The sequence below is a fragment of the Lactuca sativa genome, chromosome 3 (genome assembly GCF_002870075.4).
Source record: "Lactuca sativa cultivar Salinas chromosome 3, Lsat_Salinas_v11, whole genome shotgun sequence".
NCBI lineage: Eukaryota > Viridiplantae > Streptophyta > Magnoliopsida > Asterales > Asteraceae > Lactuca > Lactuca sativa.
Window position 1 is genome coordinate 270,206,817 of NC_056625.2, and position 72,089 is coordinate 270,278,905.

The window sequence follows — 72,089 nt, forward strand, 5'->3', positions numbered from 1 at the left end:
AAGTGGTAGAGGAGGGGTTTGAGTTGCTGGTCTTCCTCTGCTTGGACGCTTTCGTGGAGGCATCTTTTACTGGAAGATCATAGGAATGATAGCAATAATAAGAGTCTATTGCGAAATAAGAATAGAGTGTTTCCTGGATTAATTCAACATAATCCAAAAATTAGAATGAGAGTCATAGCAATAGAATAGTTAGCTGCCAATATACTGGTATTGATGATGTAATACAAGTTCAGGAAAAATTAACCTATCAGAAGGTCTTACATCAAACCATAGGGAAAAATGTTGGCAGTTTAGAGGTCTAGTTAGGGTACTTTTTAGAGCTAGGAATGTTTACAGACAAGAGATCTATGGAACATTGAGAGAAAAGGCTAGTCCTTTAGACAAAAGAGTGAGGTAACTAGATGTCTTCTACTGGCGATGGTTACTTGTGGGGCGAACCCTCAGATCCGCTAGTTGACGCATAACTTCCTGAAAGTGTCGATCGTGAATCCTTTGGTATACTCGGAGTTCCCTAACTTCGGCTCAGGATGCAGCTAGCTGATGCTGTAGAGCCTCGTTGGTCCTCCTTGTCCTGTCCATGGCCTCTTCAAGTTGGCGGATGCGAACAGTGTTGAGATTCAAGTTGGCATTCACTTCTACAACTCGACCAATGGCTGCTTGGCCCTGCTCAACATTCCTGGCAATCCTTCGGACCATGATGGGCAGAACTCGGTCCGCTGATGCTCCTTCGCTTATGTTGTAGTAGCTTCGGTCTCCATTGTAAGGTAAAGGCTGGCCCTACTCCTCGCTCCATCGGTGCAAGGATATGTCCCACATAGGAGTGGGTCCCTGAAATGCCGGACGAGGGTTGGGGTTCGGAGCTTCAGGAGGTAGGTTGTTAACTTTTGGTTCGGAGCTGGAGCTATCCAAGAAGCCTTCAGCATGATGATCATCCAAAGGGATCGGGTGATCATCATCTGACTCCTCATCGAGCCATCCTCCATTGCCCTGGTTTGGATAGTACGGATCACCGGGATGGTGGAAGCCAACCATGCTATCTATGCGAGAAAGGGGAAAAGAATATTAATATACATACTAACCTAAATTACTTATAAGATGATCTTCACGAGTTGGACCAATACTTGCATAATGCATACTAATTACATGTGACCGGGGTAGGATAGTCCGTCAAATAAGTGACCCTAACTCTAAATCCACAACCAAACAAGGAACAGGAAGTAAAGAAAATATCACGGATTCTAAGTCTATAACGCCCTAATCACAGGTAACCGGAAAGTATCCATTTAGCAACCATTGCTCCACTAGTAACGACCCTTTTTAGTTCTCACATATGTATGTTTTAGAGATACAGAATACTCCTATAGTATTCTTATGCTAGCGGTATTGTGGTAGTGTTGGTAAGTTTTAGACTTGTTGCAACACCACAACCAAGCTTAGGCACATGCTAGTTACTCTCAGGAAAATGTAGTTGATCAGGCTACATCCGCTCAAATGTGACTATATGTCTCTAAGCCTAATTGTGCTATCCAACAATCTTAATACTTTTGTTTTGTTCTAGGGTGATACTGGCTCCTGTGTTTTATAGAGATGTGTGTATATATATACTTAGTTAAATCTTTTAGATACTTAACAGTATATATTCTTGGTCAGAGTGTTTTAGTCCCGAAGTGTTTATAGTTCGTATATCTTTTATAGGTTGATATACTTGATTCACTATAAACAATGCTCTGATACCAATCTGTCACACCCCAAAACCGATAACGGCGGAATACGTTTTAGGGTGGAGGACGTCATGTACAGTATCATCACAATTGTATAATAGTAAAAACAAGAAACATGCAACCATTTCATTTACATAGTGAGTTTAATTACAAGTGTGTTCTGTAATGTTCATCAAACACCAAAAGTAATACAAAAATAAGAGATGGATCTTGTATGCTCCACCTTCTACAAAATGTTGCACCTGTACCTGTCTATCTTTGACCTGAGGATACAAGTTATTTTGAAAACGAGTATCAGCAAAAAGCTGGTGATTTCATAAGAGTTTAGTGTAAATTTTAGTATAAAATGTATTAGTACAGATAGTGTGAGAAGCTGCAGTTTACATTCGTAAGTAGTAGAAAACTCTAATAGGTAGTGTAATAAGAAACGTTATGCCTGATATCGGTAATAGTGGGGCAAACTCCCATAAGAAATAGATACTTATTTACTTCGAGATTTTAAGTTATTCTTTAGTGTTAGTATTTTAGTGTGAATGTAGTGTATTCCTTGTATGCTACTGATAGTGTGAGTAATAGAGTACCCCATGACCTTCCCGGTTATGCATAACGTAGAGAACTAGCGGCATCCCTGGGCCTGCACGGCTCGGACTGAGGTTAACAGTCGGGATGTAATAGTGTCTGCCCCGTATAAATCTATACATGTAGCGTCGTCTTCCTGTTGGAAAACTCTGGGCATAGTATGTAGTGAATAGCGTATCTCGTAGTGATTTAGTGTGTTATCCCCTGATTAGTGCTTTCTCTTGTATTATAGTGTAGTAGTCTTTTGTATAGCTCGTAGTGAGTTCTCTTACTAGTGTGTCGTCTCGTAATAGTGTGTATTATAGTAGGTAAAGTAGTGGCAGTAACGAGTAGTAGTGGCCTTAACTATACCCATTATAGTTAACTTAGTGTGTATGGTTCTTGGCATTTTAGTTGTATAGGCATCGAATGAAATGAAAATACTCGTATCCAACACCAATATACATGATATATAATTAAGAAATCAACGACAGTCGGATGGATAACAACTACCCTATGCCCACAATCAAACAAGAATAGGAAATAAGGCGAGCTATCGGTCCTAAGTCCTTCAAGTCTTACTTATATAAATATATTAGTGTGGTTAAATTTTATAAGAAAATATATTTAATAAAAATCTTGTTAAAAGGGAACATTTAGAAAATAGTTTATTTATCCAAAATAGTTTTGAAAACGCAAAGTTCTTATATAAGGCATAGTGATAAATCACATATGATTTGAACTACGGATAGTGAATCACATGTGATTAATTTTCATAAACATGTATATTTGACTTGTATCCCCCCCCCCTAAAACATTAAAAACATTTGAATGGTTCATTAAAGGGGTATGAACTCACAGTTTATCGTAGGGTTCGAGTGTCAACGGATGCCCTGAATGCCAATGGTCGCTATAAATCATGTGATGACACATAATAGGGTTAGAACTAGGGTGTTTCATGCTTAAACATGATGGAAAACCATCCTTAGGGCTCGGCATTACTGAGTACAAGTGTCTCATGATCCATACTTAATGATTCATGCAAGTTTAGGGCCAAAAGTGGGCATTTGAGTGAGTGCATGGCCTTGAAATTGAGTGTGCGGCTGAGGTGTGTGGCCAGAAGGGTGTGTGAGGCTTCACACAAGTGTGTGCGGCCGTTCAGGGTGTGTGTGCGGCCGTTCAGGGTGTGTGTGCGGCCGTACACTCCTCTTGTGAGTCCAAATGAAGTGTTTGCTCTTCACACTAACGAGATTTGAATGTGTGCTGCCCCTCATGAAGGTGTGCGGCCATACACCTTCAAGGGACTATGAATATGATGAACATGATGAGTTTTATAGCTTGGGATTCAAGTGTTTACCATTAATAAGCTTGAATATGAACTAGATCACAAATATGAGGCCTTCAAGGTTTTCTTGGTTGATGATTTTAGAGAGAGAAAGTAGAGAGAGAGTAAGGAGCATCCAAATGAATGAATGAAGTGGGTATCTATCTATATATATGTTTGAGTGTGAGGCTGGAGGGTGTGCGGCAGCACACATGGGTGTGTGACCGTACACATAAAAGTGTGGCCGCACACACCTCTTTTGGTGTGTTTGATCCGATTCCATGATGCAAAACACTTTCCAACTCCTCCTAAGACCCATAACTAGACTATATTATGTCCAAAACACGCATTTGGAACCACAAGATTTACAAAGGATGATGAATTCAAGATTTAAAGACAATACGCGGACCAATTACATAGGATGAAAGTTTCGGGTTGCCACAGCGGCATGATATATCTTCAATCACTGCCCCAATTCTAACAGATTGCAAGATCAGGCAACCCCACCCACCAAGCCTGACAGAAAAGGCTAAGTTGTCCAACCAAACCCTGACATTCCGATTGAACTAGATAATTAAAAGGAACTCTAGAACGAGCTCCCTGTAGATAATCTCTCTGTATCCCAAAACATTATGCCAGCTATGACTAATGTAAGTCATGTTACTTGTCTCATCGCAAAGAGATCGTGTAAGAAACAACTCCAGTAGCACCGTCAAACCTAACTCGCCCGTAACACACTAGTCGAGAGACTACAGAATACCGATCTTCTTAGTCAGCAACTTTGAACCCCTTTTGATATAAGACTCTCTGTTACGAAGGGTAGCATGGAAAGACAAGAACGGGTGTGTCGGCCAATCGTGAGGAAAAGGCCCTACCCGATGTCATCTATTCATCGTGAAACTTGAAAAATCAACCAAGAATGTTAGAGAATTAAAATAAAAACTTAAAATGGAAAATTATAGAAAAATTGCCCCTCGGCCACATTTCTTACCACACAATGTGCATATGAAGATGCACCACGGGCATCTTCATATGCATCGCACGCCTTGTCACACCCCAAAACCAAGAACGGCGGAAACGTTCTGGGGCGGAGGACGTCATGTTTAATATCAACAACAATGTAAAGTAGTAAACAAGCAACAACATCATCCATTGCATTAATAAAATAATTATTATACAATTGTATTCGGTCAAATTTTGATAAACACTAAAGCATAAATCAAAATGAAAGATAAGTCTTGAATAAGCTTCATCTTCCTTTCTCCTTGCATCGGTACCTGTCTATGATGACCTGAGGATACAAGTAATTTTGAAAGCGAGTATCAGCTATAAAGCTGGTGAGATCATAAGTATTAATGTGTCTTAATTTGTGAAAACTTATAATTTCTAAGACTTGACATTACTTTGAAAGGAAAGCTAGTATAAGTATGAAAATGTTTGTAACTCAACTTTAAATGTTTGAAAATCCCTAGAAATCCCTATGATTCCTATTAGTAACAAAAGGAGTCCTGTACCAAGACTTAACTGTTCTGCGTGTGTGTGTCTCTTGTAAGAGTAAGTATTTTTCCAAAGTATAACTATCATTATCCAAAAATATAGTTTGTACAATTTTGTTTAAGTGAGGTTATCACTAACATATGTATTGGAAAAATTAATGTAGTACTAAATTGTAGCTCTAAAAGGGCTACTATTTATCAACAGGTAGTAACTACATTACCGTGCTCCCTATGAAGAATTCACTAAGTGAATGTAATAGGAAAGAAATGGTACTATGGTGTAGTGTCGAACTACAACCGTACCTATTACCTTAAGTCTAGGGTAATACTTCCAAGTACCATAGTATTTGGATATATATGTGTATATATATCAGTACATCGGTACTCAACTTGCCTTATTTGAGGGATAAGGTATAATGTGATGTCTAGATCCCAGACTGTTTCGCTCCCCTATCAGAGGGATTTTAGGACCTACCCACGACCCCTGCATGAGTGCAAGCCGTAAGCATCCACATTACTATGATCATGTATACTCGATATACCAATCACAATTGTAGTGTGATTTATCAGTATAGTTAGATCCTGAACTGGTTCTGAGCTATAGCCCCTAGTGACGTCTGTTCTATGTATATGTATATGTATATGTATATGTAAGCGTATTCATGTAAGTGTGATCATGAAATTGTACACTGGTGTACTGAAATGTTCTACGTGTGCTAGTTGAAATATGTGTTCTCTCTATCTAGCATGTATTGTTACGTAAGCGTTCTAGTATATATGTATATGTATTGTTTCTAGTATATCTGTATATGTATTGTTTCTAGTATATCTGTATATGTATTGTTTCTAGTATATCTGTATATGTATTGTTTCTAGTATATCTGTATATGTATTGTTTCTAGAAAGTATTGACTCATGAATGAACTGACTCCTTGTATGATATCGCGTTCTAGTACTGGTTCTAGTATCTTCCTGAACTACCCATATGGTAGCTTACTAGTGATCTGAGTGGTACGTATGGACGTGGATGTATACCCTTGCTACCCAAGGGCATAGGATGAATTGGAAGGACCTTTTATGACTTTATATGTACACATGATATATAACAAATATTTAAACGACCTTCAGACGAGTATCCAATATCCCACCAGACCACATCTCAAGCGCGAAAAGGAAATAGGGTGGATAGCCTTCCTAAGCCTTTTAAACATTCCTTATATAACTATACATATAGAGGCATGCAATTTTATAATATCAAAGCATAAATAAATTTAGTAACATTTGAAATATAAATATTAGTCTAAAGAAAGATCGACTTGATGTCAATCTATAAAACAATTTGAAGGCATAAGTTTGATAAAACAGTATACGTACAAAGAACATTTGTTTGAAAACACAGTTGTAAATGAGTTTGAAATATGATGACAGAGTAAGAAGTACAGTGTAATAAGTAGTTGAAAACATATAAAATGTTTATAAAAATCTTTTGAAGGAAAACTATTTGGTAAAACGGCTAATGAGTAGCCAAATCTTTTGAATGCTGTATATTAATCACATGTGATTGATGTAATAAGTAATATAATCCAACTTACTAATCACATGTGATTGACATAATAAGTAGCATGATTCTACTTGTATCCCCCCCCCATAAAACATTTGAAATAGTTTAAAACATTAGTTAAGGGGTATGAACTCACCTGCAGTATGTGACTGGAAATGAACGGGCTGTTATCGTACGGAAGGATCGGACAAGTGCTTGGTGTCAAGTGATGACTTAGACACACACAATGATCCTAATTACATATGAAGACATATGTATATAAATAATTAGTGATTATAACACTAATTATACAAGTAACAACATTTAAGCGCGAGGACAACACTTTTGGTCAAGTGCTAGGAGGCAAATGGGTTGCAATAAAGGAGTGCAATGCCCCTAATGAGAGTTTAAGGTCAAAAGACCATAATCATTAGAGTTTACGGCCCAGGGGAGTAAGCTCCTGGCCGTAAACTCTCAAACAAGCCATGAAATGGGGTTTATAAGTACTACAACTTTAGAGGGGAATTGTTTCAAGGCTAGGCAAGAGTTTAAGGCACCATATTGACTCCTAAGGGGATTTTACGGCCCAAAGAACCTTTTCCCTTGGAGTTTACGGCCGTAAACTCCCTTGGGAGGGTTCTTATTGTCTTTTCAAGTGTCTAACAATCCTAGGAACAAGTCTAGGCTTCAATACTTGGATTAAGGGAGGTTTAAGGCACTAAATGGGACCATTTGATGGAGTTTACAGCCATAGAACTCTTTGGGCCGTAAACTCCCTCACACATGAGGTCCTAAGAATTTTAACTAGTCCATATCTCATCTAAGTACTTGCCCTAAAAGTTTCTTGGCCTATGGAAGTGTTTAGGGTGCCCTTTGACCCTATTTAAGGAGTTTACGGCCCAAGAAATACTCTTGGCCGTAAACTCTCAAACACTTATGCTTTTTATGTGTTTTCTAGGTCCTAAACACATTAAGGTACATGCCAAAAATGAATACTAAGCTTTAGGAAGAGTTTAAAGGCATTTTGGAACCTAAAACTTGGAGTTTACGGCCCAAGGAGTTTCTTGGCCATAAACTCCCTTATAGAAATGATTTCTAAGGGTTTTGATGGCATAAATCATGAGTGTAAAGCTTCTAGGGGTTTGTTCTAAGGCTAGGGATCACAAGGCACTCATTTGTGCCCTTTACTTGGAGTTTACGGCCCAAGAGGTTGTTCCTTGGTCGTAAACTCCTCAAACTAAGTGATTTTGATTTGTTTCTAGCCTCCAATGATCATACACTAGGTCCTTAGTTAGTTGCCTAACACGGAAATGGGACTATGTGGCCTTTAGGCTTGATTTTGGAGTTTACTCCCCAAGAACGTTCTTGGGCGGTAAACTCCCGGATCTTGTGTTTTGGACATGTAATCTATGTTATAAAGCATATAACAAGTATTAAAACACATTTAGGGAAGTAGACTCACAATCTGGGATAAAAACCCGAAGATCCGTGAGAGAGTATTTGGCTTTTCTCTAATTGGAAATCAAATAATGAACCAATTTGGTTCAGAATTCTATTTATAGTCCAGAGATTTTTGGCAGAAAATATTTCTATTCTCGGAATGGTTTCTAATGACCTAGAGTAATGGATTTACAGTGTTGCACAAAATCCTAGTGGAATCACTCTCCTAATAACTCCTTAGGTGTAAAACCCTAAAACTGCCAAACTTATTCCAAAAGTTTGAATTCTCACTGAAACAGCTCTACTTCTATTGGATTGATGTGGTTTGATTTGAATGGAAAATTTCGGGTTGTCACATCATCCCCCTGTTAAAGGGAATTTCGTCCCGAAATTAGAATTTAGGCAAGGAAGTATGCACGAATGATCGAGACGTGAGAAGGAAACTTCCTAATCGATTGGTTCTAGCGCACTTAAGTGAAATCAGGCTCTCGGTTGGTATCCCAACGAACCTTCACTAATTGGCGATGGCGTTTGCTTCGTCCGCTTGACCTCTCGGTCGAGGGTCACTACGGTTCTGATATGAAGGCAAGGATCTCGACGAATGGACTTGGAAGAGTTCAAACAGAAAGGTATGGTTTCACGATCGAGATGCGAAAAGTAGAAAGTACGTTACTGAGTTCGCGGAGTAGGTCTAGTTTGTGCGAGGCACAAGACAAATTCTGATAAGAATCTAAGAAGTCCTGTCAACTATGGATTTAGCTTTTCACGCTTTACGAAGCGTATTAAGCCCTTCTCAGAGTGAGTTATCCGAAAGAACTTGGTCACTCACTCGGAATCTCAAAGGTTCCTTTTCTTGTGTAACTTCCCAGTCAAAGGCCACACCTTGCTGGGTCGAAGTTGTACGAGTTTATGAAGCTTGCGGGGAGTTCTGAATGAACTAAGGCGGTAGGTCAGTAAGACCTAACATTTGGCGAAAGCTGTCGGCTTCTCTGGTGTCGATGAATACTCAAATGTTTTGGCAAACTTGAAAGAGTACCCAAAATTTCTCACATTACTAACAGTGTGTCCTAGAAATTTGACTCTTCAATTTCAAAACTCAAGCCTATAGAACTTCGCTAAAAGTTCCTCTGTAGGAAATGTTTTCATCGGTTTTCTTCTTACTACGAGGGTAGATAAGTAAGTCATTTCATGGAGAAATGACGAATCGATCCTAAGTAAGAAAGACGTAACCCTATTCATTTAGCTCATGAAAACCATGGGCGTACTGGTCCTATCTGAAAGGTATCACTACGGACTCGAGGCGTCCGCATCGAATTCGAAAGATAGTCTCCCAGACATCCTTCCCTAACACATTGAACTGGTGATATTCGGATCTTAGGTCCATTCTTGGAAGTAGTTCTTTCCTTACGTGTGCTTAACTATTTTGTCTATGTGAGGCAGAGATCACGATTTCTATGAAAATCTTGACGGAGTCCTCGATATCCGAGGCACATACGATGCGATCCATCGATCTCTGGAAGAATCTGACCGGGGTTCTCGAGGGTAAGAAACCTAGTCTTCTAATTCTATTTCTGTGTAGTTCGCTGAGTTGTTCGTACTATTCTTGTATCTCCGTGGGTGTTTAAACTATAGGGTGATCTGTTTTCGGGAGTTGTACTGGGTTCTAAGTTTATTCACATGACGATGTGATTACTCGTATACTTAGGCCGTTTCTCCGTCCTGAAGTCCATTTTAGAATTCATACATGGATTTACGATCACAATTTCGTGTATACGAGTCGTATATAATTAAGATTGAAAAGGTAGTCGAATAACTGATTCTTCCTTACCCTCACATCCCAAGGAGGAAAAGAGTTAAGGCGGAACCATCAATTCTAAACCTATAGAACCTTGATTATATAACACTCTTATGTATACCTTCCTCAGTGATAGATCATCTGCATGAATCCCTGGATTGAATTTGACGTACTGCACGAGTGAGACTTCGGGGATTTCTTCGGAAAGAAATTAACTAAGAGGTACTCCGGGAATGAGTACTTCGGCGTTCTGATATGACGGCTTCGCTGGAAAAGTGATCTAGAAGATGGGGACGTACGTCTGAAGCTGTTTTCGCGAGGATCAAATTTTAAATCGAGTCGTATGATAATTTCGGAATCATACAGAAACTTTTAAAGACATTAGAATTAACATAAGACGGTTACAGACAAAACACAACTATGCAACCATGAACAGAGTTACAGTACTTTAAGTTTACCACAAGACTATTGCTGCGAATAAGATATACTACAAAAGACAAGTATACGCAGCACGAGAACTCCTATACAGACAGGATCTCGCAAAAGGTAAGACTCTAGTTGCACTAGTTCTAGATAGTTTATAAGTCTGTTACAACGAAACGCCTTAAACACATTAACGTGGTTCCTGAGCAGGCTCTCCTGCAGCTGTGATCCTGAGAATTTTCCCATCTGCGCCAGAATTCTGCCTTATCGGGCAATCCTTCTGGAGGTGTCCAATTTCACCGCATTGGTGACATATATGGACAGTACCCACATTGGTGGTGGAAGTGAAGTGTCGGGTAGGAGTTATGGGAACACGGGTTCTTTCCTTGTTTTCCTTCTTTGGGCAATCTCTTTTATAGTGACCAAACTCACCACAGTTATAGCAATTTAGGCTGGCCCTAGTGGTGGAGGTAGCTCTACAGAAACGGGCGATGTGCCCTTTCTTGTTGCAGTTCCCGCACTGCAAGACTCGGCACATTCCCTCGTGGTGGAAATTGCACCGGTCGCACTTCGGGAGTGTTCCTTTATATGGTCTGCTCGGTACTGGGATGGCAGAGGTTTGTGGCTGCTACCTGGCCATTTTTTGAAACCGTTTGCGTTCCACTTTGGCTTGACGTTTTCTTTTCTTGTTCTCTGTTTTCTGGCTTTGCGAGCCTGTGGCTGTTACTGTTGGACGACTTCCTGGGTGGATATCGCGATTGGAAACTTTATTTCCATCAGCAGCATTGACCGTGCTGTTAGCGCTATGGTGCGCCATGACCGCGGTTACGGCAGCCACTACGGCAGCTGTAACTGCCGTTTGAAAGGTGGCGGCGTCCATCGGAAAAGTAGAGGTCTCGTTGCTTGGCTGGTTGTTTCCGGATGACGACATGATTCTGTAACACGAAAGAGTAAAGATTTGTAAGCGATTCTGGTTGACCCTGATGTACTTAGATTGTTCATGAAAAGAGTAAGTGTATGATCTCGAAAGTTTGACCTACATCCCTATGATGCAGTCCCGGTAAAGAATGAATGTATGTTCGTAGAATGATCTCAAGACGTTTGTCGTTCGAGCTGAGGTATCGTGGGTTGGTGAATAACAAGATCCAACCATTGAATGAGACTTGGAAGTGTCTCTTGGAGTAAATCACCGTAGTCCAATGACTTGACTAAAGTATGATTCAGATAGGCTCCAATGAAAGTAAGATAAAAGTACTTGAATGAAGAATGACACAAAAGTTAGCCGACTGTCAATACCTTTGATATTCACGATGTAAAGATTCAGGAAAATGCCCTTGTAAAGGTCTTACATCATATCCACAGAAGATAGTTCCTGACAGCATAAAGACCTAACTAAAGTACTTACGGAACAAGATAATTTCATAGAAAATGCCACATCGGGCATAGACAGAAAAACATGATTTCCTTCTATAAGGGAAAATAAAGTAAAGCGTCTACTACGGCGACGGTCATCCCTCTGGTGAACTCTTAGTTCAACCAATTGACGTTCCACGTCAAGTAGGTGTCTTTCGCACACCATCTGGCGTACTTGGAGCTCTTTGACTTTGGCTCGTGATTCAACCAGTGTTTGCAACAGGGTTTCATGGTTTCTCTCTGATCTCTCGTGAGCATCCTCTAGATGAATGGTGTGGAGGGTATGCATCCTAGCATAGGCGACTTCTTCTGAAATTTGATGTAGGGCCGTCCTGCCGTGAATCTCATTTCTAGCCTCTCTGCGGACCAAGATTGGCAAGACTATATCTGCTAAGCCCTCATTGCTCAAGTCGTAGAAGCTTCGGTCGCCGTCAAATAGCATAAACTGATCTTGTCATTGGCTCCTTGTTTCTAAGCATTCCACTCACTCATGGTCAGGCCATGAAAAGCCGGAAGAGGGTTAGGAATTGAAACGGGAGTTACTCGAGGTAGGTTCTCAACCTCTGGCTCGGGGTTAGCATCATAAGAAAAGTCTTCATCACGGTGATCATCCAAGGGGATAGGATGATCATTCTCTGGTTCTTCTCCAAACCAACCAGCTATGACTTCATTCGGAAGATACTGGTTGTCAAGGGGATGGAGTCCAGTTATGATTTCTATGCGAGAATTTAGGGAAAGAAGATAATTATTAGACGAACTATCTATATAATTATTTTAGAAAACCTTCATTAGTTACATCGCTATTTGTGAAGTGCATACCAGCTATGTGCAATCTAAACAGGATAGACCTTCGAATAAGTGACCTTAACTCCTTATTCACACAGAATAGGGGTAAGGCAAAATTATCACAAATTCTGAGTCTATGACATCATAATTACATGTAGCCTCAGTGTATCCACTTAGCAACTATTAACTTAGTAATGAAGATCCCTTTTTAATTCTCAAGTATATAGTACTTATAGTAACACCAAAATACACCTATAGTATTTTAAATTTATTGTTATGTTCTATTGTTCTCATTGTGGTAGGGCTGGTAAGATTTTAGCATTGTTGCAACCACACACTTAAACTTAGGCACATGCTAGTCAACCCTCGGATAATATAGGCGATCAGGCTATATCTTCCCAGTTTTGACCATATGTCTCTAAGCCCACTTATGTTGCCCAACAATCGTAATTCTTTTGTACTGTCCTAATGACATTGATTTTAGTATGAATGCAGCACATATACTTACTTAAATATTTTACTATTTAAAGTATAAACTCTTGGTTAGAGTATTTTTAATCCCTTATGTATTTATAGTTAGTATATCTTTTATGGGTTGATATACTTAATTCACTATAAACAATGCTCTGATACCAATCTGTCACACCCCAAAACCAAGAACGGCGGAAACGTTCTGGGGCGGAGGACGTCATGTTTAATATCAACAACAATGTAAAGTAGTAAACAAGCAACAACATCATCCATTGCATTAATAAAATAATTATTATACAATTGTATTCGGTCAAATTTTGATAAACACTAAAGCATAAATCAAAATGAAAGATAAGTCTTGAATAAGCTTCATCTTCCTTTCTCCTTGCATCGGTACCTGTCTATGATGACCTGAGGATACAAGTAATTTTGAAACCGAGTATCAACTATAAAGCTGGTGAGATCATAAGTATTAATGTGTCTTAATTTGTGAAAACTTATAATTTCTAAGACTTGACATTACTTTGAAAGGAAAGCTAGTATAAGTATGAAAATGTTTGTAACTCAACTTTAAATGTTTGAAAATCCCTAGAAATCCCTATGATTCCTATTAGTAACAAAAGGAGTCCTCTACCAAGACTTAACTGTTCTGCGTGTGTGTGTCTCTTGTAAGAGTAAGTATTTTTCCAAAGTATAACTATCATTATCCAAAAATATAGTTTGTACAATTTTGTTTAAGTGAGGTTATCACTAACATATGTATTGGAAAAATTAACGTAGTACTAAATTGTAGCTCTAAAAGGGCTACTATTTATCAACAGGTAGTAACTACATTACCGTGCTCCCTATGAAGAATTCACTAAGTGAATGTAATAGGAAAGAAATGGTACTATGGTGTAGTGTCGAACTACAACCGTACCTATTACCTTAAGTCTAGGGTAATACTTCCAAGTACCATAGTATTTGGATATATATGTGTATATATATCAGTACATCGGTACTCAACTTGCCTTATTTGAGGGATAAGGTATAATGTGATGTCTAGATCCCAGACTGTTTCGCTCCCCTATCAGAGGGATTTTAGGACCTACCCATGACCCCTGCATGAGTGCAAGCCGTGAGCATCCACATTACTATGATCAAGTATACTCGATATACCAATCACAATTGTAGTGTGATTTATCAGTATAGTTAGATCCTGAACTGGTTCTGAGCTATAGCCCCTAGTGACGTCTGTTCTATGTATATGTATATGTATATGTAAGCGTATTCATGTAAGTGTGATCATGAAATTGTACACTGGTGTACTGAAATGTTCTACGTGTGCTAGTTGAAATATGTGTTCTCTCTACCCAGCAAGTATTGTTACGTAAGCGTTCTAGTATATCTGTATATGTATTGTTTCTAGTATATCTGTATATGTATTGTTTCTAGTATATCTGTATATGTATTGTTTCTAGTATATCTGTATATGTATTGTTTCTAGTATATCTGTATATGTATTGTTTCTAGAAAGTATTGACTCATGAATGAACTAACTCCTTGTATGATATCGCGTTCTAGTACTGGTTCTAGTATCTTCCTGAACTACCCATATGGTAGCTTACTAGTGATCTGAGTGGTACGTATGGACGTGGATGTATACCCTTGCTACCCAAGGGCATAGGATGAATTGGAAGGACCTTTTATGACTTTATATGTACACATGATATATAACAAATATTTAAACGACCTTCGGAGGAGTATCCAATATCCCACCAGACCACATCTCAAGCGCGAAAAGGAAATAGGGTGGATAGCCTTCCTAAGCCTTTTAAACATTCCTTATATAACTATAAATATAGAGGCATGCAATTTTATAATATCAAAGCATAAATAAATTTAGTAACATTTGAAATATAAATATTAGTCTAAAGAAAGATCGACTTGATGTCAATCTATAAAACAATTTGAAGGCATAAGTTTGATAAAACAGTATAAGTACAAAGAACATTTGTTTGAAAACACAGTTGTAAATGAGTTTGAAATATGATGACAGAGTAAGAAGTACAGTGTAATAAGTAGTTGAAAACATATAAAATGTTTATAAAAATCTTTTGAAGGAAAACTATTTGGTAAAACGGCTAATGAGTAGCCAAATCTTTTGAATGCTGTATATTAATCACATGTGATTGATGTAATAAGTAATATAATCCAACTTACTAATCACATGTGATTGACATAATAAGTAGCATGATTCTACTTGTATCCCCCCCCCATAAAACATTTGAAATAGTTTAAAACATTAGTTAAGGGGTATGAACTCACCTGCAGTATGTGACTGGAAATGAACGGGCTGTTATCGTACGGAAGGATCGGACAAGTGCTTGGTGTCAAGTGATGACTTAGACACACACAATGATCCTAATTACATATGAAGACATATGTATATAAATAATTAGTGATTATAACACTAATTATACAAGTAACAACATTTAAGCGCGAGGACAACACTTTTGGTCAAGTGCTAGGAGGCAAATGGGTTGCAATAAAGGAGTGCAATGCCCCTAATGAGAGTTTAAGGTCAAAAGACCATAATCATTAGAGTTTACGGCCCAGGGGAGTAAGCTCCTGGCCGTAAACTCTCAAACAAGCCATGAAATGGGGTTTATAAGTACTACAACTTTAGAGGGGAATTGTTTCAAGGCTAGGCAAGAGTTTAAGGCACCATATTGACTCCTAAGGGGAGTTTACGGCCCAAAGACCCTTTTCCCTTGGAGTTTATGGCCGTAAAGTCCCTTGGGAGGGTTCTTATTGTCTTTTCAAGTGTCTAACAATCCTAGGAACAAGTCTAGGCTTCAATACTTGGATTAAGGGAGGTTTAAGGCACCAAATGGGACCATTTGATGGAGTTTACGGCCATAGAACTCTTTGGTCCGTAAACTCCCTCACACATGAGGTCCTAAGAATTTTAACTAGTCCATATCTCATCTAAGTACTTGCCCTAAAAGTTTCTTGGCCTATGGAAGTGTTTAGGGTGCCCTTTGACCCTATTTAAGGAGTTTACGGCCCAAGAAATACTCTTGGCCGTAAACTCTCAAACACTATGCTTTTTATGTGTTTTCTAGGTCCTAAACACATTAAGGTACATGCCAAAAATGAATACTAAGCTTTAGGAAGAGTTTAAAGGCATTTTGGAACCTAAAACTTGGAGTTTACGGCCCAAGGAGTTTCTTGGCCGTAAACTCCCTTATAGAAATGATTTCTAAGGGTTTTGATGGCATAAATCATGAGTGTAAAGCTTCTACGTGTTTGTTCTAAGGCTAGGGATCACAAGGCACTCATTTGTGCCCTTTACTTGGAGTTTACGGCCGAAGAGGTGGTTCCTTGGCCGTAAACTCCTCAAACTAAGTTATTTTGATTTGTTTCTAGCCTCCAATGATCATACACTAGGTCCTTAGTTAGTTGCCTAACACGGAAATGGGACTATGTGGCCTTTAGGCTTGATTTTGGAGTTTACTCCCCAAGAACGTTCTTGGGCGGTAAACTCCCGGATCTTGTGTTTTGGACATGTAATCTATGTTATAAAGCATATAACAAGTATTAAAACACATTTAGGGAAGTAGACTCACAATCTGGGATAAAAACCCGAAGATCCGTGAGAGAGTATTTGGCTTTTCTCTAATTGGAAATCAAATAATGAACCAATTTGGTTCAGAATTCTATTTATAGTCCAGAGATTTTTGGCAGAAAATATTTCTATTCTCGGAATGGTTTCTAATGACCTAGAGTAATGAATTTACAGTGTTGCACAAAATCCTAGTGCAATCACTCTCCTAATAACTCCTTAGGTGTAAAACCCTAAAACTGCCAAACTTATTCCAAAAGTTTGAATTCTCACTGAAACAACTCTACTTCTATTGGATTGATGTGGTTTGATTTGAATGGAAAATTTCGGGTTGTCACACGCCTCAAGAGCACGATGAAGAACATATTTGATTTGGGTCTGATTTCGTTCAGATTTTGGTCTAGGAAGCATGGGGGTTCGATAATCGGTACTCCTACAAGCTTATTACAACACCAATTTGGCTTAAAACGCAACAAAAGTACAAGTTTAAACCAAAACCCTAGGTTTTTCCCCAAAACTTGAAAAACACCAAATTAGCAGAATAACGGATCTTAACGATAATCAACTCTATAACTACTATAGTCGGTCCATATATTAGCAAAAACCTAAAAACAGGAAATTGAACCTACTATCTAATGAAAGATATTAGGGCTTAGGACAAGTGTACATGGAAGAAAAGAGAACTGGAAGGAGGAAAATGACAAAACTCAAAAAATTGTGAAGTGCAAACGTCGTGTGAGGCCTAAAATTCACGAAAAGTGGAAAGGAATCGGTAGTGCACGTCGATAAAGGGGGAACAACACACATATTTTATACCTAACCCTCTTTGCGTGTGGTGCACCCGTATGCCCAGCGTGCAATCCAAGAAACCCAATTTGTTTTTTATTCTAAAGTATTTAGTCTGACCCCTTCCAATCTAAAAACCTTAGAAATTTACCTAGAATACTCGTCCTTCCCATATATAACGAGCTCTAGATGCACCAAAAGGGGCATAAACCAACGACGAAATGAATGAAAAATCCTACCTACAAAGCGTTAAGCAGACAAGTTGTTAAGAAATTTAATTTACACAAATACAAACCCAAAAATGTAAACCTAACATCAAAATTTTAGGAAGATATCTTCAGCATAGTAGCAACCAAGAAATGGCTACCAAAAATCCATTTAGCAACTAGTCAAAATCCGTCCTCAAGGACAAATGAGCAACTAGGTTAAAACCTTAGACAAAGAAATATAAGCCACCTTGCGAACCCACAACAGTGTTAAGAAAGAGTTAGGTTAAGATTATCAGCTATAGTATATCACTCAACTGGTATAATACTATGATTTGAATCTTAGGGATAAATATTACACCCTTTAGCAAAGTAAGCATGATTGGATAACAGCAGAATCTACCCACAAAAATAACCCAAGAATAGGAAAATATTTTCAATACAAGTATAATTATAAGAGTCCCCCACTCGACAATACTAGGAAATTGAGGGGTGAGAAAGGCACCAAAGAAACAGAAACCCAAGGACATAAACATCTCTTAGGATTAAGAAAGCTTTAACCAGTTAGGACAAAACAGGCCATCCTAGGGCGAGACACAGTAACCTTAGAAACCATAGAAACACATGCCCACACAACCATACAACAAGGACAGAAATCAAAAACTCTTGGCGCTAAAGTCCACACAATTAGAAGCCACGAGAATCCGACTCTAATGATAAACACTACTACATGTAGAGTTGGTCTGGAAATATATTAGACTCATTCATTCAAGATAACGTAAAACTATGAGGTTCACGACCAACCACTAGGTTAATTAGACCCCCAACACCTCAAAAGAACCCACACTAATTAGTCATGAGAAAAACCTTGAGCAGACTGTACATGAGCTAACTAAGAAACGCTAAGTGTCCGGAGGTATCATTAGCATAAGATAAACTGATAAAGAGAACCATCACATCTATCTTAAAGGAAACTAGAAAAGAACCCATAAACGACAACTCGAAGCGAACACATAAGAACTCCTAAAAAATGATAAGATTGTGAAACAAAGAAGTAGAGGTGCAAGGGAACCTTAGCATGATTGATCACTAGAAACTTTAGGTTTCCTCTTAGTCTAAAACAAAAACAGGAATGGATTTTATCTTAGTATTAAACAAAATAGGAATGGATTTCCTCTAAGTTTAAAAAAATAGGAACGGATTTCCTCTTAGTGTGAAAAAATAGGCTGCTATGTCGGAGCCCTTCATCGTGAGGCTCCAGAGCTCTTGCTCCAGTTTCTGTACTTCACCTCTCGGGCAGTATTCTGCTAGTATCATGATCTTCAAGTCCTCCTAGTTTATAGAGTTGGCCATGGGGAGGGTTAGTGATTTGACGTGGTCGTTCCACCGGGGAGGGCCCCATCAACGAATGTGTAGGCCGCGAATTAGACCTTGCTCTCTTCCGGGCATGCATAGATCTCGAAAACTGACTCTGTCTTGTCGAAGCATCTTGTCAGGGAAATGACGCCTCCATTGCCATAGAAGGTTTTGGGTTTGCTGTTTGAGAAGTCCTTGTAGGTACATCCCATTCGTCATCCATGGCTTTTTCCCTGGTTAGAACTGTTGGTACCATTTCCAGTCCCATTGGTACTAATATGTGCAATGGTAGTTACAGCGGCTGTTACAGCAGCTTGAAAGATGGAAAAATCCATCGGTGGAGGTGGTGGTGGTGGTGGTGGTGTTGTGTTGTTGACACGCCTGATTATTCTGAGCGGTGGCATACTTTTGCCGTAAATTTCAAATGTGGAATGATGATAAGTCTTCAATAATGGATACTAATCGGGAAGTACCCATTCGAAATGAAAAGTCTCTGTGATATATGTATTATGTCTCGTCCTTATTGTAACTGGGATGCAATTCATAAATATAAATCTACTATAACAAGTAAAAAACTGCACAATAAGTTATGAATTTAAATATTAATACCCAATGAAATAAATGCATACCAATTTCATTGATGATATATGTATTAGTACACGGTTTTGGAAAATTAACCTTGATGAAGGTGTACAATACATCAACGTAAGGAAAATTTTGACAGCATAACGACCTCCTGAATAGTGTAATCAATTATTCGTAGGATCAAACCTACATACAACAAAGAGTATCACCAATGCTTACTCGTAAAACCTAATCTATAACAAAAAGTGAGTAGTATAAGCCCTACTCGCGGCGTGTCGTCTACTGTGGGCAATGGAATGAATCCATGAAGGCCTACATATCCTCTACTCAGTGCTCAACATGTTACAAAAGTGTTAAAGGTTTATAAATAACAAGTATTTTACATCTAGCACATAAGTGGATCTTTAGTATAAAAATACTCATTTTTCTAGTTTTTTACTTTAAACATCACAAACGGCAAATAGTGAAAGTATAGTTACGTAAAGCTTGTTTTTACCTTTTTGTGATTTTTAGTCAAGTTAATTTTATATGTTTTAAACAACATATTTTGGTCAAAACCCGCAAAAATGGGGCCATAGCCTAGTTATGGCCATTTTTGCAAGAAAACCCATTTTTACATAAAATGATAGATTTTTGGAGTTTTCTTTTTGTAAAACTAAAACCTTGGTGTTTTTGACTAGTTTCAAGACATATATGGAAAATAACATATTTTGGTTTAGATCTCACAAAAATGGTGTAATAATTTGGTTATAACCATTTTTGCTAGATTATCCATATTGTGTTCACAAAGATCCTAATTTTCGTGGTTTTGAGTTTATAACTTTTTCATGAAAACATCTAGCATGTATATACTTGTTTTCATAGTTTTGTATTTTTAACAAACTTTTGCATATAAAAGTTCATAAGGTTTGATAATAGCATCATTTCATGTATTTAGCACTTCTTCACAACATATAAGAAAGTATTTATAACAACTTGTATATTATATTCGTTACTAGTATTTTGCTTGTATTCTCCCCAAAAAACTTAGAAAACTCGAAAAATGTAGGGGTATGAACTCACCTTATGGGCATTTGCTTGATGAAATAAAGGTTGTAGATGGAAGATTCAAGTCAAGAACACTTGAAGAACACGTTGAAGAACACTTGATGAACACGTTGAAGAACACTTTGAAGATTTGAAGATTCTATGAATAGTAACACATGAAATGTGTGAGAATGGATTGAAACTAGTATAGGAGTGTGTATAATCACTAGGAGATGAAGATAGTACTTACCAAAACTTCAAGAACACTTGGAAGAACTTTGGGTTTGAAGAGTGGAGCCTACCTTGGAGAAGAAGTGTGAAAAGTGATGTAGATGATGGAGGATGGGATGCTCTTGGCTGAACCCTACATGGGAGGGGGAAAAGAGTGTGGGGGTGTCGGTAGGGTGGTAAGGGTGGAGTATGCTTGGGTAACGGTGAAGGATTTGACTTGTGGGGAAGAAAGGGGACCAAGTTGTCTCCTTTTTGTGTTCATAACCCTCCTAAAGTCAACTAGCTAGTTTTTATGAAAATCTAGTTATTTTTATAAATTGTGGGATTCTTTTATATAAATGATGCGTTTTTAATTAAAAATATGGTATAAAGTATGTAAAATTAATTAGTTTGAATTAAAAAAATTCGAATTATTATAACAGCATTATTATCAAATAAGAATACGTTAAATGAATAGTTAGGTTAAATTTCCATGTTTATTTCGTTAAATTGTGGTGTTTAGACAGGTATAGATGAATTCACCAAAAAATAGTGTTTTTAGCCTTTGCTATGATTTTTCCTCGTAGTGTTAGATTTATGAACCCTACTACATTGTGTTACGAGTATTATTTATTCCGAAATAATATATAGTTGAATTATTGAGTTGTTGTGCTACCAACCCTAATTAGGGTTTATATTTGATATTTGGCAACTCTTGAGAGATACTTTATATTAAAATTGCAAGTGTGTACATTAGGAAACATCGCGTTTAGCCAAAAATCTTAATACTAGCCTTGTTGACTTGGTTGACTTGTTGACTTTGTTGACTTTGGTTGACCCAATATTGACAGTTTTCACACCCACCGACCAAAATTACCAATTTGCCCTTTGGGCCTCTTAGCGCTAAATTCGACCAATATCATGGACCAATCATGGCATATTAATTTACTGAACGATGGATTTGAAAATACCTAGAAACACGGGATGTTACAACTGTCCCCCACTCAAACTAGACTTCATCCTCGAAGTCTATCGGAGCGAACAAATCAAGATAATGCTCCTGCAACTCAGCCTCCGGCTCCCAGGTCCACTCGGATCCCTTCTGATGCTGCCACTGTACCTTCACCAAAGGTACCTCCTTGCAATGCAGAACCTTTATCTTCCTATCTAGGATAGCTACTGGCCTCTCAACATAGTTCAGGCGTTCATCAACCTAACCATCATCAAATGATATCACTGAATCCTCATCCAAAATGCACTTCCGCAACGGCGTTACGTGGAAAGTGCTATGGATCTGAATGAGCTCCTCCGGAAGATCCAATCTATAAGCAACCTTGCTAACCCTGACAATAACCCGGAATGGTTCGATGTATCGAGGGCCTAACTTACCCCTCTTCCGGAAGCGGATCACACTCTTCCAGGGTGAGACCTTCAGCAACACGCTGACCTTGTCCGACCCATGACCTTGTGACCAACCTCGCCCCAACAGACTGGGGTACGACACCTCCACCCGTACAACAACTCAAAAGGCGGAGCGCCAATACTGGAGTGAAAATTGTTGTTGTAGGATAAGTCCGCAAGAGGTAGGTAGGAGTCCTAACTCCCACCAAAATCAATAACACAAGCATGAAATATATCCTCGATAGTCTGAATGGTCCACTCACTCTAGCCGTCGGTCTACGGATAATATGTTGTGCTGAAATGTAGCCTCGTGCCTAGTTCCTCATGGAACTTCTGCCAGAAACGGGAGGTAAACCGAACATCTCGGTCAGATACAATAAAGATTGGAACCCCATGGCGAGCAACGATCTCATGGATATATACATCGGCCAACTTCTCGGTGGACGAACTCTCTCGAATTGCCAGAAAATAGGCACTCTTGGTCAATCGATCCACGATGACCCAAATAGAGTCAACACCCCTTGCCGTCTTCGGCAACTTGGTGTTAAAATCGATCGAAATCTATTCCCATTTCTACATGGGAACCTCTAGGGGCTTCAACTTTCCATGTGGCCTTTGGTGCTTGGCCTTGACCATCCTGCACGTCAAGCACCTCTCAACATACATCTTGGCGGCCCCAATAACTCAATCTCAGATCTTGATATATCTTGGTGGCCCCCGGATGGATAGAAAACGAGACTTATGAGCCTCCTCCAGCACAATCTTTCTAAACCCACCAGACACAGGAACCCACACCCGACCACAACGGGTCAACAATCCACGACTATTTGGTACAAATCTGGTGATCTCACCCCTGATCCTATCAATCTTCCAATTCTCCTCTAGGACACCCTCAGTCTGAGCCTCCCTAATCAAGCCCACCAGTGGATAAATCCATGGATATCCTCACACATGCCACCTCAACAGAAGATCCAACCAACTTACGGCTTAGAGCATCCGTCACCACGTTCACTTTACCCAGATGTTAAAAGATCTCACAGTCATAATCCTTGACTACATCTAGCCACCTGTGTTGCCTCATGTTCAGGTTTGGATGATCCATAATATGCTTCAAACTCTTTTGATCTGTGTAGATGGTAAAACGGACCCCATAAAGGTAATGCCTCCAAATCTTAAGAGCGAAAACCACCGCTCCCAACTCAAGATCAAGTGTGGGATATCTCGTCTCATGCGGCTTAGCTGCCGCGAAGCATCACCTATCACTCGTCCCTTCTACATGAGGACTGCTCCCAAACCGGTGATGGATGCATCACAGAAAACCACAAAATCCTCAATTCCCTCCGGGAGGGTCAAGACTGGGGCATCGCAAAGTCTCTGTCGAAGGGTCTCAAGTGTTGACTGTTAATCTCTTATCTTAACTAAATCATACCGGTTTTCTTAGAGTTCGACAACTCGATCTTAATCTCTTATCTTAACTATAATACTACATGATTCGGTATATTTGCTATGTTAATTAATCCATAATTCTGTTAAAACCATTTATAGATTTAAAATGATCATAAATCACAAATGAAGATTCTCGTTAAAAGATGCTCCTCGTGGTATCCTTTTCTAATAAGCGCCTAATTGACCTTACTTCTAGTATGTCAAAGTTGGCTTACAAAAGGAGTTAGTTATCAACTTAAAACTTGGTGCTTGATGCTTTTTTCTTTGAAAGTATTTGAAAGTATTATGGTATGTTTCTTAAAGTTACTAGTATGATTAAAATACTGTAATTTTTATTTTTATATGAGTTTTCAGTAAAATTAACTCGACGATTTTAATGTATAAAATCATATAAAATGACATTTGTATAAAAGCTAAATAGAAACATAAAGCTAATCTATTAAATTTGTTATTTTTTTTAAACGACAAATCTAACATATTTCTAAATTACATCTTAAATCCACGTATGTCCACAACGTGACTTGAATTATCAACCTCAAGAACGGAGGACAACACCAGATACCGATGGGCTAGAAGCCCTTTGGTAATAAATTTGTTATAACACATAAAAGCTTTATCTTAAACGGTATATGGTATATGAGATAATATTTGGATTCAAATTTTTTGTTTAAATTAGAAATTTTAAACTCGTATTTTTTAACGGAATTTTCTTTAGAATTTTTAAGTCTAAATATTAAAAACTTAAGGAAAATGAACTTTTCTAAAAGTTCGTTGCTGAACATATTATATATATACTTTAATAAAATATGTAGTCAATATATATGTTTTTTGTGAAACTAAAAATAAAATGAAACTGACAATATTTTTTTTTTCAAAACATAATAATGTGGGGCTTGTTTTAAATATATCGATAACATCTATTTAATTGTGAATTTTTTTTTTATTAAGTGGTTTTTATTAAATTAAGTTAATATATAATTACTCTTAGTGACAAAAATAAAAACGTGAAAAAGTAAATAGTAAAACTAAAGCGGTCCATATACTTTTTCTTACGGGGTTCCTATCGTATTGTCACATGTTGACTCTATCATGGACATTGAAAGACTTAATTAGAGTCACAAGTTTTAATTTTATTTATTATTTTCTATCTTTGAACGGCCAAAAATTTGAATCATATCCAAAAGCAAAATAAACGTACGTCACATACAAACGTCATGTCTCTAAAACGAATAATAAATAAATAATACCACAAGAGAAAATCACTATAAATAGAGACCCTGAATATAAACCTCATAAAGAAGTACTCTCAACATTTCAACATCTAAACTTAGAAGTTGTAATGGCATCTAGAGATTCTAAACTCTTTCTTCCCTTTTCATGCATGCTCCTTCTTGCTTCCTTTATGCTAACAGTTCTTTCACATCCTCACGACACACATTTACGACCAAATACATTGTCCAGTAAAGATACGAAGTCGTCGCCTTTTGGGTTCCTTAAAGCCATGCAAGGTTCTCATAAGGGCGATAAAGTAAAAGGCATTCGTGACCTTAAACTCTATCTTTCTCATTTCGGATACCTAAACTACCAGAAAAACCCAAATCTCGCAGACCTTGAAGAAGATCATTTTACCGAGGAGCTTGAGGTAGCGCTCAAGTCGTACCAGGTCTACTACCATCTCAATGCGACAGGGACGCTTGACGAGCCAACGATATCCCAGATGGCAATGCCTCGTTGTGGTTTCCCCGATAAAGTAATTCCCCAACACACTCATAACTCTTTCCACATAGTCTCGCATTACCAATTCCTTCCCGGAACACCAAAATGGCCTAGTGTTAAAAGGCAGCTAACTTACGGGTTTGGGCCACTTTTCCCAACCCGGTTTATGCCACCTGTTACTCGAGCTTTTAACAGATGGGCGACTGCTTCTGGACAATACTTCACGTTTACAAGAGCTACAAGTTATCAAGGTGCTGACCTTAAGATTAGTTTTCAGCGTGTCTCCCATGGAGATGGGAGTCCGTTTAACGGATCTGGTGCGGTGTTGGCCCATGCTTTTCCACCTGTAGATGGAAGACTTCATTTTGACGCGGATGAAAGATGGGGGATTGGAGCAGTGCCAAATACATTTGATATGGAGACTTTGGCTTTACACGAAATTGGGCACCTTCTTGGGCTTGGTCATAGCCAGTTTCAGAGTGCGATAATGTGGGGTAGTTTCAGCGCAGGGGTTACGAAAGGTTTGACCTCAGACGACATTCAAGGGCTCAGGGCTCTATATGGTATTTAGATGACTGCAATAGTTGAAGAATCTAAGGATGCATAGTTGTTGTGCATATTCATATGTTTTCTGTATGTCTTTTCTGATTACAAAGTTTACATGGCCAGACAAGTCTGTGTCACTATCGTAATAAAACAACATGATGATGATTGTTGTGCTTATATAATTACATTTTGTTTTCTATGTGTTTTGTAACTACAACGTTTACTTGTTGAGACAAGTCGTTCTTTACAATATTATAATTTGAGAAAATGAGGGTTTTGTAGATCTGTTATTTATTAACACTACCAGGATTAAAACCTATCCATACAAAAATTTGGGACTCTGGGCCGACGACTTGTCATTGGTAAAGCTTATACCTACGAAATGTCGTCTATAAAAAGTCGTCGGCATAGATCTGTCGGTAAAAGTCGAAAATGACGTCGGGACAGAAGTTGTTGGTATAGAATAACCAATCCAGACGACAAGTCATCGGCAAAGGGTCGTCGGGATTGATTTTCGAGGAAATAAGAAAATTTTTTATTCGGACCCTATGCCGACGACTTGTCGTCGGGAAAAGTATGAGCAATACCGATGACATGTCGTCTGGAAAGGGGAAAACCGTTTTTACAGTTGCAAAGTTGTACCGACGACAAGTCGTCGATATAGACTTTTTTTCACAGCTTTTGTCATATATATCAAATCTGTTTCTTAAAACAAATCCAAAAAAGATATTTGCAGAATAATATAAATGTAACATACCATTAAAATCTAAAAACACTTAATAAACCTAACATACCATTCAAATTCTACTAAATACCATACAATTCATATTCTACTACATAACAAAAAAAAAAAAGCAAGCGTATAAGAAACATTGTTGTCACTATCTTTCTAGTTCTCCTCCTCCTCCTCCTCACCACCATCATCATCATCATCATCCTCGTGTTCATTGGATGTTTCGGGGTTATTTTGTGAAAACATATTGGGATTAAACTGGAATTGTGGCATTGGCTGTGGTTAGAAGTTTGGAATGACGGACGCGAAAGTGTTATTAAACATTTGGTTCATTTATAGCATTTGTTGTTGCATGATTTGAATTTGTTGAGATAATACAGCAACTTGGGGATTATCTGAAGATTGGGATGTGGAAGCTTGTGAACCTTTGGTATGTTCATTTGTAAATAAATTATTGTTAATGTTTGGTTTCCTTCCAATTCCGCGAATATGCCCATGTCTCTCACCGAGGGCACGAGCGAGACATTTAATACAGCAACTTGGGGATTATCTGAAGATTGGGATGTAGAAGCTTGTGAACCTTTGGTATGTTCATTTGGAAATAAATTATTGTTGAAGTTTGGTTTCCTTCCAATTCCGCGAATATGTCCATGTCTCTCACCAAGGGCACGAGCGAGACATTGTTCTTCATTTAACTTTTCGTTCCCCCGAAGCTCTGACTGCATCAACATCTTCTCTCGTTGAATGTTTTCCTAAAATAAAGAAAACAATAAAAATACATTAATTAAAAAAGTAACTAAATTTATACACTAAAATAATAATATACCTTAAACTAACTATAATAATAATAATAACATATTTATCAAATAACTTATTAACTTTGTTTATTAATTACCCAAACTACTTCTGTTTGTGGTGTACACCAACCCCGACTTTCTTTAAATATCATCTGTCTCCAACCATCGGTATGTTGCGGGTCTTCTCCTTATTCTGTTTATAATAAGCCAAAAACAATTAATATATTTATATAAATGTTAACAAAATTTTTATAAAATACAAATAAATTTAATTATTTCATCACGTCGTCTGACTGCATACGTTTTACTTTCATGAGAACTCGTAAATTGAAGTTTGGACCCGCTTTCTTTACATTCTTTGCACTGCTTCCTATAACCCTCATCCAAAAAAAGAAGATCAATCATATCATCCCAAGTTTCGCCGTACATATCATTCGGTGGACATTGTCTTGCACCTTCAACATCATTAGACCCACCAACACTATCAAAATAATTTTTCACATCATGTTTGTGCTCTTTATAAGCTCTTTGACAGTCGCTATGTACAGTCGCTCGAACGGCTTCCCATATATTTATACCCTGATACATATCAAGATTAAAATATGTGTGCAATAAAAAAACAATTTAATTAGTAAAAAAAATATTTAAAAAGTATAAATTTTTCACATATAAAAAGTATTATGTACTTATTTCACTAGTACAAAAATGACCTACGGTCACACTTTCTGAAAAACGGCCTGTGACACTTTTTCTTAAAAGTGTGGCCAAAAGTCACTAAAAAATTTAGAGACTATTTTTGGATACATTTAAATTAGATTGTGTGGTCGTTATATAGACAATCAAAACCTTTACGACACTTAATTATACCAAATGTGACAAATATTAGTCACACTCGAACACTGAGGCCATAGGTCACAATCAACCACATATATCGATTAAGATTGTCACACTTTTTTTTATGAGAGACAGTAGATAAAATTATCGTCACATGAGTTAGTTCTCTGTGGGTCTACAACATGTTGCCTTTTTAGCCACATAACAGACAAAGTAGCTAAAAGGTGACAAATATTGGTCACACTAATTATTTGTGTGTTCATAGGGCGGTTCTATACTAGTTGTATTTAGTTTATGCAAAAAATTAAAAGAAGTTACTATTGGTTACTTATGATCATGTACCTTTTATTATGTGTGTCAAAATATTATGAATTAGCTTTAAGAATAAACAAATAATGTGTGTAGGTAGCATTTAGTTACATTTACAGCTATTATATGTGTCTATATGTAAATATAGTCATAAAAGAAAAATAATGTCTTATCGTTATAATTAGGGGTCGTTCATTAAATATGTTACTTATAGTCATGTACCTTTTATTATGTGTGTCAAAATATTATGAATTGGCTTTAAGAATAAACAAATAATGTGTGTGTAGGTAGCATTTAGTTACATTTACAGTTATTATATGTGTCTATATGTAAATATAGTCATAAAATAAAAATAATGTCGTCTTGAATAAGAGTTATAAAAAAGGACCAAATTGCCTTTTTTGACATGTATTCTTTTAATTGAACCGGATAATACACTATAATAAATGAAAAGATTACAAATTATTTTAACAGAATATTATGATAAATAAATTAAAGGAATACAACATAACTTGTGTAACATTGCATAACGAAAGTACATTGCTATTACATGCAGTTTATGTTATAACATGTGTAACAATATAACAGTGAAAAACCGAAAAAAAATATGTTTGAGTTATAACAATATTACACCAAAATAGTTTGATGGTATAATATGGTAAAAAGATATTAACTAAAGTACATCGTCATTTTTTGTCAATTTCTTATTCTTCACATAACGCTATGCTCAAGGTTTGGAATTTCTCTTCTACAAACAAAAAATAAAGATCATTAAGTGTTAAAAGAAGGAGAAATATTATAGCGACAAATGTAATTAATGACATTAAGAAACACATACTGTACGTATAAGAATATCGTGACAATCAATACGAAAATAATCATTTTCCTTCTGCAAGTCAAGTGTGTCTACACGTGGCAATATGTTATCATTATGAGGAACAATAGTACTCAATTCTTCATCTATATCTTCATATGTATCTCTGTAATTTTTGGGAGGTGTCTTGAACACAATAGACATTTTTTGATCGAGTGGGTCTGTCACGTAAAAAACTTGTTGTGCTTGTGAGGCCAATATGAATGGATCACATTTATGGCCTAATCTTTTTAGTTCAACTAGTGTGTACCCCAATTTATCCCTTTTTACCGCATTTCTATTGTCAACCCAGTCACACATGAAAATTGGAATTCTTTTAAAATTATAATCTAGTACCCATATCTCTTGTAAAACACCATAATAAGTGTTTTTGGCATATGTTACAACTTCTTTACTGATGTGCGTGTCAGTTGCAACAACACTAACCCCCACTGTTTTGGTAAACTTTACCTTTACGATCTTTTGTATGAAAAGTATATCCATTAATAGCATATACATCGTATTTAATAATGTTCTTATTGGGTCCATGTGAAATCCATCTCATTGTCTCTGTTATACTTTCTCTACAGGCCCCTAACTCTCTCTCTACCTGAATTGTAATTAGATTATGAATTTAAGAAATCAAGAAAAAAATAACAAAGAACACAACATATTTGACAAGAGTATACCTCCTTTCGTAACCAATGACCAAATGTTTTACTATGTTCTTGTTCTATATGCGCCTTTCGTTTAGTAGGGTGTAGATGTTCCAAAAATTCCATGTGTCGTCTGTCAATACATTAATGTTAATATTATTATATAAAAAACATACATGTAAAAAACCATACTTGATACATGGGAGTACTTCAGATGTATTTTGCAATACAAAGAAATGTGCTTTGCTGAATAGCTCTGCAGAAACTTCTACCGATTTAGCAGCTGATAGAGGAGTACCGTCCGTAATAGAGCTACTATCTACACCTTTATGAATTCCACAATCGTTATGATTGTCAGGTGGAATACCAACAGTATCCATCCTTTTAAGGAATTGACTAAAAAACTCAATTATCTTTTCTGCAACATTCTCTTCTGTAATGCATCCTTCTGGTCTATTTTTGTTTCACACGTGCCCCTTAATAACCTTCATAAACCTTTCGAATGGGTACATCCATCTAAAGAATATTTGACCGCATAATTTTACTTCCCCAGTGAGATGAACGGTTAAATGAATCATCACATCAAAAAATGATGGTGGAAAGTGTTTCTCAAGAAGACATAAGGTTACACATAACTCCTCTCACAAGTTATCGAACTCATCCACTATGATTTCTTTGCTACATATTGATTTGAAAAAGAAACAAAACCTTGTAATAACAACTCTGGTGGGTGGATACATAATAGATCGAATTGTTATGGGCAAAAATTGTTGCATGAGCATGTGATAGTCATGTGATTTTAGTCCGATCAACTTCCTATCCTTTAGACTCACCAAAATAAAAAAATTAGAACAATACCCTTAAGGAACCCATAAGTTGTATAAAGTCTCACATAATTTGTCTTTTTCCTCTTTTGTCAATGTACAACCTGTTTGCGGGAAGTGTTGTGTTCTTCCCTTCTATCTGAGGATGCAGCTTTGGTTTTAAACCATAATGAACCAAATCCAATCGAGCTTTATAACCATCTTTCGTCTTCCCGGGAACGTTCAAAACAGTTCCTGTTAAACTCTCACCCACGTTCTTTTCCACATGCATAAAATCTATACAATGTGGAACCAAATTGTTGGGCCAATACCTTAGTTGTCTATACCATATATTAAATTTCTTCCAATATGTATTATTTTGCTAGCCCACATTTGAAGTACCCACTTGGTGTGATTTTCTCCTTTTTTACCTCTTCCACTTGTTGATTGTTGGATTTCTGCCTCCTTGCCCTTATTAACCTTTCCCCATTTATTAATTATAAATTTTACCCTGTTATATATTTCCTCCCCATTCATAGGTTCTGGAGAGGGTGAGAACCCTTGTTGTCCGTTGAATGCCTTCTTTTCTCTTCGGAACAGGTATTCATACGGTAGAAATCTTCTATGACCAGCATAACTCTGCTTATTCGATTCAGGGAGTCTAATGTAGTGTGTCTATTCACCACACACAACACAACCTTGAAAACCGTTGTATGGGCAACCACTTAATGTACCTAAAGCAGGATAATCATTAATAGTCCATAACATAATTGCGCATAGTTTAAAATGTTCTTGTATATGCATCGTATGTTTCAACTCCAAAATCAAATAATAATTGTATATCATCAATAAAAGTTGCTAGGAGCACATCAATATCATTTCCTGGTGTTCCTGAAATCAATAACGAAAGCATGATGAACTTTCTCTTCATACATTGGAAGGTTGTAAATGACAGTTAAAACATGCCAAACACTATGACCCCTATTTCCTCTATTCACATCAACCCTGTCCGCCGAAATCCCTAGTCGCAAATTTCTTGGTTCGCTAGCAAAATCAGGATATTTGTCATCAATGGAAACCCATGCTGGTGAATCAACTGGGTGACTTAAAACGCCAACATCCACCTTGTTGGATTAGTGTCTAAGTCCATAACTATTTTGGTATGTACTTGACCCGATGGTGCATGGTCCTTTTGGGTTGCCTTCACCAAAGCAACTTGATAGGATGAATTATGGAGATAAAGGATTAAATATGATTTATTAATATATTATGGGAATAATATATTAAAGGAGAAATCATATTGTTTAATTAATATTAGTCAATATTTAATTGGTAATTAGTTTTGTGACTAAAAGAGATTAATTAAACTTAAGGGACTGGAATTGTAATTATAAGATAATTGCAATTTGGGCCATGGATTGCCTTAAATTAAGGAGTTGACGAATTCTATGGGAAGCCCATAAAGAAATCGTCCAAAGCCCTAATTAAAGGAGTCCATGGGTTGCTTAGGGCTTAAGCATCCAAATTAGGGTTTCCTTGTTAGATAACCCTAATAGCCTTACTATATATAAGACCCTTATGACCCAAAAACGTGGTGAAGCTTTCTTCTAGGGTTAGAACATGTTTTGGGCAGCCTCCATCCGCTCTCCTCTTCATCCTCTTGCTTATGGTGTTTGTGAACCATTAGAGGAGTGACACTTGTGACTCTAAGCCTTCCAAAGTCAATATAAGGAGATTCGGGATTGTTATTGCTACATAACAATCAAGGTAACATTATAAACCTATTCTTATATTAATATGAATACTTGTATGCTAGAATTAGGGTTTATAGTCTTGGATAACTTGCATGTACAATAGAGAAACCTAGATCCAAGCATTAGGGTTTGTATGAGCACATAGGATGTTCTTAGGACCAAAACCCATCAGTGGTATCAGAGCCTTGATTGGTTTCTATTGTATTGATGCCTTGTTAATTTGTTCATGCTTGAAAAAATCGTTTTTTGCCTCCTGCCTGATGTACTCGGCGAGTCCCATTGTGGACTCGGCGAGTAGGCCCCAACTCGACGAGTTTAGCTGTCAGACAGGCGGATTTTTGGGATTTTTACCTATTTTGACTTAGGATAATTGCCATAATTGTTTAAAATTAATAAAATTCAAATTTTGTTAATCCCTTATGATTATCCTTGTTAAAATAAAAGATTTTGGTCATCTAATTGGATAATTGTTACCTTATTTGATATATGTTAAGTTATGGAAATTATTTGATCATTATCTTGCAAGAATTTGAACTAGATCTAATTAGATAACCACCAATTATAGTTAATTGCCTTATTTGAATTATGTGATCTAGAATATTCTTGACAAAGTTTAGAATACTTTCAAATTAATTCCTTTAGGTTTTATAGTTTAAATTAGAACTCAAAAGTTTAGTTTTGAAATTTAAATAGTTGAAACCCTAATGTTTTGAAAAGGTTTCAAAACTTGCCCTCAAGTTTTGGAATTTAAATTTTGATTAATAGTTTAATTTTGATGTATATTTAAATTCTAAACCCTAAGTTTTTGAAATGTTTCAAAACTTGCCCTCATGTTTGGAATTTAAAAGTTGATTAAAAGTTTAATTTAGGAATGTTAAATTCTAAAACCCTAGTATTGTTTTGAAAAGTTCATATCACACCCTTATGGTTTTATTAATTAATTAAGGTGTATAATTAAAAGAGTTTTAATAAATCCATAAAATTTTTGGTTGACATTTAATTGAATTAAATGTATAATCGTTCAATTTGACCACCTAGTATTTTAAAAAGTGTAAAATACACCCTATACTATATATATATATATATATATATAACATTAAAAGTCTAACATTATATATATGTATGAGTAAATGTCAGTCTTACCATTAGTAGGCCTCATTCACGAAGCTGGTCTATAAGGGGTGTTTAAGGAAATTGCCTATAAAATGGTGACCGAATGGGTGTCCTCTCTTACCCACCGCACTCTTGACTAGTGGAGGGTCGTTAGCCGAACGGGTAGGATAGGACGAAACATTCCATTATAAGTATAATGAAGTACAAAAGTAACTAAATGTTTTTCAAATTCCCAATCTTAGTTACTTAGGCAAAAGTGAATTGATGCAATTCCATGAAATTACACTTTGTGCCCTTGCGAAGACATTAGTGGAGCGTGTGTGGTTTACCGGCACACTAAATGGTTCTAAGCAAAGGTAGCAAAGGGTGACTCAATGTTTGTCATAGTTCGGTGGAGCGTGTGTGGTTTACCAGCACATCGAATAGGTGATTGTAACATGTGGGGGCACCATGTAGTTTGCATGGTTATTCACACCCGCTTTGTGATCCTCGGCATCCCAGTCACAAACAAGAGGGGCATATCGAGATTTAAACATGCCATTGAAATGTTCAATGAATCTCATAGGATCTAGGAGTTTTCATAAATTTAAAACTTAAATTTCATTTTTCGTTTTTTCGTGGTGGAAATTAGTGAATCGTCATTCACTTACCTTCAAATATTCTGCAACTAGATTACGACATCCCTTTTCTAGGTTGTTGCATATTGTGTTGGGTCCTAGCCTTAGTATCTCATTTGGGTGATTTACTAAGGACTCAATCAATCAACTAACTTGAATTCGTTTTCTCCCGTTTTGTAGATGTCAAAGTTCGACAACTATGGTCTTCCTAAATCCCGTGGAACAAGCTTTCCGCATGAAGATGATATTCCACGATTCGATCGAGGAACAAGAGATCATGCTTCACTTCCTCCTCCTCCTCCAATTATTCTCCCTAACCCACAAGTTCGAAGGTTTGAAAAGTTCAAGCTCACTCAAGCCCTTTTGGCAAGTAAACATAAAGAAGGAAAGTCGGTGTGTGCACACGTCCTAGGGATGAAGTCACACATTGATAAGTTAAGAATGTTGGGATCCGTTGTCTGTAAGGAGATGGATGCTGATTGGGTTCTTCAGTCACTTCCTAACTCATATAGTGAGTTCGTAAGAGAGTACTATATGATGAACTGCGGCATGACCCTTACAGATCTCACCTATATGTTTATTGCTGCTGAATCAGGAATGTTTTGGCGCAATGGAAAAAGCAAAGTTGATTGGTGAGTCTGCCTTCAAGACCTCTATGGATATAAACAATGGCAACGAAAGACATGCTATGATCGAAAAGTTTGACCATAAGAGAAAGCCAATGTCTGAAGTAGTTCCATGTCATGTTCCAAAAGAGTCAATTTGCTTTTATTGCCAAGAGAAAGGGCATTGGAGACGAAGCTGCCCCATTTACCTAAGAGATCTAAGAGATGAGAGAGTCGAAACGAATGGCTCTAATATAGGTAAAATCCATTAACTAACCCTTTTTAAGCTTCTATTCTAGATTCTTAATACATAATGTGATAAGATTACAATTGATGTTTTGTAAGATCGAAGAAACGAAAGGAAGCTTAAAGGAATAAGTGAGCAGAATCTAACCATGAAGGAATGGATTTCGATCGCATTTCTCGGAGATTAGATTCTTGAGCTACTACTTAGAGTTAGAATTAGATTGCTAAGAAAGATGTATTAGCATAGTTTTTTAATGAATTGCATTGTAAGGACAAAACTTTCCGCAATAAAATAAATTTTGATTTTATATTATTTATTTATCCTTGCAATGACGTATATGAAAAATTGATGTTTGAATGTTTCAATTATTAGCAATAATGGATTTGGTTCTTATTTATGTTATTTATTGAAAGTCGAGAATTTATCAAATAGGGAGAGTTTCTCATCGCCCAAGTTTCAATTGGACAGAAATTTGGAATCACGCAACTTGGTTGCATGATGAATGAGAAATTTCATATTTGGAAATTAGCCTAATTCATTGACAAAGTGTCAAGTGAAGGACTAGGAGATCGAGCACACAAAGTTGCGTGTTGATCAAGTCCACCATAAGAGTAACAATGATATTCATCATAATTCACTAAAGGTTTAGTAAATATGATTATACTTACAAGATTAAGTGTAATTATAAATTGATTGAAAAAGTTTAAATCAATAGCAAAACGAATAAGAAGAATCAAGTAGGTAGAAAGATAAGAGTTTCTCCATTCTAAGAAGAAGGGAGAGTAGCTTTTATGCTTTATGATAGATCTTAATGATTAAGAACCATATCTCAATTGATCCTCTAAGTGAGTCTTAGTACAATTGCATGTCTAAGAAGATGAATCAAGAATTGAAGAAATGGTTAAATCAAGAAGTCAATCATACTTCGTTCCAAAACAAGTCTTAGAGTTAAGATTGTGAGGGAAAGTATTAAGGAGGTTTATAACATTCATCAAATGTGGAAAGTTGTGATGTCTAGGATAAGACAAACACCAACTAGGACCAATTCATGAAGTGTTTTGATAAAATCTACACTAACTCTTGAATATTTGTTTGTCAAGAAATGTTTTGACAAGAGAATCTTATATGTCAAGGAGTCAGTGGGAGTCTTAATGGTCTTGAAAGGTTTCAAGAACAAATCAAATAAACCTTATCAATCATCACTAGCACACGAGTTGAGGTTTACAACCTATCGTGTTGACATTATTTTGTTTCTATGTCGTTCCAATTGAGTTAATTATGCATATGAGTTCTGTGAGTTCCTGTTCGAATGCATAAAGGGCAAGGACCTTGATCAATGAAGAGTGCATTGATAGGAAAAGGTGAGCTACTTAACTACTTGGAAGACATGGTGGGAAGCCGTGCTACAATAAGGCAAGAAATCAAGATTAAGAAAGTTCGGTCCATATGAGTTTGAATTTGTCGTAAACTTTGGTTTTGACAAATTCACTTCGATAGGAACAAATACACCATTTAAATCTAAGTGTCATAAGATTTACTCCTTCATAAAAATGATTTTGAGGAAATTCTTTCACTAAGAAAGATTTTAAGAAGATAGTGATTGTAAAATTGCATTCTCGCATTCGATTATGATTACGGTATCCCTTTCCATAATTTGAATTGTGAGGTTTGGCAATTGTTTACAACACATATGAACTATCTAAGGAAAAGGTGTATAAGTTCAAGAAGCCTTGATAAAAGATTATCAAAAGCACTAAGTATTAGAAACATGAACTTAAGAAATTCAATAAGCATTGTTTCTCTGAAAGTTAAGCTATTTCTGAATATATGTCAAAGCTAGTGGGAGCATAAGTGTTATGTTTTATAATAATCATCATGATAGTGGGAGCATAAATGTTATTATTGTATGATTATTAAAGCACGTATTGCAAGTTGGCAATATTAATTATAGAAAACAAGAGTTATACCTTGCAAAGTCGTAAGGGTTGTAAAGTTGTTTTGCTATAATTAAGGGAGAGAATATTATGCTTCATTTCAAATCTAAAGGATTAGGTTGAAAAATATTAATAAATGTAGTCAAGGGTACATAGTGTGTTCTTAAAATTTCGATTATGATTACGACATTCCTTTTCACAATTCGAATTTTGAGAATATAGCAAATAAAACATTATGCGTCGTGTCCCATACGCTTCGGGTATAGGATCGACTGCAAATGCTTTAATGTTTGACCATTCTAAAATCTTCCAAATGTCGAGCGCATTCAGAGGCAAAAAGGGACTAGAATTGGTTTTGACTAAAATAATTAAACAACTATCAAAGGAAAATCCAAAGTTTGACGAGGATTGGTCACTTGTGAGTAGTTGGAAGCATGGTATTGGATGGACCATATCGACATTATTATGAATAGAAAAGATTCTATTAAGAATGAGTTGTCATATGGAAAATATGGAAACGTGTCCATATTGGGAATTGAATATTGAAAATCTATGACTAGATTAGAAACCTTTATGCAAAAGGATGTTCAAAGAATGTACTTTGAGTGAGAGACATCACGTCTATGGAATTGTCTTGTAACAATCTCTGATAGAGGACTTTGTAATATCATTTGCAATAGTCTTTGTGACTTCGGTGCAGTGACATTACGAAAGGATCATTGCATAGAATGTTAGAATCTAGCATAACTTATAAGTAACAAGAATTTGATATTCTCACACTTATGAAAAAGGATTTGGAGTTGTGAAATGAGAATGATTGGAAATGTGTTCAATTTGATCTATTTCACAAAAGTAAGAACCATAGGTAAACATTGTGTGCATGCTAAGAGCATAGGACAAGTGTAATAATTCAAGTAAGAAGTTGATTACCCGAAACGACAAATAATGAGTAATCGATATGGTGATAAATAAAAGGAGTTTTATTTATACTCAAAGGTTTGAGGCCATATGGGATTAGTATTATTCTTGTGTTTCACATTTGCATGTTTTGACTTCCAGAATAATTGAATTTATTAAGATTAATCGAATTATTCTAACAGGCCACAATCGTTCATATGTTGGAAGTAGATATGAATGAAGATTGTCGTGAATTGGTGTGTGGATTGTCTAAAAGAGTATTAGACATAAGCAAATGTTTGCTGCAACGTTCATGAGTGCTTATGAATATGATTTGAGCATTGGATTAAACCCACGCTCACTTGGATCACTCCATGAATTGTATCACGAGTGATTGGTGAGACGATAACATCTTATATTCTTGAAACCGAGATGTGTGAGTTGTATCTTGCAAATCGGTTGCACATTGATAATATGTAAATGCACTAGTAACTTGGTGTTATAAAACATATTGTTGTGTGTGATTCGGTGAGTGAGTGCTAGCAAGCATTGTATCAAAGTTTATCCGTTCCTTTTATCCAAGGTAGGATAAAAGCGATATCTTTGGGCCCCTCGATGATTTAGTGATGACAAACGTAAATGCTCGGCCGGGCTAGGGCTAATTTGATTTGTTCAATTAGTCAGTCATCATAAATCGGGAATCGAGATATAGTACAAAGAGAATGATTTGAAATCATATCTCATATGATATCTAGAATGGAGGAATATATGATCCCTTATCTAAGGACACACGTATCTAATAGGATCAGAGTTGACACGGCTTTGGAAAGCTACGATTGCAGATCAGGATCTGAAGTCATACGCATAATAGTTATTAGACTTATCCAAGTGGGAGACTGTTGGATTAGTGTCTAAGTCCATAACTATTTTGGTATGTACTTGACCCGATGGTGCATGGTCCTTTTGGGCTGCCTTCACCAAAGCAACTTGATAGGATGAATTATGGAGATAAAGGATTAAATATGATTTATTAATATATTATGAGAATAATATATTAAAGGAGAAATCATATTATTTAATTAATATTAGTCAATAATTAATTGGTAATTAGTTTTGTGACTAAAAGAGATTAATTAAACTTAAGGGACTGGAATTGTAATTATAAGATAATTGCAATTTGGGCCATGGATTGCCTTAAATTAAGGAGTGGACGAATTCTATGGGAAGCCCATAAGGAAATCGTCTAAGGCCCTAATTAAAGGAGTCCATGGGTTGCTTAGGGCTTAAGCATCCAAATTAGGGTTTCCTTGTTAGATAACCCTAATAGCCTTACTATATATAAGACCCTTATGACCCAAAAATGTGGTGAAGCTTTCTTCTAGGGTTAGAACATGTTTTGGGCAGCCTCCATCCGCTCTCATCTTCATCCTCTTGCTTATGGTGTTTGTGAACCATTAGAGGAGTGACACTTGTGACTCTAAGCCTTCCAAAGTCAATACAAGGAGATTCGGGATTGTTATTGCTACATAACAATCAAGGTAACATTATAAACCTATTCTTATATTAATATGATTACTTGTATGCTAGAGTTAGGGTTTATAGTCTTGGATAACTTGCATGTACAATAGAGAAACCTAGATCCAAGCATTAGGGTTTGTATGAGCACATAGGATGTTCTTAGGACCAAAACCCATCACACCTTTCTTTCTGTTGCGTGCCATGTTAAATCTTTTGCAGTTGTCTTAGACTGAAAAAGACGCTTGAAGCGCGTAATAATTGGAAAGTACCACAAACATTTTGCAGGAATATTGTTGTAAATTTTATTTTTTTGTTCATCAACCTTCCATCTTGATTTACCACAAGTAGGACATGTTGCCAAGTCTGTGTATTCGTTTCTGTAAAGTATACAATTGTTGACACGTGCATGTATCTTAGTATACCCTGAACCCATTGCCTTAAATGCTTTTTCGCCTCATATGTACTACTGTACATTTCGTTTCCTTCTCGTAACATGTTTTTTTTATCAAAACTAATAATTCTGTAAAGCACTTAACTGACACTCCATACTTACTCTTCAAGTTAAGTAGTTGAATGATTGGAGATAACTTTGTGAAATTATGACACCATGTTTATAGGGGCTTCTCGGCATCCTCTATCAGTTCTCTAAACTTACCAGGGTTCCCAATAAAATTTTCTTCTACAACTTCAACCATCTCTACTGTTTTTGCAGCATCTGTTGTCATTTTTGTGTTCATGTTCGTAGTATCTACATCGTTTGACGTATCCATGTCAAAATTATGTTCATATACATAACTTCTTGGTGGTTCTTCTGTTTCTCCATGCTTATTCCAATTTGTGTATGTTTGATCAATTCCATTCCTGAATAGATGATCATTTACCACATCCACCGAATAAGATATGTGGTTTACACACTTAACACATGGACAAGGAATTCTTATCTTTTTTTGGTATCTGCAGGATCCATATGTTTAGAAATCTTGTAATTGTGCACTGCATATTTGATAAATTCTACAACACCTTTTAAATAGGTTTCTGATGTTCTGTATGCTCCCATCCAAGACTTATCGATATTCAGCTTACAACAGCGTCAACAAGCAATATATGTTTCCTGTTTATTGACCCATAACAAACAGTTGGTGTGCATAAACAAAATAGATCACATTACTAATAAATCCAATATCTTGAAAGAAAAAAACTTGTTAACTCAAAATAAAATATATTTACACACATCATGACCCAACGAGAGAACAAATATTCATACTATGAGGGTAATTGTTTTGTAATTTCCTGTATTAATTAAATGTAGTATTTGTACCTGTATGAATTTTGATGTTGACACATCAATTTCTGGTTGAAGAATAAACGTAGTTGCAGTGCCTTTGTAGTTATCAGATATTGAATCGATAGGAAGTCATATTGTCTAATTTGGGATATTTACGCAATGAGTCCGGATGATTAGGGGCATGTGGAGCAGTGATAAAAAAAGTGGATGATCAGGGACATATCGAAGCATTAAAAAAATAAGAAAAAAAAGTGTTGGTAATTGGGTTCGAACCCATGACATTCCAAAATATACCAATAACTACATTGACACTTACCAAGTGGGGTATCTGGTTGTTTGCAAATAATTGCTTTACGAAAAAACAAAAACATTAACCAAAAGAGAAAGGAATCCACTAAAACTGATCTAATACAAACATAGTTAGCAGGAAATTATATAATTTTGTTTGTTTTATCATAATAAAAATTAATGGACGGATATACCCTTGTTATAACAATTTTAATTAACATATAAAACATATAATATATAAATGACTGTTATACCCTTGTGTTAGCATAAATACAGGTTACAACTAAGTTTCAAAATACATTGTCATCTTAATAAAAAATAACTAAAAAAGGGACAAATATGCAAGACATTGACATAATTAACATATAAAATATAGAATGATAACTAATTACCATTTTTCCCATAAGACAATTATGTTAAAAACAACATCAAATCTGGACATATAATATATATAAAGGACTGTTATACCCCTGTGTTAGCATAAATACAGGTTACAACTAAGTTTCAAAGTACATTTCTATCTTAATAAAAAATTAACTAAAACATGACAAATACGACTCAGTTACAAGTTATGCAAAACATGGATATAATTAACATATAACATTATTACGATAACTAATCCGATTTTGCCCCTAAGACATTTATATTGCAAACACCATCAAAATTGGGCATATAACATGTAATAGACTGTTATACCCCTGTGTTAGCAAACAACATTGCCTTTTTCACAACATAATATATCAAAACATGGACATAATATATAACATCAAATGTAGACTTACTATATAATCAAAACAATATCACCTATAGACATAATATATAACAATTCATTAAATAAAAGAGTTTCATATTAACTACAAAAGTAGAGTATCATATTCACTCTATATTAATCACAAAAAAAATTACAACATAGTTCACCTAGGCTATGTTTTTCCATGCTATGACATTTTCTTTCGCCATGCCCATAGCATCCTCCATTTTTTTCTTGGAATTCTCATGTTTAGCATATGTTGGATGTATGCTATTCCATGATCAACTGAAGCCATTGGATGTTCTGTTACAAACATGTGAATAAGCTTCGCAACACGTTTGGTTGGAGAGTTCATCAAAAAGTGTGGGAAATTGTTTGGAACAAACACAGGCCTGTGTTCAACATAGAGATGTTCAATCTCTTTGAATAGGTGGGCCCTAACTAACGTCTTGAATGGTTCCAAACATTCGTCATTTAGTATTGGAACCATTGACAACCCACTGAGTTCTTCGATGGGCATATGATACCAGTTCCCCAAACTGGTATACCCAAGGCTTCTAGAAAAACGCCTAGGCAACTCCATGTCTAACAAATCGATGTTCACATAAGAAATGAAGTGAACCTTGGTATGTCGATACGCCTTGCCTGGGCAATCTGTAAAGAACTCACCATAGACAACGCAAATGGTGAATCGTTTGTCGTTTGGCTCCCCGTATTCAACCACCGGTTTGTTTTTTGGTGCTTCTGCGCTTACACTCCAGAGATTGAAGTTCGGACAGGCCCACAGATCAGCATTCATCTTCTCTTCTAAAAATCAACGTATTTTTTTCAAAGAGGAAGAAGGAGTAATCGAAGTTATCATAACGTAATGAATATGTGAGAATGACGAAATTGACATAAGCGAACGGTTTATAAGGATCATCAGTCGGAGGTGAAGGGACGACGACTGAGGCCATCACTTCTACGATTAATTGCAGTCTACAGAGGTGGATTTTGAACGACGGTTATTCGGCTACGATAATGATTACACATTTTTGTATTACACATTAATATATCTAGTATTTACATTAATATGTATTATATTTGTAACAACGTAAATTTTCAAAACAATTTTTCATTTTTAAAACATTCATTTACTCACATAATAACAACAAAACATATTGTATCAAATGTTATTATCACAAAACATCTCCCCATAATCCAAAACATAAACTCCACAGGTGTGTACGAATCATGTCGGCGCCTTCCGGCGCTCATCACTGGTACCTGAAACACATCACCCAACAACTGTAAGCATAAATGCTTAGTGAGTTCCCCAAAATACCGCATAAAACACATACGCCACTCGAGGCTATAATACAACCCTCCGGTCGATGTGTCTCAGCGGGACCCTCCAGTCCCGTAGCTCGTTGGACCCTCTGGTCCGGTCATAGCTCGTTGGGCCCTCCGACCCGGTCTGTATCGTTGGACCCTTCGGTCCGGTCTATAACATCATACAACATACACATAACACATAACACAAAATCTCATACATAGCACATAAGAGCCTCTGGCCCACACAACATACCACTCTAGGTAACGTATAGTGAGAAGAGTCACCTCGCTGTCTCGGTAAGTATCTGACTCGGTAGAAATGTGATCTAGCCTCCGCCTAATCACACAAAGTAAATACTCTCATAAATACAAATGTACTCAATCCTAAAGGTCAACAAGGTCAACGGTCAAACTTTGTCCCGATTCGTCGAGTGCACTAGGGCGACTCGGCGAGTCCACACGTGTCCACTGACTCTCTTAATCCCTCTCTTGGCACGTCGAGTTCTTCCACTGACTCGACGAGTTCCACCTGACATGAATCGTGGGGCCACCCCGACTCAACTCGCCGAGTCTCAAGAACAACTCGGTGAGTTCCACTTGAACTCGGTCCCCCCTTACTCACCGAGTTATTCCCCAACTCGGCAAGTCCACTTACTAAGTGATTAACGGGCAATCTTCATACTACTCGCCGAGTCTGTTCTTCGGACTCGGCGAGTTCATGTCATGCACAAACTCTATACAACTCCTAAGGTCAAATCTGTTCCATACAATCATAGATAGGGCCTCCCCAAGCATGGTAATCACGCAAAGTTCGGACCTTGGCACTCATATAACATCTAAATGGTCCAAAATGGTTATTTTGCCCCGAAAATGACATCCCAAGCTCAAGGCTCCAAAAGTGACTCATAAAGCTCCAAAGATTAAGGCCACTGGACCTCTTTGGGTCTAGATCCAGAACACAAACTCGAGAAGGGACCAAATACTCCACTTAATCAACCTCTAAAAGGGTTAGAAAACCCTAACACTAAGAATCAACACCAAAACTGAAGAAGATCCGAGAATAATACCTCAATACAATCTCTATGAGCTCAAAAACCAGCAAAATTGCACCTCTTTCAGCCTCCTCTTGCCTTGATCACCTCCTTCTTGCAAAAACACCCACAAAAGGATCAAGAATGGCCTCTCCTTCCTCGCAAATGCTCTAGATCTCTTAGGGTTTCTCTCTGGGGGTTTATGGCCACAAATGACGGCCATAAGGGCCTTCAAATAGGTCCCAAACCCTGGAAATTAGGGTTTCATTAAACAGCATGGACTCGCCGAGTCCAGACGCGAACCCGCATGCAAAATCGCGACCATACTCGGCGAGTTTAGACTCTAACTCACCGAGTCTCCTCACAACACCCAAAAATATAAAAGAACAAAATAATACCTGGGAATCTGGATATTACAATTCTCCCCTACAAGAATCAGACTTCGCCCTCGAAGTCTCACTCTGGAAACAACTCTGGATGCTGCTCCCGCATCTTGCGCTCCGGTTCCAAATTCAACTCTGACCCTTTCCGATGCTGCCACTGGACCTGCACCAGTGGCACCTCCTTGTTCCTCAAAACCTTGATCTTCCGATCCCTGATCGCCACTGATCTCTCAGCATAATTCAGGCTCGCATCCACCTGAATATCTTCTAATGGCACCATTGCCGACTCGTCGGCTATACACTTTCGTAGCTGCGACACGTGGAAAGTGTCATGAATCTAACCCAACTCTGCTGGCAACTCCAAACGATAGGCTACCCTGCCTACCCTCGCGATCACCCTGAAAGGACCAATATATCGGGGCCCCAACTTGCCCCTCTTCCTGAATCGGATCACTCCTTTCCAAGGAGAGACCTTTAGGAACACGAAGTCGCCAACCTGAAACTCAAGCTCGGACCGGCGTCTGTCCGCATAACTCCTCTGACGACTCTGAGCGGTCAACAACCTCTGTCTGACCTGCTGGATATGCTCTGTCGTCTGAAGCACAATCTCGGTACTACCTATCACATGCTGCCCGACTTCTCCCCAGCAATTAGGGGTCCGACACCTCCTCCCATACAACAGCTCAAAGGGTGGCATACCGATGCTCAAATGATGGCTGTTGCTATAGGAAAACTCATAGAACCTCAACCCCATAGTTGAACTTCCATGGTTACCCACGACGTGATTCAGAATGTCTCACTAACTTCCTTCTCATGTCAACTATCTCGACCCAGTGACACACAAGTCACAGAAGTCTCTTTACCTCATACGAAAACTACAACCCAACCGAAGGTCGACTCACTCCTGACACTTGACATTTAAGGCTTAAGAATTCTTTGCAACTCACTGCACTATCCCTTCCAAACAATGAACCTCTGGTCTCAATTCCAGATGACAACTAACCTTTCAGAAGGGTACTCATTCTCTGAATCTGAAACCTCATATCGCCTTCCCGGCGCACTACAAAAATCAAAATCATCTCAAGAGTTTGATCAATCCCCGGGTTAGACCACTCGCCCCATGGACCACTCATTTCGAGACTGATGACTCGCAACCCACACTTAACTTACCCATCTACAACAACCACGATTCCATCCAATTTAACCACTTCAGTCAAATGAGATAACCACAATCTCGTCCCTGATTAACCATCAGGCTCCCATATATCATATCTTTAGGCTACCCAAGCCAAACAACCTTTCCACGTTATGCTCTGATCATAGAATAGTTTATCCCAACATTCTCTTACTGACTAGAGAGTACTACCACCCTCGCAGTATCTCAAACCTTCCCTGATTAGTGCTTGCTATGGCTCCCCGTCGCTTCACTACAATCTCTCTCTGATCCGTGAGTACTACAGCTCCCCGTAGTATCACCCCAACCTCTTTGATCCGTGAATACTACGGCTCCCCGTAGCATCACTACAACCTATCTCCGATCCATGAGTACTATGGCTCCCTGTAGCATCACTACAACCTATCTGATCCGTGAATACTACGGCTCCCCATAGCATCACTACAACCTATCTCCGATCCGTGAGTACTACGGCTCCCCATAGCATCACTACAACCTCTCTCTGATCTGTGAATACTACGGCTCCCCATAGAATCACTACAACCTATCTCCGATCCGTGAGTACTACGGCTCCCCGTAGCATCACTACAACCTCTCTCTGATCCGTGAGTACTACGACTCCCTGTAGCATCACTACAACCTCTCTCTGAGCCACTGAACTACCGCTCCCCGTAGTCTTACCGCACCAGCCCTTACCTCATTATAATCTCATTTTCACATAGACGCCACACCGCGATCATGAACTCATGCCCTGCGGACCGGCCATGCATAGGTGTACACACCTACTCAAGCTATGCACTGTTATTTTTGACAGCATCCGAACACCACTTTCCCTCATGCAAACCACCTTCCCGAATAATCTCACCTGATGTCATTCGGCCATAGGGTTCTCACCGGAACCGTATTCACTTGATACCCACCATCTGCCTCCGCCTCACAATTCCAAAATAATCCGAACTTAATGACAGCATATTCTGATACTTCAGGACAACATCACAACATCCCAAGATGCCTTATCTTAATAACTGATCTCGCACTCACAACATCATACACGGATACTACCTCCCTTCATTAGAATCTCGAAATCGATCCTCATCTTGCAACACTTGCAATCTCGAAGTATTCCCTTTCCAAATTGAACACAAGACACCGCCATTAACCCATATCTCGACTACAAGGACCCGGAAATTCACCCACTGCCGATTGCTACTCATACCAACTTACTCATACCCTCTCCAAAATTAACTAACAGACCAATTGTTGCTTTTCCTAATGAGGAGATCACATTCTGGACATATACCTGTCAACCTCTGTCGCTGTTCTCTGAACTCAAGGACTTAACTGTCTCGTCTTGTTTTACACACTGAAATTCCGACCCGAACAACCTCTCTGACCAACGGCCTCCTGCAATATAATCTCTCATTACTTCCCGATCATGCACCACAGGCATCATCTCACTTGCATCTCGCCCTATCCACCAATTTAGCCCTGAACCCATGAATCTGCCACATAATCACTTTAACCGGTCCTCTAACTGCCTCTGCACAACTCCCAAATCCCTTCAGCGATTACCTGGTTCTCCCCCACTTAGGGTTCGAACCATGGCCAATTGGCGCACTTTCAATCCATCCACATACTGTTTCCATTAATAACATTGTTGGGTTTTGAGCATTCTAACACTCCTAAGTGTACATGCAACCCTAAATACCTTGGATCTATGTTTTCTCTATTATACATGCAAATATGAACTTCCAAGGTATTATCCTAATCTAGCATACAAAACAATGAATATAACAAGATAGAATACATACCTCTTTGAAGTAGAAAGTCTTCATGAAGCTTGAGTGCCAAGTGCCCCAAGTGTGACACCTCAAATGGTTCACACAACACCAAATACACTTGGAATAACTTGAGAGAAACTTGAACACTCCTTGAAATCGTCTAGCCCTCACAGTCACATATAGTGCATGATTTCTTGAGCCATGGGATTCTTTTATATGGTGGCTATTAGGGTTACACCATGTAACTCATGACTTTACCCATTCCTTATGCTCCTTGGATTTTAACCTCCATGGAGCATCCATGGGTCACCCCATGGACTTAGTCCAACATAAGGAATCTTGGATCACAAGCCCACATATATAAGAATGAATGATTTACACAATCAACCCATATATTTAATTAGTTTCCTTTTGATCACTACAACCTATCTCCGATCCATGAGTACTATGGCTCCCTGTAGCATCACTACAACCTATCTGATCCGTGAATACTACGGCTCCCCATAGCATCACTACAACCTATCTCCGATCCGTGAGTACTACGGCTCCCCATAGCATCACTACAACCTCTCTCTGATCTGTGAATACTACGGCTCCCCATAGAATCACTACAACCTATCTCCGATCCGTGAGTACTACGGCTCCCCGTAGCATCACTACAACCTCTCTCTGATCCGTGAGTACTACGACTCCCTGTAGCATCACTACAACCTCTCTCTGAGCCACTGAACTACCGCTCCCCGTAGTCTTACCGCACCAGCCCTTACCTCATTATAATCTCATTTTCACGTAGACGCCACACCGCGATCATGAACTCATGCCCTGCGGACCGGCCATGCATAGGTGTACACACCTACTCAAGCTATGCACTGTTATTTTTGACAGCATCCGAACACCACTTTCCCTGATTCAAACCACCTTCCCGAATAATCTCACCTGATGTCATTCGGCCATAGGGTTCTCACCGGAACCGTATTCACTTGATACCCACCATCTGCCTCCGCCTCACAATTCCAAAATAATCTGAACTTAATGACAGCATATTCCGATACTTCAGGACAACATCACAACATCCCAAGATGCCTTATCTTAATAACTGATCTCGCACTCACAGCATCATACACGGATACTACCTCCCTTCATTAGAATCTCGAAATCGATCCTCATCTTGCAACACTTGCAATCTCGAAGTATTCCCTTTCCAAATTGAACACAAGACACCGCCATTAACCCATATCTCGACTACAAGGACCCGGAAATTCACCCACTGCCGATCGCTACTCATACCAACTTACTCATACCGTCTCCAAAATTAACTGACAGACCAATTGTTGCTTTTCCTGGTGAGGAGATCACATTCTGGACATATACCTGTCAACCTCTGTCGCTGTTCTCTGAACTCAAGGACTTAACTGTCTCGTCTTGTTTTACACACTGAAATTCCGACCCGAACAACCTCTCTGACCAACGGCCTCCTGCAATAGAATCTCTCATTACTTCCTGATCATGCACCACAGGCATCATCTCACTTGCATCTCGCCCTATCCACCAATTTAGCCCTGAACCCATGAATCTGCCACATAATCACTTTAACCAGTCCTCTAACTGCCTCTGCACAACTCCCAAATCCCTTCAGCGATTACCTGGTTCTCCCCCACTTAGGGTTCGAACCATGGCCAATTGGCGCACTTTCAATCCATCCACATACTGTTTCCACTAATAACATTGTTGGGTTTTGAGCATTCTAACACTCCTAAGTGTACATGCAACCCTAAATACCTTGGATCTATGTTTTCTCTATTATACATGCAAATATGAACTTCCAAGGTATTATCCTAATCTAGCATACAAAACAATGAATATAACAAGATAGAATACATACCTCTTTGAAGTAGAAAGTCTTCATGAAGCTTGAGTGCCAAGTGCCCCAAGTGTGACACCTCAAATGGTTCACACAACACCAAATACACTTGGAATAACTTGAGAGAAACTTGAACACTCCTTGAAATCGTCTAGCCCTCACAGTCACATATAGTGCATGATTTCTTGAGCCATGGGATTCTTTTATATGGTGGCTATTAGGGTTACACCATGTAACTCATGACTTTACCCATTCCTTATGCTCCTTGGATTTTAACCTCCATGGAGCATCCATGGGTCACCCCATGGACTTAGTCCAACATAAGGAATCTTGGATCACAAGCCCACATATATAAGAATGAATGATTTACACAATCAACCCATATATTTAATTAGTTTCCTTTTGATCACTACAACCTATCTCCGATCCATGAGTACTATGGCTCCCTGTAGCATCACTACAACCTATCTGATCCGTGAATACTACGGCTCCCCATAGCATCACTACAACCTATCTCCGATCCGTGAGTACTACGGCTCCCCATAGCATCACTACAACCTCTCTCTGATCTGTGAATACTACGGCTCCCCATAGAATCACTACAACCTATCTCCGATCCGTGAGTACTACGGCTCCCCGTAGCATCACTACAACCTCTCTCTGATCCGTGAGTACTACGACTCCCTGTAGCATCACTACAACCTCTCTCTGAGCCACTGAACTACCGCTCCCCGTAGTCTTACCGCACCAGCCCTTACCTCATTATAATCTCATTTTCACGTAGACGCCACACCGCGATCATGAACTCATGCCCTGCGGACCGGCCATGCATAGGTGTACACACCTACTCAAGCTATGCACTGTTATTTTTGACAGCATCCGAACACCACTTTCCCTGATTCAAACCACCTTCCCGAATAATCTCACCTGATGTCATTCGGCCATAGGGTTCTCACCGGAACCGTATTCACTTGATACCCACCATCTGCCTCCACCTCACAATTCCAAAATAATCTGAACTTAATGACAGCATATTCCGATACTTCAGGACAACATCACAACATCCCAAGATGCCTTATCTTAATAACTGATCTCGCACTCACAGCATCATACACGGATACTACCTCCCTTCATTAGAATCTCGAAATCGATCCTCATCTTGCAACACTTGCAATCTCGAAGTATTCCCTTTCCAAATTGAACACAAGACACCGCCATTAACCCATATCTCGACTACAAGGACCCGGAAATTCACCCACTGCCGATCGCTACTCATACCAACTTACTCATACCGTCTCCAAAATTAACTAACAGACCAATTGTTGCTTTTCCTGGTGAGGAGATCACATTCTGGACATATACCTGTCAACCTCTGTCGCTGTTCTCTGAACTCAAGGACTTAACTGTCTCGTCTTGTTTTACACACTGAAATTCCGACCCGAACAACCTCTCTGACCAACGGCCTCCTGCAATAGAATCTCTCATTACTTCCTGATCATGCACCACAGGCATCATCTCACTTGCATCTCGCCCTATCCACCAATTTAGCCCTGAACCCATGAATCTGCCACATAATCACTTTAACCAGTCCTCTAACTGCCTCTGCACAACTCCCAAATCCCTTCAGCGATTACCTGGTTCTCCCCCACTTAGGGTTCGAACCATGGCCAATTGGCGCACTTTCAATCCATCCACATACTGTTTCCACTAATAACATTGTTGGGTTTTGAGCATTCTAACACTCCTAAGTGTACATGCAACCCTAAATACCTTGGATCTATGTTTTCTCTATTATACATGCAAATATGAACTTCCAAGGTATTATCCTAATCTAGCATACAAAACAATGAATATAACAAGATAGAATACATACCTCTTTGAAGTAGAAAGTCTTCATGAAGCTTGAGTGCCAAGTGCCCCAAGTGTGACACCTCAAATGGTTCACACAACACCAAATACACTTGGAATAACTTGAGAGAAACTTGAACACTCCTTGAAATCGTCTAGCCCTCACAGTCACATATAGTGCATGATTTCTTGAGCCATGGGATTCTTTTATATGGTAGCTATTAGGGTTACACCATGTAACTCATGACTTTACCCATTCCTTATGCTCCTTGGATTTTAACCTTCATGGAGCATCCATGGGTCACCCCATGGACTTAGTCCAACATAAGGAATTTTGGATCACAAGCCCACATATATAAGAATGAATGATTTACACAATCAACCCATATATTTAATTAGTTTCCTTTTGATCACTACAACCTATCTCCGATCCATGAGTACTATGGCTCCCTGTAGCATCACTACAACCTATCTGATCCGTGAATACTACGGCTCCCCATAGCATCACTACAACCTATCTCCGATCCGTGAGTACTACGGCTCCCCATAGCATCACTACAACCTCTCTCTGATCTGTGAATACTACGGCTCCCCATAGAATCACTACAACCTATCTCCGATCCGTGAGTACTACGGCTCCCCGTAGCATCACTACAACCTCTCTCTGATCCGTGAGTACTACGACTCCCTGTAGCATCACTACAACCTCTCTCTGAGCCAATGAACTACCGCTCCCCGTAGTCTTACCGCACCCGCCCTTACCTCATTATAATCTCATTTTCACGTAGACGCCACACCGCGATCATGAACTCATGCCCTGCGGACCGGCCATGCATAGGTGTACACACCTACTCAAGCTATGCACTGTTATTTTTGATAGCATCCGAACACCACTTTCCCTGATTCAAACCACCTTCCCGAATAATCTCACCTGATGTCATTCGGCCATAGGGTTCTCACCGGAACCGTATTCACTTGATACCCACCATCTGCCTCCGCCTCACAATTCCAAAATAATCTGAACTTAATGACAGCATATTCCGATACTTCAGGACAACATCACAACATCCCAAGATGCCTTATCTTAATAACTGATCTCGCACTCACAGCATCATACACGGATACTACCTCCCTTCATTAGAATCTCGAAATCGATCCTCATCTTGCAACACTTGCAATCTCGAAGTATTCCCTTTCCAAATTGAACACAAGACACCGCCATTAACCCATATCTCGACTACAAGGACCCGGAAATTCACCCACTGCCGATCGCTACTCATACCAACTTACTCATACCGTCTCCAAAATTAACTAACAGACCAATTGTTGCTTTTCCTGGTGAGGAGATCACATTCTGGACATATACCTGTCAACCTCAGTCGCTGTTCTCTGAACTCAAGGACTTAACTGTCTCGTCTTGTTTTACACACTGAAATTCCGACCCGAACAACCTCTCTGACCAACGGCCTCCTGCAATAGAATCTCTCATTACTTCCTGATCATGCACCACAGGCATCATCTCACTTGCATCTCGCCCTATCCACCAATTTAGCCCTGAACCCATGAATCTGCCACATAATCACTTTAACCAGTCCTCTAACTGCCTCTGCACAACTCCCAAATCCCTTCAGCGATTACCTGGTTCTCCCCCACTTAGGGTTCGAACCATGGCCAATTGGCGCACTTTAAATCCATCCACATACTGTTTCCATTAATAACATTGTTGGGTTTTGAGCATTCTAACACTCCTAAGTGTACATGCAACCCTAAATACCTTGGATCTATGTTTTCTCTATTATACATGCAAATATGAACATACAATGAATATAACAAGATATAATACATACCTCTTTGATGTAGAAAGTCTTCATGAAGCTCGAGTGCCTAGTGCCCCAAGTGTGACACCTCAACTGGTTCACACAACACCAAATACACATGGAATAACTTGAGAGAATTCTACACTCATCAAATCGGCTAGCCCTTTCTTTTACACACACTAGTGGCCGATTTTGTCAAGAATAAGATCTTTATATAGTGTTACAATTAGGGCAAACCCTAATTGTCATGACTTTCCATTTCCTTGGATCCATGGGTTCAAATACACCATGGAGCATCCATGGACTATCCTATGGGTTTTAGCCCAACTAGATTATCCATGGAGCATTAGCCCACTATACAAGTATGGATGATTTACACAATCAACCCATATATTTAATTAGTCTTCTTTTGATCACTTAATTAATCCTAGATTAATTCTTGATCAATACTAATTAAATAATCTTATTATTCTTATTATTAATATACTAGAACTTATAATATTTTAATAACCATAAGTGTCTTATTTCTCTCATTATAGTCAATCCAAGTGCATGATGCCATGCAACCCAAATGGACCATGCCAGGTCGGGTCAAGTCTTACCAATTATAGTTATGGACTTAGACATTATGTCACAACTGTAAATTTTAAGCTATGTAATCTATACATTCAAGTTAATGTGAATCAAAGACTTCAATCAAATACAACATGCTAGAACTACAAATAGTCATCAAACAATTGGAGACCCTAGAAGTTCTTATTAAGTCTATTTTGGACTAGAACTTCCTTATTGGATCCAAGTGGACCAATAGGCTTCCAATTAGACTATTATGGGCTTAGAACCCTAATTGGGCCCTAATTGGACCCACACTTATTTATTTTAACATTTTGGGTCATATTGGGCCTAGAATTAAATAAATTAAAAGCCTTGATACATGAATAACCTAAACTAGTCCAATAAAAATATAAAAATCCTACTACATTCTTTTAGACTAAAAACATACCTAAGGCTAACTCTAGTATTGGGCTTAGGAGCAAAAGGCCCAAACTTCTTTTTTTTCCTCCATGTTTCGGCCCAATACCCAAGCCCAAGAGGATTTGAAGATAGTTGACTTGTGTTGCCACCTCACTATTATCTAATGGATTTCTAGGCACTTATCACATACCTCCATGCATGTATCACTTCAAGAGTCACTTCTTTCTCTCTTCTCTCTTGCTCTCGGCCAAGCAACACCACACACACCAAAAATATCTCAACCTTCTCTCTAGAACACTCAAGAACTCTCCTTCCTCCCCTCTCCAAAAATCTCGAAATTTAGGGACTTTCCAAGAGGATTTTGCAAGTAAATCATCATCTAAGGTAAGATTATGCATAGATCTATGGTTTAAATTCTTTTGTTATCAAAATCCTCTCCTAATCTATATAAAAATCGTGATCTTACACCCTAGAATCATCTCAAAACTCAAGATCTTCATCAAAGGGAGCCAAGGCCAAAAACACTTCATTTTTCTTCCATCTTTTCTTCCAAAAACCGAGTCAACACCCCAAGGTGAGATTCATACCCCTATTTTCTGTTTTATGAAGTTTTGTGGGGGGGGGGGGGGGGGGAATACAAGTGAAGGTGTAGATCTATATGTGTTTGTATGCCTTGTATGATTTCCATGCTTATATGTATGCTTTTATGTGTTTTTATGTTAGATCTAGCCTTAAAACCCATCAAAACCGAGATATATCTTGTGTTAAGTGATTTTAGCTTCAAATATATTTCTAAACACAAAGTGCTTCAAGAAAAATGGCTAAGGGGTTTAGTAATAATTTTCTTTGGGTTAAAAACACAAATTTTGGGCCTAAAATGTGAAAAATACAAAGTTAAGGGCCCAAAATGACATTTTACAGATTCTGATGGTTGAAATGTGCCAAAACAGTTTCAATAAAGCTATTTCTGGAATTTTATTCAATTAGAGGATTAAGAACATAAATTTCAAGCTTATTGGGCTAAAAATGAAAATTTCGGCCCAATAAGGCCCATTATGCGAATTTTTCTGTTTTGAAGGGCCAAAACTGTGAAATTCTGTAAAACAGTGGACTATAAGTGTCCCAAACCCTTTTCAAAGGTTTAAAATGCTTTTCAAATTTAAAAAGGACCAAAGTTGCAAAAATATTCCAATTTGGGCCAAAATTGTCAAAATTGCGAAAAGAAGGGCTAAAACCGAGAAAAACTGCATTTTCAGGGGCTTAAACTGTTTTCTATGAAAAATATGCTGGAAAATGTTAATTTCAATACTTTTTGGTATTAAAATGTCAAGAAAAATAGTTTAAGGACCAAACCGGGAAGTATTGAAATAAAAGGGTTGAAAATGTAAATTTTACAAATAATGAGGGGCTGAAAACAGAAACATCTCAAGGCTGATTCATTATGTACAATTTGATCAAATAATGATACCTCGACTATCAACGAAATACAACTCATTACAATACCAAAAGACGTTGTGAAACGAATTGGCTCGGTCTCGAGCCAATGGAAATCTACAACTACTAACTCTTCGATACATACAAATAACGATTGGTAATACATATACATACGAGTGTGCACAGACGTCTACGCACCATCTTCGGGCCCCAAAAGTGTAAAATCTTGCTTGTTGGGCCTAGCTAGCCCAATGACCTGATCTTAAGGCCCGAAGACACTTATTTTCTACGGAGTGTTGAGTTTTACCGACTCGGCACAATGTAGAGTGACTTTCAATGGCTTGTACCACTGGTCCCCAAGGGTCCATGGTATTGCTAGAAGAGTCTGCTTATTTTACGAGGCGGGTCGGGGACCCCTCGCACGCATATTTTCCCCAACCGGTTAATGGAGTCACCGGGGTCTTCGTGACCTCTTTCTCTACGGATGTGGGACTACACTTAGTCCGGGCGATTGGATAACGTGATTAGTACGGACGACGCCTTCGGGTTCGTTAGTATAACTATAAACTGGGCGTTTGTGTAATGCGGGTTTGTAGTAAATAATCAATGCTCGAGAACCTTCCAACGTCGCCTGGGACAGACACTACTATTTTCGTAATGGTTTCAACGCAACTTAATGGATTTCAAAAGAGCTAGGGGAACATCGGGTTTCCCTAGGGTTTTTATTACATACAGATTTGAAACGCATACATCTTCAATGAACATTTTTTTTAAGTATAGAAACAAACAAGCATACCTATGGATCTTCACAAACGTTTTCGAAAGCTTTTCTTTTCAGAAAATATCGGATTTTCTGGTGGTTTTTCAAGCAATATAAACATTCGATTTCAAACATTACTTATGAACTCACCAACATTTCATATGTTGACGTTTTTCAAAATACTTGTATTCTCAGGGAACCAGTGAATCAAGGAAAATCATACTCAGTGACGGTTGCAGTTTATTTTTGTATGAATTGAACAAATTAATTTTTGGGGAATGTAATGTTAAAACGATGTATGACATGTAAACACTACTGGTTGTAATATGTTGATGAATGGTGACGAATGTTGTTTTGTTTCATATATATTCAATGTTATGGTATTCAATTGAGTCACGGCAGCCCCCGGACGTTTCCGCCGTCTGGTTCGGGGGTGTGACAGGTTGGTATCAGAGCTTTGTTTATAGTGAACTAGCATGTCGAGCCATACATTGATGTGCAACTATAAACCAAAAAGAAGGACTAACATAACTCTGAACAAAACAAATAAATAAAATACACTTGCCTGCATTAGGAGTAAGGACCTAACGCTGAATCAAACACCCTAATGCTGGTATCTCGGTCAACTCGGGACTGTTCTTAGTGGTGCCAAGGGGCGAATGTAGCCTGATCAACTACATTCTCTCCAAGGTAAAACTAACACACGTCTTGATGAGATCGGAATAGCCAGGGAACCTAAAACTATACCCTTATCACCCCAAAAAGAGAATATTTGCTTAGTCTGTGTAATAGTCATAGTACCCTAGGAATAATGTAGCATAATTACGTACTCGCGCAGACAGCATGGCTGGTTTTCATCACCCTGGAGACCCCTACTTCCCTAATCAGGGAAACAACGGGTGGCTGGAGGAGGAGGAGGAGCCTGAGGAAGAGCCTGAAGAAGAACCTGAGGAGGACCCCGAAGAGGAATCAGATGGGGAACCGGAGGCAGAAGTCGAGGGCGAGCCTGTCGAACCCGAAGAAGACGAAGAACCTTTCGGAGAGGAGCTTGATGACAGCGAAGGGGGTGATTCGGACGCAGAGTCCGAGGTCATCGATCCCCCTTACCCGATCAGGGTGCCTGCTTATCGTGTGGGACCCACTGGACCTACCCCTCCTTGGGGCATGGATCTTTGGAGATGGAGCAGACATCAGGGACAGCGACCCCCGTTTGGCATGTCACGTGAGTTCTTTGACCTGAGGGACGGAGGACCGGCCGACCGAGCCCTACCGGTCATGGTGAGACGGTTACGGGACACCGGCGACCTTGCTCAGGACACTGCTGATCAGGTACGCCAGCTGTGGACTAGGGTCGAGCGTGCGGAACAGGAGACGCGTGACGTCCTCCGGGAGTTTCACATGAGGCAGGTGAGGTGGGAATCTCGACTCCAGGATGCAGAACGCCTGGTGGCTCGTCTTCAGGGAGCATCCACATCTTCGGCACCACCTCCTGACGCAGCTCATCGCGATTAGGGATAGACCTATCATGGTAGGATATTAGTAACTATGTTATGTACTCCGGCTCTATGTTTAAGTGACTACACTACTCATGGAGCCGTTATGCTGTCGGATTAGTGTTACTTATGTATGCTCCTACGAGCAAATTTTCTTGTACTAAACGCGGATAATATAAATAAACTTTTGTGTGTTTTGCTATGATATTCTCAGTTGTTATGTGTTAAGGTGTTATGATTGTATGCTTGATGATAGTAATGCTTAGGTTCGTACCCTACACCTAGTTAGTAGGATCATAACCTCACCGAGACCACGTACACTCAACATCTTTCCGTTTCATGACAGAAAGATGCCTCGCCCAGCTACTCGCGGAAATCCCGAACCAACCCCGCCGGAAGTTGACTCCACTGCTTTCCAGGCAGCCGTGTCTGCTGCGGTCACGGCAGCTATGGCACAACTTCACCGAGGGAACAATGGAGGAGGCAATGGTCAAGGTTCCGGAAGTTCGAACAACGGGACGAACCAAGGGCTCACTAAAACGTGCACCTACAAGGATTTTGCGAACGCGAAACCCCGAACTTTCAACGGCACTGGGGGAGTGATCGCCCTAAAGCGATGGATCGAGAAGGTAGAGTCGGTATTCGAGATATGCGAGTGCCCCGAGCAGATGAAAGTGAAGTTCGCGGCCTGCACTTTCGTGGACCAAGCACTCACCTGGTGGAATGGTCACATAGAAGCTATGACACTCCCTGTTGCCAACTCTATACCCTGGACAGAAATGAAAGAGATGTTGACGGCTGAGTATTGCCCCCGAGGTGAAATACAGAAGATGGAGCAGGAGCTTTGGAATCTCACGGTGCAGAATGGGAACATCGATGCTTACATATCGAGATTCAGCGAGCTATCCCTGCTGTGCCCGGGTATGATCACGTCAGAGGGAAAGAAGATTGAACGATTCATCTGGGGACTGACATCCCCCATTCAAGGGAACGTGATAGCTGCTAACCCTGAAACGTTTGACAGCGCGAAGAGATTGGCAAAGAGGCTATATGATCATAACCACAAAAAGGGCGAAAAACCAGTGGAGACCGAGAAGAAGAAGGAAGGGGATGGTAAGAAGGGATGGAACCAGAAAAGAAAGGGGCGTCAGGGCCCCGAGACCTCAAAAAGGCAACAAACAGTGGCAGTTAACGCTGTTACGGCGCCGGTTCCAGTCACCTCACATGCTCCAGCCTCAGCTGCTTCAAATACTTCAAGACCCTATTCTGGTAGCGCTCCCAAGTGCAATAAGTGCAGTTTCCATCATCATGGAGAATGTAAGGAGTTCCATTGCACCAGTTGCAACCGAAGGGGACACACTGCAAAGTTCTGCAGGACTTATCCTTCTCAGAACCAGAGTCAGGGAAACAATCAGAACAACAACAACAACCACCGCAACATCAACAACACCAATGCCGGCGGCAACAACGCAGGGCCTAGCCACACCTGTTTCGGGTGTGGAAGGACGGGACATTTCCGTCGAGATTGCCCTAACAACAACAACAACTCAGGAAACAGAGGAACAGGAAGAATGCTGACTATGGGTCAGAGTGATGCAGTTCAAGATCCCGCAGTTGTGACCGGTACGTTTCTCCTAAACCACACTTATGCATGCATCTTATTTGATACCGGAGCGGAGCGAAGTTTCGTAAGCGAGAAGTTTAAACACTTATTAAAACAACAACCCCAGAAGCTAAATGAAACCTATACGGTGGAAATGGCCAATGGGAAAACCGAATCCACTAGGGAGATCTACATCGGATGTACCCTAACCCTTAACCAGCACGTCTTTCGAATAGACCTAATGCCAGTATATATTAGGAGTTTCGATGTGATTATCGGCATGGATTGGTTAAGCTCCCACCATGCTGAGATTTTGTGCCACGAGAAGGCCGTTCGCCTTCGTCTCCCAAATCACGAAACCCTAGTAATTTACGGAGACAAACCTAGCACGAATCTCCGCCTCATCTCGTGCATCAAAGCGCAAAAGCACTTGCGAAAGAACAATTTGGCATTCTTGGCTCACATAGTGGACAAGACCAAAGAAGAAACTAACATCCAAGACATTCCAGTAGCGTGTGAATTTCCGGACGTGTTTCCCGAAGATCTTCCAGGAGTACCCCCAGAGAGACAGGTTGAATTCCGAATCGACCTCGTTCCAGGAGCAACTCCCCTCGCTAAATCACCATACCGGTTGGCACCTGCTGAAATGCAGGAATTATCCAGCCAACTCAGTGAGCTTCTGGATAAGGGATTTATCCGACCTAGCTACTCGCCATGGGGAGCTCCGGTGCTCTTTGTCAAAAAGAAGGATGGATCTTTCAGGATGTGCATCGATTACAGAGAGTTAAACAAACTCACTATCAAAAACCGCTACCCACTCCCACGAATCGATGATCTATTCGATCAGCTCCAAGGAGCTAGCTATTTCTCTAAAATAGACTTACGATCCGGATACCACCAACTCAAAGTCCGAGGAGAGGATATTCCAAAAACCGCTTTTCGAACCCGCTATGGACATTATGAATTCGTCGTAATGCCCTTCGGTCTAACAAATGCACCTGCCGCATTTATGGACCTAATGAATCGAATCTGTCGACCGTTTCTGGACAACTTCGTCATTGTGTTTATTGATGACATCCTCGTCTATTCTCGAAGCAAAGAGGAGCATGGCCGACATCTCCGACAAATTTTAGAGACTCTGCGCACGGAAAAGCTTTACGCCAAACTCTCCAAGTGCGAGTTCTGGCTTCGGAGTGTGAATTTCTTAGGCCACGTAGTTAGCCAAGATGGAATTCATGTGGATCCCTCTAAGGTCAAAGCTGTGGAAGGATGGGCAACTCCGACTACGCCCACAGAAATTCGTCAGTTCTTAGGCCTAGCAGGGTACTATAGGAGATTCATCCAAAACTTCTCTAAGATCGCCAAGCCGCTTACCTTGCTTACGCAGAAGGGCGTGCCATTCAAGTGGACAGACCGACAAGAGATTGCGTTTCGAACCTTGAAGCAAGCTCTTTGTAGCGCTCCTGTACTATCTCTACCTGAAGGAACGGAAGATTTTGTAGTTTACTGTGACGCATCAAATCAAGGCTTAGGTTGCGTTCTCATGCAACGTGGAAGAGTGATAGCATATGCGTCCCGTCAACTAAAGACGCACGAAGTAAATTACACGACCCATGACCTAGAACTGGGAGCCGTGGTCTTCGCCCTAAAAATTTGGAGGCACTACCTGTACGGTACTAAGTGCACCATCTTCACAGACCACAAGAGCCTCCAGCACATCTTGAATCAGAAGGAGCTGAACATGAGACAACGAAGATGGGTGGAGTTGTTAAACGACTACGAATGCGAGATCAAGTACCATCCAGGCAAGGCCAATGTGGTGGCTGACGCATTAAGTCGGAAGGAATACACAAATCGCCGTACGAAAACGCACTCGATAACCATTCAGTCTCATCTGACCACTCAAATTGCATCAGTCCAGGCAGAGGCTATGAAAGCGGAAAATAGAACTAGCGAGACATTGCGCGGAATGGAGAAGAACCTGGAAGTCAAAGAGAATGGGGTATACTACTTCATGAACCGTATTTGGGTTCCAAAAATCGGAGGATTCAGAGAGACCGTTATGCAGGAAGCCCACAAGACACGATACTCCATTCATCCTGGTTCGGACAAGATGTATTTGGACATCAAGCAGCACTATTGGTGGCCTAACATGAAGGCGGAAATCGCAACTTATGTTAGTAAGTGCCTTACGTGTGCCAAAGTAAAGGTGGAATACCAGAAACCTTCTGGATTGTTACAGCAACCGGCAATTCCCGAGTGGAAATGGGAAGGGATTTCTATGGATTTCGTGACCAAGCTGCCCAAGACGTCGGACGGATTAGACACCATATGGGTAATAATCGACCGACTGACGAAATCTGCCCATTTCCTGCCAATCAAAGAGTCCTACAAGATGGAGAGGCTGACGCGTTTGTACCTACGAGAGATTGTAAGACTTCATGGAGTACCAAAATCTATCATCTCGGATAGGGACAGTAGGTTCACGTCACGCTTTTGGCAGTCGCTCCACAAGGCCATGGGAACTCATCTTGATATGAGCACCGCGTATCACCCACAAACGGACGGTCAGAGCGAACGAACCATTCAGACGCTTGAAGACATGCTTCGTGCATGCGTGATAGACTTCGGAAAGTCTTGGGATACCCACCTGCCGTTGATCGAATTCTCATATAACAATAGTTATCATTCGAGCATCAAGGTGGCCCCTTTCGAAGCACTGTACGGGCGTAAATGTAGATCACCGTTATGTTGGGCTGAAGTAGGTGACACCCAGCTAGCAAGAACACATACGTCGGATAGGGCAATGACAGGACCGGAAATCATTCGCGAGACCACATAAAAGATTGTCCAGATCAAAGCTCGATTACAAGCATCGCGTGACCGGCAAAAGAGTTACGCTGATAAACGGCGGAAGCCCTTAGAATTTCAGGTCGGTGATCGAGTATTGTTGAAGGTTTCACCCTGGAAAGGAGTTATACGTTTCGGAAAACGAGGAAAGCTAAACCCGCGATACATTGGACCTTTCGAAATCGTCGCCCGAATAGGTCCGGTAGCCTACAGACTACAACTACCCACGGAGCTAAACGGCGTGCACCCCGTGTTTCATGTTTCTAATATGAAAAAGTGCCTATCAGATGAAACCTTTTGTCATTCCTCTGGACGAAATCGAGATCAATGAGAATCTCCTGTTCGTCGAAGAGCCAATCGAAATCATGGACAGGGAGGTGAAGCGTACTAAACAAAGTCGCATCCCGATCGTGAAGGTACGGTGGAACGCAAAGCGTGGGCCAGAATTCACGTGGGAACGCGAAGATCAAATGAAGCAGAAGTACCCTCACCTATTCTAGCAATTCTCAAATCTAGCTTTCAAACAGAATTTCGGGACGAAATTCCCTCTAACGGGGGGATGATGTCACAACTGTAAATTTTAAGCTATGTAATCTATACATTCAAGTTAATGTGAATCAAAGACTTCAATCAAATACAACATGCTAGAACTACAAATAGTCATCAAACAATTGGAGACCCTAGAAGTTCTTATTAAGTCTATTTTGGACTAGAACTTCCTTATTGGATCCAAGTGGACCAATAGGCTTCCAATTAGACTATTATGGGCTTAGAACCCTAATTGGGCCCTAATTGGACCCACACTTATTTATTTTAACATTTTGGGTCATATTGGGCCTAGAATTAAATAAATTAAAAGCCTTGATACATGAATAACCTAAACTAGTCCAATAAAAATATAAAAATCCTACTACATTCTTTTAGACTAAAAACATACCTAAGGCTAACTCTAGTATTGGGCTTAGGAGCAAAAGGACCAAACTTCTTTTTTTTCCTCCATGTTTCGGCCCAATACCCAAGCCCAAGAGGATTTGAAGATAGTTGACTTGTGTTGCCACCTCACTATTATCTAATGGATTTCTAGGCACTTATCACATACCTCCATGCATGTATCACTTCAAGAGTCACTTCTTTCTCTCTTCTCTCTTGCTCTCGGCCAAGCAACACCACACACACCAAAAATATCTCAACCTTCTCTCTAGAACACTCAAGAACTCTCCTTCCTCCCCTCTCCAAAAATCTCGAAATTTAGGGACTTTCCAAGAGGATTTTGCAAGTAAATCATCATCTAAGGTAAGATTATGCATAGATCTATGGTTTAAATTCTTTTGTTATCAAAATCCTCTCCTAATCTATATAAAAATCGTGATCTTACACCCTAGAATCATCTCAAAACTCAAGATCTTCATCAAAGGGAGCCAAGGCCAAAAACACTTCATTTTTCTTCCATCTTTTCTTCCAAAAACCGAGTCAACACCCCAAGGTGAGATTCATACCCCTATTTTCTGTTTTATGAAGTTTTGTGGGGGGGGGGAATACAAGTGAAGGTGTAGATCTATATGTGTTTGTATGCCTTGTATGATTTCCATGCTTATATGTATGCTTTTATGTGTTTTTATGTTAGATCTAGCCTTAAAACCCATCAAAACCGAGATATATCTTGTGTTAAGTGATTTTAGCTTCAAATATATTTCTAAACACAAAGTGCTTCAAGAAAAATGGCTAAGGGGTTTAGTAATAATTTTCTTTGGGTTAAAAACACAAATTTTGGGCCTAAAATGTGAAAAATACAAAGTTAAGGGCCCAAAATGACATTTTACAGATTCTGATGGTTGAAATGTGCCAAAACAGTTTCAATAAAGCTATTTCTGGAATTTTATTCAATTAGAGGATTAAGAACATAAATTTCAAGCTTATTGGGCTAAAAATGAAAATTTCGGCCCAATAAGGCCCATTATGCGAATTTTTCTGTTTTGAAGGGCCAAAACTGTGAAATTCTGTAAAACAGTGGACTATAAGTGTCCCAAACCCTTTTCAAAGGTTTAAAATGCTTTTCAAATTTAAAAAGGACCAAAGTTGCAAAAATATTCCAATTTGGGCCAAAATTGTCAAAATTGCGAAAAGAAGGGCTAAAACCGAGAAAAACTGCATTTTCAGGGGCTTAAACTGTTTTCTATGAAAAATATGCTGGAAAATGTTAATTTCAATACTTTTTGGTATTAAAATGTCAAGAAAAATAGTTTAAGGACCAAACCGGGAAGTATTGAAATAAAAGGGTTGAAAATGTAAATTTTACAAATAATGAGGGGCTGAAAACAGAAACATCTCAAGGCTGATTCATTATGTACAATTTGATCAAATAATGATACCTCGACTATCAACGAAATACAACTCATTACAATACCAAAAGACGTTGTGAAACGAATTGGCTCGGTCTCGAGCCAATGGAAATCTACAACTACTAACTCTTCGATACATACAAATAACGATTGGTAATACATATACATACGAGTGTGCACAGACGTCTACGCACCATCTTCGGGCCCCAAAAGTGTAAAATCTTGCTTGTTGGGCCTAGCTAGCCCAATGACCTGATCTTAAGGCCCGAAGACACTTATTTTCTACGGAGTGTTGAGTTTTACCGACTCGGCACAATGTAGAGTGACTTTCAATGGCTTGTACCACTGGTCCCCAAGGGTCCATGGTATTGCTAGAAGAGTCTGCTTATTTTACGAGGCGGGTCGGGGACCCCTCGCACGCATATTTTCCCCAACCGGTTAATGGAGTCACCGGGGTCTTCGTGACCTCTTTCTCTACGGATGTGGGACTACACTTAGTCCGGGCGATTGGATAACGTGATTAGTACGGACGACGCCTTCGGGTTCGTTAGTATAACTATAAACTGGGCGTTTGTGTAATGCGGGTTTGTAGTAAATAATCAATGCTCGAGAACCTTCCAACGTCGCCTGGGACAGACACTACTATTTTCGTAATGGTTTCAACGCAACTTAATGGATTTCAAAAGAGCTAGGGGAACATCGGGTTTCCCTAGGGTTTTTATTACATACAGATTTGAAACGCATACATCTTCAATGAACATTTTTTTTAAGTATAGAAACAAACAAGCATACCTATGGATCTTCACAAACGTTTTCGAAAGCTTTTCTTTTCAGAAAATATCGGATTTTCTGGTGGTTTTTCAAGCAATATAAACATTCGATTTCAAACATTACTTATGAACTCACCAACATTTCATATGTTGACGTTTTTCAAAATACTTGTATTCTCAGGGAACCAGTGAATCAAGGAAAATCATACTCAGTGACGGTTGCAGTTTATTTTTGTATGAATTGAACAAATTAATTTTTGGGGAATGTAATGTTAAAACGATGTATGACATGTAAACACTACTGGTTGTAATATGTTGATGAATGGTGACGAATGTTGTTTTGTTTCATATATATTCAATGTTATGGTATTCAATTGAGTCACGGCAGCCCCCGGACGTTTCCGCCGTCTGGTTCGGGGGTGTGACAGGTTGGTATCAGAGCTTTGTTTATAGTGAACTAGCATGTCGAGCCATACATTGATGTGCAACTATAAACCAAAAAGAAGGACTAACATAACTCTGAACAAAACAAATAAATAAAATACACTTGCCTGCATTAGGAGTAAGGACCTAACGCTGAATCAAACACCCTAATGCTGGTATCTCGGTCAACTCGGGACTGTTCTTAGTGGTGCCAAGGGGCGAATGTAGCCTGATCAACTACATTCTCTCCAAGGTAAAACTAACACACGTCTTGATGAGATCGGAATAGCCAGGGAACCTAAAACTATACCCTTATCACCCCAAAAAGAGAATATTTGCTTAGTCTGTGTAATAGTCATAGTACCCTAGGAATAATGTAGCATAATTACGTACTCGCGCAGACAGCATGGCTGGTTTTCATCACCCTGGAGACCCCTACTTCCCTAATCAGGGAAACAACGGGTGGCTGGAGGAGGAGGAGGAGCCTGAGGAAGAGCCTGAAGAAGAACCTGAGGAGGACCCCGAAGAGGAATCAGATGGGGAACCGGAGGCAGAAGTCGAGGGCGAGCCTGTCGAACCCGAAGAAGACGAAGAACCTTTCGGAGAGGAGCTTGATGACAGCGAAGGGGGTGATTCGGACGCAGAGTCCGAGGTCATCGATCCCCCTTACCCGATCAGGGTGCCTGCTTATCGTGTGGGACCCACTGGACCTACCCCTCCTTGGGGCATGGATCTTTGGAGATGGAGCAGACATCAGGGACAGCGACCCCCGTTTGGCATGTCACGTGAGTTCTTTGACCTGAGGGACGGAGGACCGGCCGACCGAGCCCTACCGGTCATGGTGAGACGGTTACGGGACACCGGCGACCTTGCTCAGGACACTGCTGATCAGGTACGCCAGCTGTGGACTAGGGTCGAGCGTGCGGAACAGGAGACGCGTGACGTCCTCCGGGAGTTTCACATGAGGCAGGTGAGGTGGGAATCTCGACTCCAGGATGCAGAACGCCTGGTGGCTCGTCTTCAGGGAGCATCCACATCTTCGGCACCACCTCCTGACGCAGCTCATCGCGATTAGGGATAGACCTATCATGGTAGGATATTAGTAACTATGTTATGTACTCCGGCTCTATGTTTAAGTGACTACACTACTCATGGAGCCGTTATGCTGTCGGATTAGTGTTACTTATGTATGCTCCTACGAGCAAATTTTCTTGTACTAAACGCGGATAATATAAATAAACTTTTGTGTGTTTTGCTATGATATTCTCAGTTGTTATGTGTTAAGGTGTTATGATTGTATGCTTGATGATAGTAATGCTTAGGTTCGTACCCTACACCTAGTTAGTAGGATCATAACCTCACCGAGACCACGTACACTCAACATCTTTCCGTTTCATGACAGAAAGATGCCTCGCCCAGCTACTCGCGGAAATCCCGAACCAACCCCGCCGGAAGTTGACTCCACTGCTTTCCAGGCAGCCGTGTCTGCTGCGGTCACGGCAGCTATGGCACAACTTCACCGAGGGAACAATGGAGGAGGCAATGGTCAAGGTTCCGGAAGTTCGAACAACGGGACGAACCAAGGGCTCACTAAAACGTGCACCTACAAGGATTTTGCGAACGCGAAACCCCGAACTTTCAACGGCACTGGGGGAGTGATCGCCCTAAAGCGATGGATCGAGAAGGTAGAGTCGGTATTCGAGATATGCGAGTGCCCCGAGCAGATGAAAGTGAAGTTCGCGGCCTGCACTTTCGTGGACCAAGCACTCACCTGGTGGAATGGTCACATAGAAGCTATGACACTCCCTGTTGCCAACTCTATACCCTGGACAGAAATGAAAGAGATGTTGACGGCTGAGTATTGCCCCCGAGGTGAAATACAGAAGATGGAGCAGGAGCTTTGGAATCTCACGGTGCAGAATGGGAACATCGATGCTTACATATCGAGATTCAGCGAGCTATCCCTGCTGTGCCCGGGTATGATCACGTCAGAGGGAAAGAAGATTGAACGATTCATCTGGGGACTGACATCCCCCATTCAAGGGAACGTGATAGCTGCTAACCCTGAAACGTTTGACAGCGCGAAGAGATTGGCAAAGAGGCTATATGATCATAACCACAAAAAGGGCGAAAAACCAGTGGAGACCGAGAAGAAGAAGGAAGGGGATGGTAAGAAGGGATGGAACCAGAAAAGAAAGGGGCGTCAGGGCCCCGAGACCTCAAAAAGGCAACAAACAGTGGCAGTTAACGCTGTTACGGCGCCGGTTCCAGTCACCTCACATGCTCCAGCCTCAGCTGCTTCAAATACTTCAAGACCCTATTCTGGTAGCGCTCCCAAGTGCAATAAGTGCAGTTTCCATCATCATGGAGAATGTAAGGAGTTCCATTGCACCAGTTGCAACCGAAGGGGACACACTGCAAAGTTCTGCAGGACTTATCCTTCTCAGAACCAGAGTTAGGGAAACAATCAGAACAACAACAACAACCACCGCAACATCAACAACACCAATGCCGGCGGCAACAACGCAGGGCCTAGCCACACCTGTTTCGGGTGTGGAAGGACGGTACATTTCCGTCGAGATTGCCCTAACAACAACAACAACTCAGGAAACAGAGGAACAGGAAGAATGCTGACTATGGGTCAGAGTGATGCAGTTCAAGATCCCGCAGTTGTGACCGGTACGTTTCTCCTAAACCACACTTATGCATGCATCTTATTTGATACCGGAGCGGAGCGAAGTTTCGTAAGCGAGAAGTTTAAACACTTATTAAAACAACAACCCCAGAAGCTAAATGAAACCTATACGGTGGAAATGGCCAATGGGAAAACCGAATCCACTAGGGAGATCTACATCGGATGTACCCTAACCCTTAACCAGCACGTCTTTCGAATAGACCTAATGCCAGTATCAATTAGGAGTTTCGATGTGATTATCGGCATGGATTGGTTAAGCTCCCACCATGCTGAGATTTTGTGCCACGAGAAGGCCGTTCGCCTTCGTCTCCCAAATCACGAAACCCTAGTAATTTACGGAGACAAACCTAGCACGAATCTCCGCCTCATCTCGTGCATCAAAGCGCAAAAGCACTTGCGAAAGAACAATTTGGCATTCTTGGCTCACATAGTGGACAAGACCAAAGAAGAAACTAACATCCAAGACATTCCAGTAGCGTGTGAATTTCCGGACGTGTTTCCCGAAGATCTTCCAGGAGTACCCCCAGAGAGACAGGTTGAATTCCGAATCGACCTCGTTCCAGGAGCAACTCCCCTCGCTAAATCACCATACCGGTTGGCACCTGCTGAAATGCAGGAATTATCCAGCCAACTCAGTGAGCTTCTGGATAAGGGATTTATCCGACCTAGCTACTCGCCATGGGGAGCTCCGGTGCTCTTTGTCAAAAAGAAGGATGGATCTTTCAGGATGTGCATCGATTACAGAGAGTTAAACAAACTCACTGTCAAAAACCGCTACCCACTCCCACGAATCGATGATCTATTCGATCAGCTCCAAGGAGCTAGCTATTTCTCTAAAATAGACTTACGATCCGGATACCACCAACTCAAAGTCCGAGGAGAGGATATTCCAAAAACCGCTTTTCGAACCCGCTATGGACATTATGAATTCGTCGTAATGCCCTTCGGTCTAACAAATGCACCTGCCGCATTTATGGACCTAATGAATCGAATCTGTCGACCGTTTCTGGACAACTTCGTCATTGTGTTTATTGATGACATCCTCGTCTATTCTCGAAGCAAAGAGGAGCATGGCCGACATCTCCGACAAATTTTAGAGACTCTGCGCACGGAAAAGCTTTACGCCAAACTCTCCAAGTGCGAGTTCTGGCTTCGGAGTGTGAATTTCTTAGGCCACGTAGTTAGCCAAGATGGAATTCATGTGGATCCCTCTAAGGTCAAAGCTGTGGAAGGATGGGCAACTCCGACTACGCCCACAGAAATTCGTCAGTTCTTAGGCCTAGCAGGGTACTATAGGAGATTCATCCAAAACTTCTCTAAGATCGCCAAGCCGCTTACCTTGCTTACGCAGAAGGGCGTGCCATTCAAGTGGACAGACCGACAAGAGATTGCGTTTCGAACCTTGAAGCAAGCTCTTTGTAGCGCTCCTGTACTATCTCTACCTGAAGGAACGGAAGATTTTGTAGTTTACTGTGACGCATCAAATCAAGGCTTAGGTTGCGTTCTCATGCAACGTGGAAGAGTGATAGCATATGCGTCCCGTCAACTAAAGACGCACGAAGTAAATTACACGACCCATGACCTAGAACTGGGAGCCGTGGTCTTCGCCCTAAAAATTTGGAGGCACTACCTGTACGGTACTAAGTGCACCATCTTCACAGACCACAAGAGCCTCCAGCACATCTTGAATCAGAAGGAGCTGAACATGAGACAACGAAGATGGGTGGAGTTGTTAAACGACTACGAATGCGAGATCAAGTACCATCCAGGCAAGGCCAATGTGGTGGCTGACGCATTAAGTCGGAAGGAATACACAAATCGCCGTACGAAAACGCACTCGATAACCATTCAGTCTCATCTGACCACTCAAATTGCATCAGTCCAGGCAGAGGCTATGAAAGCGGAAAATAGAACTAGCGAGACATTGCGCGGAATGGAGAAGAACCTGGAAGTCAAAGAGAATGGGGTATACTACTTCATGAACCGTATTTGGGTTCCAAAAATCGGAGGATTCAGAGAGACCGTTATGCAGGAAGCCCACAAGACACGATACTCCATTCATCCTGGTTCGGACAAGATGTATTTGGACATCAAGCAGCACTATTGGTGGCCTAACATGAAGGCGGAAATCGCAACTTATGTTAGTAAGTGCCTTACGTGTGCCAAAGTAAAGGTGGAATACCAGAAACCTTCTGGATTGTTACAGCAACCGGCAATTCCCGAGTGGAAATGGGAAGGGATTTCTATGGATTTCGTGACCAAGCTGCCCAAGACGTCGGACGGATTAGACACCATATGGGTAATAATCGACCGACTGACGAAATCTGCCCATTTCCTGCCAATCAAAGAGTCCTACAAGATGGAGAGGCTGACGCGTTTGTACCTACGAGAGATTGTAAGACTTCATGGAGTACCAAAATCTATCATCTCGGATAGGGACAGTAGGTTCACGTCACGCTTTTGGCAGTCGCTCCACAAGGCCATGGGAACTCATCTTGATATGAGCACCGCGTATCACCCACAAACGGACGGTCAGAGCGAACGAACCATTCAGACGCTTGAAGACATGCTTCGTGCATGCGTGATAGACTTCGGAAAGTCTTGGGATACCCACCTGCCGTTGATCGAATTCTCATATAACAATAGTTATCATTCGAGCATCAAGGTGGCCCCTTTCGAAGCACTGTACGGGCGTAAATGTAGATCACCGTTATGTTGGGCTGAAGTAGGTGACACCCAGCTAGCAAGAACACATACGTCGGATAGGGCAATGACAGGACCGGAAATCATTCACGAGACCACAGAAAAGATTGTCCAGATCAAAGCTCGATTACAAGCATCGCGTGACCGGCAAAAGAGTTACGCTGATAAACGGCGGAAGCCCTTAGAATTTCAGGTCGGTGATCGAGTATTGTTGAAGGTTTCACCCTGGAAAGGAGTTATACGTTTCGGAAAACGAGGAAAGCTAAACCCGCGATACATTGGACCTTTCGAAATCGTCGCCCGAATAGGTCCGGTAGCCTACAGACTACAACTACCCACGGAGCTAAACGGCGTGCACCCCGTGTTTCATGTTTCTAATCTGAAAAAGTGCCTATCAGATGAAACCCTTGTCATTCCTCTGGACGAAATCGAGATCAATGAGAATCTCCTGTTCGTCGAAGAGCCAATCGAAATCATGGACAGGGAGGTGAAGCGTACTAAACAAAGTCGCATCCCGATCGTGAAGGTACGGTGGAACGCAAAGCGTGGGCCAGAATTCACGTGGGAACGCGAAGATCAAATGAAGCAGAAGTACCCTCACCTATTCTAGCAATTCTCAAATCTAGCTTTCAAACAGAATTTCGGGACGAAATTCCCTCTAACGGGGGGATGATGTCACAACTGTAAATTTTAAGCTATGTAATCTATACATTCAAGTTAATGTGAATCAAAGACTTCAATCAAATACAACATGCTAGAACTACAAATAGTCATCAAACAATTGGAGACCCTAGAAGTTCTTATTAAGTCTATTTTGGACTAGAACTTCCTTATTGGATCCAAGTGGACCAATAGGCTTCCAATTAGACTATTATGGGCTTAGAACCCTAATTGGGCCCTAATTGGACCCACACTTATTTATTTTAACATTTTGGGTCATATTGGGCCTAGAATTAAATAAATTAAAAGCCTTGATACATGAATAACCT

At 39.8% G+C, this 72,089-nt stretch overlaps 1 protein-coding gene across 1 annotated transcript; it reads left to right on the forward strand.

The window, feature by feature from the left end:
* The first annotated feature begins 24,871 nt into the window (after nt 1-24,871).
* Nucleotides 24,872-26,049, forward strand: LOC111877039 (metalloendoproteinase 1). The gene has a single exon (XM_023873587.3). It carries the CDS (start codon nt 24,930-24,932, stop codon nt 25,875-25,877), a length of 948 nt encoding a protein of 315 aa, XP_023729355.1. The 5' UTR covers nt 24,872-24,929; the 3' UTR covers nt 25,878-26,049.
* The last annotated feature ends 46,040 nt before the right edge of the window (nt 26,050-72,089 follow it).

Coding starts and splice junctions, on each gene's coding strand:
- LOC111877039 (XM_023873587.3), top strand. CDS start 24,930: ATGGCATCTAGAGATTCTAAACTCTTTCTTCCCTTTTCATGCATGCTC.